This window comes from Salvelinus fontinalis, chromosome 2 (assembly GCF_029448725.1).
Source record: "Salvelinus fontinalis isolate EN_2023a chromosome 2, ASM2944872v1, whole genome shotgun sequence".
Classification (NCBI taxonomy): Eukaryota; Metazoa; Chordata; class Actinopteri; order Salmoniformes; family Salmonidae; genus Salvelinus; species Salvelinus fontinalis.
The window spans coordinates 6,517,002-6,589,090 of NC_074666.1; the positions used below are offsets into that span (position 1 = coordinate 6,517,002).

The following is a 72,089-nucleotide window of genomic DNA, read 5'->3' on the forward strand; positions in this document are numbered from 1 at the left end:
CAGACGGGCTTGATACTGATGTCTCTGAATGGAGAGAGACCCGGCACTCGGTACTACCATTTTACTAGACACAAATTTGACTTGTATTGTCTATTTGTATTATTGAATTGAATGTTATCAGTCAAAATGAGGAGGGAGAAACCCTGTGTATTCTGCACCAGGATCAGGGAACTACTGTTGTATATGAGGGGAACAGCTGCAGACAAGGTTTTGACAGATGGGTGTGTCTTGGTGGTGGCAAGGACACACCCACATCAAACCACACCCCCAAGCCAACTCACGTTGTGCTTCTGTCATGGTCGCCAGCATTTCTTGAGGAGCAAGCCAAAAAATGAGGCCAAATCAGCAGTTGCTGTTCCCCTTCAATGTTACACGGCGCCTAATGAAAAACTAAGACAACAGACTGACTGGCAGGCAAAGAGGGTTCCCTATTGCCCTCTTAAAATTAAATTAATTGTTTCCCTCAAAGATGAGTTCACACTGATGGAGTTACCCAGATAGTGTGATGTGAAATGCCTTGTTGAAGCAGAGCAGGCCCTTCACTGATGCACCCTGGGTAATGAAAGCAAGCAGATGAAAGAATGGAGAAAGAGGCATGATGACATGTATGAGTCTGGTCTCTCAACCTTCTGCAGGTCAATGTCTCTCTGAGGCTGTACTTCCTCATGGACACCCATCACCATGGCCACTGTCACCAAGGTGATCCTCATTGTTGCAGAGGAAGAGGAAGAAAAAAAAGAGAGGAAGACAAGTACCCTGTTCTGGAACCACAATGAAGTCATAGTCATAGATTAAGGGACATTTGTGCTTTTTTTTAAACAATTATTCAATTCACTGTTTGTCCTTCTACCAACCAAGAAGCCTTTGTTAATGACTGAGTCATACACTGGGCAACATTGTCAGTCAGAAGAGCAAAAGGTAATTTTACAATACAACAATTAACAATCCAACAATTTAAATACTTTTTATTAATATGGATTTGCCGTTGGCAATGTTTTTTTTTAAATGCATGATTTACAGCCAGCTAGTCTTTTAGATACATCAGTGTGTTGCAGACAACATACACCTCACACACCTCCTCCACACACACTCTGTATGACATACTAAGCATGGCAGCCTGTCCAACAAAGTAACACACACCTTCCCTTCTCTGCCATTGCTCATTGTCCCTGAGTACCACAACAGAACAGAAAAACAAGACAAATTAAATGTGCATCATGTGGCCAGGTTAGTGAGAAGAACAGGTTATTATTATTACTGAACTGGAGTGATTCTTTCTGACCAGAGATACAGAATTATGGCCCAATCAATCATCAGTTAGGAGAAAGATGTTTTGGTCCCCACACAATGCGCACTACCCCATGATAGGTTAATGTGGCTGATGCAGGTTTCTTGACAGATCAAGGGCTAGAGTGCATTGAGAACAAGGACAAAAAACAACAACAAAAAATATTATATTCAATGCAGGCTTCTAGTGCTATATCCTACTTCCTGTTTCTCATAGCATCAGGCCTCACGATTGGCTCAAGCATACCATATAACTGATGTGAATGATGATAAAAAATCATGGTATAGACCATTACTTACTGGCCCTTTGAGACTCTTCACTTCAATACAACACAGTGGATAAACATACTCTTTCCATTCATCAATCTGTTTTATTCATTAGCCATAATCCCAGTACTATAGAAGAGCAATGCATTGATTTGATAAATACATCAGACATTCTTTAATACACTTAGTTAGGGACATAATGGTTACTCTTATGGAATGAGGGTTCACTGGTATGGCAGCACTAGAGCAGTGGTCACCAACCGGTCGATCGTGATCCGACAATTCGATCTCCAAGGCATTCCTAGTCGATCACCAAACATTTCTGTTAAAAACCCAACGATAAAGCCTTGCGTTCCTATTGTTTAGTTTTATTTAGTGCTGTTGGCGGGAGGTGCACTTGATTCAGCAGCCCTAGCGCCGGGAAGGCCAAGTGTTTTTAACCATTTCATGTGTCTGAAGATAAAACTCTGCCTACCCGGCCGGCCCAGAGAGCAAGTCAAGTGCACCTATATGCCTACCACTGGCCAATCAGATAGCTGAGATCACCATGACTGCACAGTGATCTGAGCCATCTGTGAGATTTCAAAACCATGACCAGAGAGATGCACTTTGTTAAAATACACATACTCCCTACTTCCACTAATGCTACAACCAGCACTGCAGCTGTAATGAAGGAGTAGCAAAGTGTTTCAATAAGCTTGCGTTGTTATTATTAGCAGCTTGTCTTTTTTAATATCAAGGAATATTTCACTTTCTCTGGTCATAGGAGTAACAACAGGAATTGGTGCATGAGACAGAAATAATGCAGCGTTACTTGAGTTTCAGCTGGACTGTGTCCCTCTCACCTCAGACTGACCATCAGATGCAGGCCATGAGTCCAGTAAAAAAAATAAAAAATGATTATGCTCACTCAGCTGTGCCTCACAATGAATACAACAATTACCAGTGTGATCATGTACCACATTTAAAAAATATATAATTTCAAAATGGTCTGAGAAGAACAACATTGGCAGGGCAAGTCAAGCGTAGCCAATATACAGTGATAATGTCTTCGGCCCATAACCTACTGCACAAACCTCATTGCTACAGAACAGTTTTGAATTGGTTAACGTTGCATAGGCTTACATTTAAAAAATACATATGAGCAGTAAATCTCAGCTTGCATTTTGAATCAGAAAGTGATCTTGACTCAGAAAAGGTTGGTGACCACTGTACTAGAGAATGATAGAGGCCTCTAGTAGCCAAAAGGCCGTGTTAGCATGGGCAGCGCCATTGAGGGCTTCCACCATTTGAACGTAGTCAACTGGGTGGGACTTCCAACTTCATTGACTGATCCATCCTGGTGACCCTGTTGGAGTCATGTCCAACCGGGTCACCAGGAGGGATCGGCCAATCGTGAATAAGACAATGGACTACTTCCTAATGGAGACCACTCCATGCTGCCACAGGCATTATACATGGCACAGATACAAGGATGAGTCCTTTATCTATCTCTATGGGTAGCAGTAGGCAGCAGCAATGAGGCTTTTCTGGGAAACACAGCCTCCCTCTGGTTAAAGATGTGACCAACACCCTGTCACTCTCTCACACTAGCTCCCATTGGTTTGACAGACATAGGGGCTTGGTTTCCTTAAAAAGCATGTTCAATGGAGACATGTTTCATTCCAGGACTAGGCTTAATCTGTGTCCGGGAAACCGGCCCAAAGACACATAACCTCAGAGAGCCTGTGACAGACAACAGTCTGTCTCTATTCAGTGTGATAAGATAGTGGGCTGGTGCCGTCATAGGTTTGGGTTCTGGTTACAGTCAAACAGGTAGACGTATAAACTCACGGAAACCCTTCACTCACTTCCAGAATCCTGAGACATCAAAGCTTTGATTTCACACACATAAAATAACTAACAAATGCAATGCATAGCCACGACACAGTCAATGCACAATCAAATAAAGAATGAATAATACTTTATAAAATAATAATTTAAAATTACAAAAAAGTGGGAATGGAAACATCTGGGGCAGACGAGGTGAATCTCAATAGTCTAAAACAGATTCCTCTCCCTGTCTCCTCTGCTTCAACACAAGGTGTAAACAATATGGCAATTTTTCACCTCTCCACTCCTTGGATCAGTGCAGATGGAGGAAAGGAGACAAGGAAAGGAAGCCACTTCAGAATATTGCCTAATGCCCATTTGGACTCCTCTGGGGCTGCCCAGACAGGTGCCACCTTGTGGTCATACTACCATTTGACACCCCAGGATCACAAGTGTCAAAGCAGCATTCTCATATAACCCCAAAATGTATATACTCTTCTTTACAACATTTTCCCCCCGCTTAATTAAAAAAAATTCTTCCTCAAACATTTGACAAATGAAACGATCATCACTAGTAATAAATACACTGATACTGATGGGTGGAGATGGAGAACTATGTCGTCACTTCCTCTTCCTCATCAGCGAGGTGTGCACGTGTAACACGACAAGAGACACACCAGACAGAAGACGAGGAGAATCATTGTGCCTCGGTCTCCACCATCGATTTCACACAGACAGGATAATTTGGCTGACGAAACCGGCTCATAATTTGTTTGTTTTGAGAGGACATGGTGACACATCACGTAGAGTACTGCCGACGGTACGAGAGCTTGGGAGGAGTCACACGCCATGTCCTCGGAGCTGAGGGAATAACAGCATGACAGACCGAGAGGAATGTCTAGCCATAACAAGAGAAGCAAGGATCAAACAGAGGTGCCTGGGAAGGGTGAGAGACTGGATGAGAGGTTGGGAGACTGGGTGAGAGGTTGAGGGACTGGGTGAGAGACTGGATGAGAGGTTGGGAGACTGGGTGAGAGGTTGAGGGACTGGGTGAGAGACTGGATGAGAGGTTGGGTGAGAGGTTGAAGGACTGGGTGAGAGACTGGAAGAGAGGTTGGGTGAGAAGTTGAGGGACTGGGTGAGAGACTGGATGAGAGGTTGGGTGAGAGGTTGGGAGACTGGATGAGAGGTTGGGTGAGAGGTTGGGAGACTGGGTGAGAGGTTGGGTGAGAGGTTGGGAGACTGGGTGAGAGGTTGGGTGAGAGGTTGGGAGACTGGGTGAGAGGTTGGGAGACTGGATGAGAGGTTGGGAGACTGGATGAGAGGTTGGGAGACTGGGTGAGAGGTTGGGTGAGAGGTTGGGAGACTGGATGAGAGGTTGGGTGAGAGGTTGGGAGACTGGGTGAAAGACTGGGTGAGAGGTTGGGTGAGAGGTTGGGAGACTGGGTGAGAGGTTGGGAGACTGGGTGAGAGGTTGGGTGAGAGGTTGGGAGACTGGGTGAGAGGTTGGGAGACTGGATGAGAGGTTGGGAGACTGGATGAGAGGTTGGGTGAGAGGTTGGGAGACTGGGTGAAAGACTGGATGAGAGGTTGGGTGAGAGGTTGAAGGACTGGGTGAGAGACTGGATGAGAGGTTGGGTGAGAAGTTGAGGGACTGGGTGAGAGACTGGATGAGAGGATGGGTGAGAGGTTGGGAGACTGGGTGAGAGGTTGGGTGAGAGGTTGGGAGACTGGATGAGAGGTTGGGTGAGAGGTTGGGAGACATGCCTAACAGGAGTGATCATGGGTTAGGGTACAACAGAATTGGGGTGCTGAATAAAAGTGAATGGGGAAATGTGGGTTAATACCTGATGATAGGGACAGAGGACAGACAATGGAGCGATAGGAGAGTGAGGGAGTAGGGTGTTATGGGACAGTAGGGAGTGAAGGGTTAGGGTAGGGGGTGATGTGTTAGCGTAGGGTGCTATGGGACAGTAGGGAGTGAAGGGTTAGGGTAGGGGGTGATGGGTTAGAGCAGGGTGCTATGGGATAGTAGGGGGTGAATGGTTAGGGTAGGGGGTGATGGGTTAGCATAGGGTGCTATGGGATAGTAGGGGGTGAAGGGTTAGGGTAGGGGGTGATGGGTTAGCATAGGGTGCTATGGGATAGTAGGGGGTGAAGGGTTAGGGTAGGGGGTGATGGGTTAGCATAGGGTGCTATGGGATAGTAGGGGGTGAAGGGTTAGGGTAGGGGGTGATGGGTTAGAGCAGGGTGCTATGGGATAGTAGGGGGTGAAGGGTTAGGGTAGGGGGTGATGGGTTAGCATAGGGTGCTATGGGATAGTAGGGGGTGAAGGGTTAGGGTAGGGGGTGATGGGTTAGCATAGGGTGCTATGGGATAGTAGGGGGTGAAGGGTTAGGGTAGGGGGTGATGGGGACAGGGTCTGTGAATCTGAGATGGTAAACTCACAGTAAAGGCAAAGTACTCTGTGTTGATCATTCATGCTGCTGACAAGATGAAACAAGAAAGTAGAACAAACAACAATAACGAAAATAAGCATATTTTCTCTCTCTTCCTCTCCTCTGCCCCCTTCGAGCAAGGACCATCTTTAGATCAGGTCTCTCCAACCCTGTTCCTGGAGAGCTACCCTCCTGTAGGTTTTCGTTCCAACCCCAGTTTTAACTGACCTGATTCAGGTTATCAATTATTAGAATCAGGTGCGCTAGATTATGGTTGGAGTGAAAACCTACAAGACGGTAACTCTCCAGGAACAAGGTTGGAGAGGCCTGGTTTAGATCGTTCGGCTTGCTGCACCAGAGTCAGAGTCTCCTTCTGTCTGTAGCACCACAGTATTATCCTCAACAGAGACAGAGGAGGTTAGTGCTTTTCCCTTCAGCGCGCTCTTCGGCAAGCTTTCAAATGTCTACTATGCCATACAAGACGAAGCCAATCCATTGGGCCCAACCTGCACAATGTTGACACAGACAAAAAATAAACAAATTTACCCAGAATCAGAACATTCAGAATCTGAATCTTCTACCCAGAATCAGAACATTCAGAAGCAGGTTTGAAACTGTAAGAGTCATTGGTGCTCCAGCAGCTGGGAGTTGGTCTGTAGATTCTATAGTTGAAGACTAGGAGGAGCACCCCTAGTGGGTGGGGTCAGGAGAAAGCCGAGCACAATTGTGGATATAGAAAAACATGGATTAGAATTTGAATTGGCATATTATCAGGAACTTGAACATACAATCATCCTTTTGTTTTAAAATGTGTAAAGACTATTCTACAAATTAAATATATTTGGTATAATGCAGACATTTAAATATATTAGAGAGCTTCTTCACAGCTGTACATTGCACTGCCACTGCTGGAGCCCTATTGCACTTAAATCCATCAGTTTCAGGTTAGCTGTATGTCTAACATGGATGGGCAGAGTCAACACCACTAAAACCAAATCTGCCATTTTGTGTCACAACAGAAGCCACTGGTCACTGATTGGGCAGTGTGCAGGTTGGGCCTATGAGGGAGTGACCTCAACATGAGACGGACAAACCGACAGGACTGTTTCCTTCATTCAATTGAAGTTCTTTCATTGTGTCAAGTTCCTCTAGCTAGGACTCTTACATTTGGAGTAAGTTACTATGTTTTTGCATTCTGGACATGCCACACGCCCCTCTCAGCCAGCGAGCTATGTCCTTCCAGCGAGCGTTCCTATAGCTACAGGTCAGGTCAAGGTCAAGCTCCGGGGGGAGGTGCCTTTAGAGGTCAAAGGTCACTCTAGGTCTATCGTGGGATATGGTGTCAGATTGGCTTGTCATGTGACCTGGATGAGCCAGATGCCCCTCACTGAGGTAACGAGGGGTGTGGGCTTGGAGAGAGCAGAGAGGTGGGTTGTAAGAGTTAAGAGTTTTTCTGGGGGAGGGAGAGTGACTTCAGGAATAGGGTGTGTGTGTGTGGGGGTGGATGGGGTGATATTTTTTTGGGGGGGGGGGGCAAGAGTGATCAGATCTCACAGTTACAGTTTCTGCTTCCCTGAGATGATGCTGCTGTAGAGCTCCTGATGCAGCTCCACATAGCGCCCCCTGGTGGGGTCCAGGAAGTACAGTTTGTCTGATACCATGCTGGGGTCAAAACCGTCCCGTCGCATGTCTGTCTTCTGGAACTTATAGGTGCCTGGAGGAGGAGCAAGAGGGGAGAAGAGAGAGAGGGATGAGGGAGGGGTGAGAGCGAGAGAGAGAGAAGGAAAAGAGGGATGTATCTGAGACTGGGCTACTTTGGGGCTCATATTCAAATAGTCATAGAGGGTTGAATTAGAGACTCAGGTAGAACAGCTGATATAGGATCAGTTTTGTATTTTTCGATCAATATGAATAAGATTATATGGACAGAAGGGACCTGATCCTAGATCCACAGTCCTACTTCATCACTTCTTGAATACAGTCCCTGACCTCCCACTGAGGAGGATACAATATACACTGAGTGTACAAAACATTAGGAACACCTGTTCTTTCCATGACAAACTGACCAGGTGAATCCAGGTGAAAGCGATGATCCCTTATTATTTATTTATAGATTTTTTGTATTTTTTTACCACCAATTTAACTCCTTCGAAACACGACCCTGCCAAGCCGCACTGCTTCTTGACACACTTAACCCGCTCACTTAACCCGGAAGCCAGCCGCACCATTGCGTCGGAGGAAGCACCGTACAACTGGCGACCGTGTCAGTGTGCATGCACCCGGCCCGCCACAGGAGTCACTAGAGTGCGATGGGACAAGGACATCCCGGCCGGCCAAACCCTCCCCTGACCCGAACGACCCTGGGCCAAACCCTCCCCCTAACCCGAACAACCCTGGGCCAAACCCTCCCCTAACCCGGACAATGCTGGGCCAAACCCTCCCCCTAACCCGAACGACCCTGGGCCAAACCCTCCCCATAACCCGAACGACCCTGGGCCAAACCCTCCCCGTAACCCGAACAACCCTGGGCCAAACCCTTCCCTAACCCGGACAATGCTGGGCCAAACCCTCCCCTAACCCGGACAACCCTGGGCCAAACCCTCCCCCTAACCCGAACAACCCTGGGCCAAACTCTCCCCTAACCCGGACAATGCTGGGCCAAACCCTCCCCCTAACCCGAACGACCCTGGGCCAAACCCTCCCCTAACCCGGACAATGCTGGGCCAAACCCTCCCCCTAACCCGAACAACCCTGGGCCAAACTCTCCCCTAACCCGGACAATGCTGGGCCAAACCCTCCCCCTAACCCGAACGACCCTGGGCCAAACCCTCCCCTAACCCGGACAATGCTGGGCCAAACCCTCCCCCTAACCCGAACAACCCTGGGCCAAACTCTCCCCCTAACCCGAACAACCCTGGGCCAAACTCTCCCCTAACCCGGACAACCCTGGGCCAAACCCTCCCCCTAACCCGAACAACCCTGGGCCAAACTCTCCCCTAACCCGGACAATGCTGGGCCAAACCCTCCCCTAACCCGAACAACCCTGGGCCAAACCCTCCCCTAACCCGGACAATGCTGGGTCAAACCCTCCCCTAACCCGGACAATGCTGGGTCAAACCCTCCCCTAATCCGGACAATGCTGGGCCAATTATGCACCGCCTCATGGGTCTCCCGGTCGCGGGATCGAACCCGGGTCTGTAGTGACGCCTCTAGCACGGTGACTGCTGCACCACTTGGGAGGACCCCTATGATCCCTTATTGATGTCACTTGTTAAATCCACTTAAAATCAGTGTAGATGAAGGGGACGAGACAGGTTAAAGAATGAGACATGGATTGTGTATGTGTGCCACTGAGGGTGAATGGGCAAGACAAATTATTTAAGTGCCTTTTAACGGGGTATGGTAGTAGGTACCAGGCACACTGGTTTGTGACAAGAACTACAACTTTTCATGTTCAACAGTTTCCAACTTGACAACTGGGGGAAGCATTGGAGTCAACATAGGCCAGCATCCCTGTGGAACGCTTTAGACACCTTGTAGAGTCCATGCCCCGACGAATTGAGGCTGTTCTGAGAGCAAAAGAGGGGGGTGCAACTCAATATTAGGAAGGTGTTCATAATGTTTTGTACACTCAGTGTATAACGTAAGTAACAGATACTGTATAATGTATACATGTCCAACTGCACCCACCTGTCTTGTTGACCTCTTTGAGGAAGCGTACGAAGACAGGTCGTGCGTAGGCTGGCAGAGCTTTCTCCAGATCCTTCCCAAACTTCTCCAGGTCTGTAGATCTCTCTGGATCTGCTACGGCGGCCATCCCAGCCTTCCCCTCAGCGCCTGAGACATGCAAAGGAAACATTTATGATTGTATAAAGCACTCAGCCTGCTACAGGGGTCTGAGTTAAAAAGTCACAGTCCCCTCTGCCCCGGACACACGCATCAGAAAACATAGTGATTTCAGAAAGTCACCTTGACTTTTTCCACATTTAGTTTTTAAAATTGATTTCACCTTTATTTAACCAGGTAGGCCAGCTGAGAACAAGTTCTCATTGACAACTGCGACCTGGCCAAGATGAAGCAAAACATCAAAAACAACAGTTAAACATGGGATGTAAGAAGGTGGTATAGTCCCCTCAGTGCCTGATGCACCAGAAAACATGTTTTTATCACTGACAATTAATTGATGGTAACAGGCATCTGCATCTACATTCATCAAGTAGTTCACAACTACTGTAAGAATCAAGGAGACAGTTGCAATTGCCATGCAAACATGCTGTAGTGATGACGTCATGGGCCACACAGCCCAAACCCGGGTTACTGCTGCTCAGTGCTCTTCACATTACGACCAGTAGGCTACACGGTTAACAACATCCTTGAAATAGAAAGTGCAAAGCAAAGGGCACACTCTTGATAATCCATTGACATTCAGAGCACTATCCCACTGGTCACACAGGTTGAATCAACTTTGTTTTCACGTCATTTCAATTAAGTTACGTTGAACCAACATGGAATAGACGTTGAATAGACATTGAATAGACATTGAATTGACTTCTGTGCCCAGTGGGAGAGTTCTTCTTAGGCACTTCTCCTCCTTTCACCAAAACTGGGGATCTGGGGTGAGTTTCCCGTAAGCTTTGTAGCTAACAGGGTACTTTATTTATCTCGACCACGCCGTCCCACACCACTCGTAGAACAGCAAAGCGCTTCATTTGACGCATTTTGTTTGTTCACACAGAAGAAACATAAATTGTTACTCTCTTTTGGCTGTGTAGCTGAGTTGTCAACAGACAGAAATTAGGTGCCAGGTTAGCTAAGATATGATACTCTGTGTATGAGAACTGTTGTACCCGTTTGGGCAGTGGGGAGTGGAAGCTGTTTGATTGGTTTTGGTGTCATGATAACAAAGACGATGTCCCCATTGTTATAAATTGAAAATCAATACAGACAATGGTGTAAAAAGAGCTGTGTGGTGGTCTGGAGTGGTTACTGTACCTGGCACCTCCACTCCGTAGACTACCACGTCCTTCATGTCCAGCAGACGGCTCAGGGTTCCCTCCACCTCTGTGGTCGACACGTTCTCTCCCTTCCAACGGAACGTGTCCCCTGTACGATCCTTAAAGTACATGTAACCATACTGGTCCATGACTAGGACATCGCCTGGCGAGAGAAAGCAAACAGATCAGTAACAAAGCTGTGTGTTTGTATAAGTACATGTAACCATATTGGTCCATAAGTACATGTAACCATATTGGTCCATGATGAGGAGCGACATTTTTATTTAGCCAGGACAGTCCACTCAGTAACAAATACCACTGTTTTCCAGACAGAGACTCATGAAATACAGTCAGCTTTAACTGGGCCAAGGTTCAACTCAGTAGTAGATCCCTCAACACCTCACTGTCAGAATGTGTGTGTGAGGGAGAGAAAGACAGACAGACTTTATTGATCTCTTTCAGTCTATAAAGTTAAATAGCTTCTCACCTGAGAGATAGGCAGTGTCTCCCTTCCTGAAGACACTGTTAGCAGTCTTCTTGCTGTTGGCTCCTTCGTTCACGTAGCCGTCAAACCTTCTCAGGGGGTCTTTCTGATTGATCCTGCCTACCAACTGGCCGGGCTCACCTAGAGAGCGAGAGAGATAAATAAACTTGGATTTTTTCACAAGGACATATACAGGATAGTACCCTCCACAACATAACTTTCACTCCAAATCAAAACTCCAAACCTACAACATGATTTTGGACAAAATTACATGGAAGGATTCCGACTACCAAAGATTCTTATTCTCAAGGACTATACAGCAAATGCTCTTGCAAACCAACAACCAGCAAAAGAAGCACAACAGAAACCTGAAAACATCCAACCTGGAACTGAGTGACTAATGTTTAGTCTGAAGCTACTTTTAAAGCCAAGACATTACAAAAATATATTTTACTTTGAGCTCTCCCTGTCCTCTACCGTGCCCTGATTGTATTACTGCTGATGATATCTGGAAATGTGCATGTACACTTTGGCCCATCTACTGTTGCTAGCCCCAATTCTGACTTGTGCTCTGATATCAGTTTCACCGATTTCTGCTCTCGTAAAAAGCCTGGATTTTATGCACGTTAACACTACAAGCTTATTACCTAAAATTGGTCAATTGAAAGTGTGGGTTCACAGCTCCAATCTTGATGTGTAGGTCATTACTGAGGGTTAAGAAAGAGTGTTTTGAACACAGCTTTTCTGGTTCTAACCTTTTTCGGCAAGTCAGGTGCAGTGGAAATCTTTACCAAGAAATACATTCAATGCTCTGTTGTCTCCACCAAGTCTGTTCCCAAACAATTTGATTAGCTGCTTTTAAGGATTAAACTTTCAAATAGCTCTTTGTTGACTGTTGCTGGGTTTCATTGTCCACCATCAGCACTGGCCTGCACCCTACCTTCCCTAAGCGCTCTCCTGGCCCCTTACACCAAGTCTGAATTTGTTCTGCTAGGCGACCTAAACTGGGACATGCTTGAACCACCTGACCAAGTCCTAAAGCAATGGGACTCACTAAATCTCTCAGATTATTACCAATCCCACAAGGTATGACTGCAAACAACCATAAAAGGCAACTCTCCTTAGTTTTATCCTCACAATCCTGATAGGTATCAGTCTGGTGTTTTCTGTAATGACCTTAGTGATCACTGTTTTACAGCCTGTGTTCGTAATGGCTGCTTGGTCATAGACGCTTGCTAAAAAAACTTTCATGAGCAAACCTTCATGACCCGGTGTCTGTAAATTGGTATAGAATCAGCTTGATCTGCTCTGTCGAAGTTACTTGGACCTTCTTTTTTAATATTCTGTGTGGTATTGTTAAACACACCCCGATAAAGAAAAAGTTTGTTACTTTAAGGAACAGTTCTCTCTCTGTAGGGCTAACCCCAAAATTTCTGGAAAACAGTTAAAGACCTGGAGAACAAACCCTCCTCACAGCTGCCCATGTCCCTTAAACGTTGATGTGGTTGTTACTGATAAGGAGCACATGGCTGAGCTCTTTAAATCACCACTTCATTAAGTCAGGATTCCTATTTGACTTAGCCATGCCTCATTGCCTGTCCAACATTTCCTCATCTCCCATCCCTTCTAATGCGACAAGCCCCGATGCACCGCCCCACTTTTCCCCCTGCCCGGCTTGGGGTACAAAGTTTCTCCCTGCCGGCAGTCACTGAGTCTGAGGTGCGATTTGGTTTCCGCTCAGGTTATGGATGTGTCACTGCAACTTTAAAGGTTCTAAATTATGTCACCATTGCCCAATTTTTATTGACTTGGCCAAAGCTTTTGATATGGTAGACCATTCCATTATTGTAGGCCGGCTAAGGAGTACTGGAGTCTTTGAGGGGTCTTTGGCCTGGTTTGCTAACTACCTCTCTCAAAGAGTGCAGCGTATAAAGTCAGAACATCTGCTCTCTCAGCCACTGCCTGTTTCCAAGGGAGTACCCCAAGGCTCGATCCTAGGCCCCCCGCTCTTCTCAATTTACATCAACAACATAGCTCAGGCAGTATAAAGCTCTCTCATCCATTTATATGCAGATGATACAGTCTTATACTGAGCTGGCCCCTCCCCGGATTTTGTGTTAAACTCTCTACAACAAAGCTTTCTTAGTGTCCAACATACTTTCTCTGCCCTTAACCTTGTTTTGAACATCTCCAAAACAAAGGTTATATGGTTTGGTAAGAAAAATGCCCCTCTCCCCACCGGTGTGATTACCATCACTGACGGTTTAAAGTTTGAGGTAGCCACCTTATACAAGTCCTTGGGAGTATGGCTAGACGTTACACTGTCCTTCTCTCAACACATATCAAAGCCGCAGGCTAAAGTTAAATCTAGACTTGGTTTCTTCTTTCGTAATCGCTCCTCTTTCACCCCAGCTGCCAAACTAACCCTGATTCAGATGACCATCCTACCCATGCTAGATTATTGAGATGTAATTTATAGATCGGCGGGTAAGGGTGCTGTCGAGCGGCTAGATGTTCTTTACCATTCGGCCATCAGATGTGCCACCAATGCTCCTAATAGGACACATCAATGCACTTTATACTCCTCTGTAAACTGATTATCTCAGTATACCCATCGCAAGACCCACTGGTTGATGCTTATTTATAAAACCCTCTTAGGCCTCACTCCCCCTTATCCGAGATACCGAATGCAGCCCTCCACATAAAAGACCTGTGTGTTATGTGTGTTTTGTCATGCATTTTTAATCCCAACTCCCGTCCCCGCAGGAGGAATGTTTCCTTTTGATAGGCAGTAATTGTAAATAAGAATTTGTTCTTAACTGACTTGCCTAATTAAATAAAGGTTAAATAAAATAAGAAAAGCTAAGGCTACCAAGCTTGCTAGGACAGAACAGATCTGTCTGCAACTTCAATTAGCACTGAGGTGTGAAGTGAGAGGTGTCAAAGCCCTTCAGCCCAACTATGACAAGAGAGTTTCATAGCCTCCCCCACCCAAATACAGAGGCCTTTGAAGCTCCCTCCCTCCCATTACAATACAGTAGCCACTGGATGTAAAAAATTAGAAGGCACTGAAAGAGTACAAAAAGAAGCTCCTTATGGAAAATAAAGAGACACTTTTTGCTGACTATTATAAAAATGGAAACGTAAGCAACTTAATCTTCCACACAGACCATCCCCTGGCATGGCACAGAGCTATATTAACACACCCTCTGTGAAGAGGGGGGGGGGGGGGGGGGTTCGCGAAGGGTAGAAACGCAGGATACTAGACAACAATGACCGAGTCAGCCAATGTCAACCTGTACAAGTCTGGAACAGTATTGGTACAGGGCAACCCCATAACAGTTTCAGCTGGACTTTCTCATAATCATAGAGGGAGCGCAGCAGGAGAAGCTCTCTTGAGAAAGATACCGAGCGTGTCAGACCTCTTCATTATATAACCCCACAGACGAGCAACCCCAAGAGGAAAGTCAACCTCCCAGCACAGAGCACTAGTCCCTCATTGAAATGAAGTATAAAATTCACCCAGCTGGAAGTAAGGCAGGTGGAGCTGGAACAGCAGGTGAACACACGCCAGCCAACACAAAAAAAATAGTCCAGCTCAACAACATTCCCTCAACCAGAATGCACAACCATGTCTGCACTCTGGACTGTGGTGAGACAACATCAACAGGAGAAAGAGCAGGAGAAGAACAGAACACTAGAGGAGAAGATGAGAGTGCTGGAGGAGAAGGTGAGAACGATGACATGTGACAGAACAACCCATTAGAGACAGGCCACACCCACAGAGAAGCCAGCAGAACAGCCCACCTCAGACCATAGCCTCGACATCACAGCAGGACAGACAAATGAAGAATCCAAAGCCCAGGGGATACCACCCCCTCTGTCAGCCACCCTGATAGTACGCATATTGACGCATATCCCACTCCCGAGAGGCGAGGTGCTGGCTAGCGGAGTGGAACAACTATTTAGACGAGGTGCTGGCTAGCGGAGTGGAACAACTATTTAGGCGAGGTGCTGGCTAGCGGAGTGGAACAACTATTTAGGCGAGGTGCTGGCTAGCGGAGTAGAACACCTATTTAGGAGAGGTGCTGGCTAGCGGAGTGGAACAACTATTTAGGAGAGGTGCTGGCTAGCGGAGTAGAACACCTATTTAGGAGAGGTGCTGGCTAGCGGAGTAGAACACCTATTTAGACGAGGTGCTGGCTAGCGGAGTTGAACACTTAAAAAAATAAAGGAGAGCCGCACACTCTAGGAGCTCAGATGCAAAAATATTTATGTCCAACGTGTCGACAGACAAGCTGTCTTCATCAGAGTATAATGACAAACACTGCGGGATGACTCATTTATATAGTGTCAAAATACACACACAGGTGTCTGTAATCATGACCAGGTGTGGCCTGATATCATTGGTTAATTCGCATATATTAAAATAGCATACAAAAAACATAAACGGGTAGCGTACGATCATAGATACAATTAGGCTACATAAGTCTACAAACATTTACAATAGCAAAATCACAATAATCCCAAGAATGGCTTCAGATCAAAGTCTACGTTGAGACCGAAGGGAGCAAGGGTCTTTAAATTATCCCTATTATTGAATCTCTTGATCCTCTCCCCGAGAATACTTTGTTAGTTACTTTTGATGTTGAGTCGTTATACATCAATATTCCACACGAGGGCGGTATTGAAGCCATGGAACATTTTCTTCTGCAACGTGACCCTAATAAACTACCTTCCAGTGAATGCATTATAACATTGGCTGAAATAGTACTCACACACAACTACTTCATGTTTCTAAATTATTTCTTTCTTCAGACGAAGGATATTGCTATGGGATCCCCCATGGCTCCTAACTATGCTAATTTGTATGTGGGTTACATGGAGAAACAGTCTAGAAACATTTTTTTTTTTAAGTGTCACACTCCATCTTTGTAAATCACTCTTTGTCCGTTAGTGTCATCTTTTCCCACAAGGGAAATAAGCTTTTAAGCTTTATTTTGTTATCCTTGATTGTCTTAAATTGTATGTGCAGGCGTCACCACCAGAAAATGTCTGTATTTTCCTTTTTTTAAATAAAATCAATCAAAACATAGCATTGAAGTCTCAAGAAATCATTAGTTGTCTAGCTCGGAGTAGAACTGCTCTTTCACATTGTCAGGGCTTGGTAATGTAGGTGCGTAGGCACTAATTATTGTGGCATGCCTGGTCTTGTTGAGAGGAATCCTGATTTTCACAAGGCTCATTTCTGCCAGAGGGTAAGTCATGCAGATGCCTGAGAGGGTTGGTTTACCCCATGTATTCTGTCCTCATCGTTTGGTTTCCCTTTCCAGAAAAACCTATAGCCACCTACTGGTTCAGTGATGGTGCCATCGTCAGCTAACCTCGTTTCACTCAGAGCTGCTATGTCGATCTTCAATCTGCTCAGTTCCCTGGACAGCCAGGCATTTTTTTTGATTAGGATCCCCATTAGCTGTTGCAACAGCAGCAGCTACTCACCGCTTTGCGTCGTGCTTAAGAACAACCCTTAGCCGTGGTATATTGGCCATATACCACACCCCCTTGTGCCTTATGGGTTAATTAACCCATAGGTGGAGTAGTGGTTGACAGGTGCCAGGGCGTGACGGCACACCTCGTCTCTGGGGCCCACAACTGCTTCGAGATCTCCTGTAGTTTAGCCTGGGGCCTCTTGATACATGTTTCTTAGGTCCCCCAAAGACTAGGCCCGGCTCTAACTGCATGTGTGGGTACGGATGTGGGTAGGGAAGTGGGTACGGATGTGGGTAGGGATGTGGGTACGGATGTGGGTACGGATGTGGGTAGGGATGTGGGTAGGGATGTGGGTACGGATGTGGGTAAGGATGTGGGTAGGGAGGTGGGTAGGGAGGTGGGTAGGGAGGTGGGTACGGATGTGGGTAGGGGTGTGGGTACGGATGTGGGTAGGGGTGTGGGTACGGATGTGGGTAGGGATGTGGGTACGGATGTGGGTACGGATGTGGGTAGGGTTTTGGTACGGATGTGGGTAGGGATGTGGGTAGGGGTGTGGGTAGGGATGTGGGTAGGGAAGTGGGTACGGATGTGGGTAGAGTTGTGGGTATGGATGTGGGAAAGGATGTGGGTACGGATGTGGGTAGGGAGGTGGGTACGGATGTGGGTAGGGGTGTGGGTAGGGGTGTGGGTACGGATGTGGGTACGGATGTGGGTACGGATGTGGGTACGGATGTGGGTAGGGTGTTGGTACGGATGTGGGTAGGGATGTGGGTACGGATGTGGGTAGGGGTGTGGGTAGGGATGTGGGTAGAGATGTGGGTAGGGGTGTGGGTAGGGATGTGGATACGGATGTGGGTAGGGATGTGGGTAGGGATGTGGGTAGGGATGTGGGTAGGGGTGTGGGTAGGGATGTGGGTAGGGGTGTGGGTAGGGATGTGGGTAGGGATGTGGGTAGGGTTGTGGGTAGGGATGTGGGTAGGGATGTGGGTAGGGGTGTGGGTAGGGATGTGGGTAGGGGTGTGGGTAGGTATGTGGGTACGGATGTGGGTAGGGATGTGGGTACGGATGTGGGTACGGATGTGGGTAGGGGTGTGGGTAGGGATGTGGGTACGGATGTGGGTAGGGGTGTGGGTAGGAGGGTGGGTAGGGATGTGGGTAGGGATGTGGGTAGAGTTGTGGGTACGGATGTGGGAAAGGATGTGGGTACGGATGTGGGTAGGGTTGTGGGTACGGATGTGGGTAGGAATGTGGGTAGGAATGTGGGTACGGATGTGGGTAGGGATGTGGGTAGGGATGTGGGTACGGATGTGGGTACGGATGTGGGTAGGGATGTGGGTACGGATGTGGGTAGGTATGTGGGTAGGGATGTGGGTACGGATGTGGGTAGGGTGGTGGGTAGGGAGGTGGGTACGCAGACCCACAAGAAACTGGGGACCCTCATGATGAGTTCAAAGTTGCTAGATCAGGCTTGCAGAGCATCTGGCTTGCACAGCATTCAGAATGTCAGGGTTAAGGTAGGTATACTAAAACTAACCAGGCCTGAGAGAGTATTCTATAGGTATGCTATACTAAAACTAACCAGGCCTGAGAGAGTAATACTATAGCTATACTAGTAGTGACGTACCAGGCCCACAGGGGATGCAGACGCCATTGGGGCCTCTGATTAGCTCCATGGTCTCCTCATCTACCTTCACCAGTCTGATGGGGTAGATGAAGGGGAGGATCTGGCTGTTGAAGCCACATGCTCCTGTCTGTAACAGAGACAATACCATACTGTTATGGTCAACCCATCTAAAACCACTGAAACTCTGCTCAGCTTTACAGCAACCGCTACACACCATAGCTATGATACAGCAAAACAATGGGAGAATGGAGACAGACAGCTATGATACAGCAAAACAATGGGAGAATGGAGACAGACAGCTATGATACAGCAAAACAATGGGAGAATGGAGACAGACAGCTATGATACAGCAAAACAATGGGAGAATGGAGACAGACAGCTATGATACAGCAAAACAATGGGAGAATGGAGACACATAGCTATGATACAGCAAAACAATGGGAGAATGGAGACACATAGCTATGATACAGCAAAACAATGGGAGAATGGAGACAGACAGCTAAGATACAGCAAAACAATGGGAGAATGGAGACAGACAGCTAAGATACAGCAAAACAATGGGAGAATGGAGACAGACAGCTATGATACAGCAAAACAATGGGAGAATGGAGACACATAGCTATGATACAGCAAAACAATGGGAGAATGGAGACACATAGCTATGATACAGCAAAACAATGGGAGAATGGAGACAGACAGCTAAGATACAGCAAAACAATGGGAGAATGGAGACAGACAGCTATGATACAGCAAAACAATGGGAGAATGGAGACAGACAGCTATGATACAGCAAAACAATGGGAGAATGGAGACAGACAGCATGCAGTCCAAATTCAATACAAAGTGACAGAGGCCATCACTGACCACTAATACCCTCATTTTTACTTTGAGGATGAAATACCATAAGTGTTTTTATGTGCTTTGAGATGTGAAGTGAGAGCCATAATAAAGATCAACACTACACAGACGATGTTAATTTCCTGGGACCACACACTATAGAAAAAGCAGGCCCTCAGAGCCAAAATGTCTGCCAATACTATAAAATAAACTATGAGAGCGTCATCATTTGCTTTCAGCTCTTTGCTGTGAGATCCAAAATGTCCTCCTAGGGCCTCACCATGTTGTCGAAGTTTCCCAGGCTACAGTTGCACTCTGTGGCTCCGTAGAACTCTGCTATCTGTGGCACGTTGAAGCGAGAGGTGAACTCCTCCCAGATGGACTGGCGCAGGCCGTTACCGAGCGCCATACGGACCTTGTGTTTACCCTCTATGTCCTTTACCGGCTGGTTCAACAGATACCGGCAGATCTCCCCGATGTACTGGACAATCTGGGGATCAGAGAGAAACAGTCAGTCAGTGAGTCAGTCACCAGCACAATGAGACGAGGGCGTATAAGTGAGGAACCCACACCAATTTACAGATCTAACTATTATTATATTATTCCCCAAATCTTTGGGTACTTCTGTAGAACAACAGTCTTATAATGCTGTCTACCCACATGACTTCCTGTTGAATTACATTTGACTACTTTGACCACCTGAACAGATTTCCCCCTAAACCCTAATGGTAAACCCTAATGGTGAACCCTAATGGTAAACCCTAATGCTAAACCCAAATGGTAAACCCAAATGGTGAACCCTAATGGTAAACCCTAATGCTAAACCCTAATGCTAAACCCTAATGCTAAGCCCTAATGCTAAGCCCTCATGCTAAGCCCTCATGCTAAGCCCTCATGGTAAACCCTCATGGTAAACCCTCATGGTAAACCCTCATGCTAAACCCTCATGGTAAACCCTCATGGTAAACCCTCATGGTAAGCCCTAATGCTAAACCCTTATGCTAAACCCTAATGATGAACCCTAATGCTAAGCCCTAATGGTAAACCCTAATGCTAAACCCTAATGCTAAACCCTAATGCTAAACCCTAATTCTAAACCCTAATGGTGAACCCTAATGGTAAACCCTAATGGCAAACCCTAATGCTAAGCCCTAATGGTAAACCCTAATGGTAAACCCTAATGCTAAGCCCTAATGGTAAACCCTAATGGTAAACCCTAATGGTAAACCCTAATGGTAAGCCCTAATGCTAAACCCTAATGGTAAACCCTAATGCTAAGCCCTAATGGTAAACCCTCATGGTAAACCCTCATGGTAAACCCTCATGGTAAACCCTCATGGTAAACCCTCATGCTAAACCCTAATGCTAAACCCTAATGGTAAACCCTAATGGTAAACCCTAATGCTAAGCCCTAATGGTAAACCCTAATGGTAAACCCTAATGGTAAACCCTAATGGTAAACCCTAATGGTAAGCCCTAATGCTAAACCCTAATGGTAAGCCCTAATGCTAAGCCCTAATGCTAAGCCCTCATGGTAAACCCTCATGGTAAACCCTCATGGTAAACCCTCATGGTAAACCCTCATGGTAAACCCTAATGCTAAGCCCTAATGGTAAACCCTAATGGTAAACCCTAATGGTAAACCCTAATGGTAAGCCCTAATGCTAAACCCTAATGGTAAACCCTAATGCTAAGCCCTAATGGTAAACCCTCATGGTAAACCCTCATGGTAAACCCTCATGGTAAACCCTCATGGTAACCCCTGATGCTAAACCCTCATGGTAAACCCTCATGGTAAACCCTCATGGTAAACCCTCATGCTAAACCCTAATGCTAAACCCTAATGGTAAACCCTAATGGTAAACCCTAATGCTAAGCCCTAATGGTAAACCCTAATGGTAAACCCTAATGGTAAACCCTAATGGTAAACCCTAATGGTAAACCCTAATGGTAAGCCCTAATGCTAAACCCTAATGGTAAGCCCTAATGCTAAGCCCTAATGCTAAGCCCTCATGGTAAACCCTCATGGTAAACCCTCATGGTAAACCCTCATGGTAAACCCTTATGGTAACCCCTGATGCTAAACCCTCATGGTAAACCCTCATGGTAAACCTTAATGCTAAACCCTAATGGTAAACCCTAATGCTAAACCCTAATGGTAAACCCTAATGCTAAACCCTAATGGTAAACGCTAATGCTAAACCCTAATGCTAAACCCTAATGGTAAGCCCTAATGGTAAGCCCTAATGGTAAGCCCTAATGGTAAACCCTAATGGTAAACCCTAATGCTAAACCCTAATGGTAAACCCTAATGGTAAACCCTAATGGTAAACCCTAATGGTAAGCCCTAATGCTAAACCCTAATGGTAAACCCTAATGCTAAGCCCTCATGGTAAGCCCTCATGGTAAGCCCTCATGGTAAGCCCTCATGGTAAACCCTCATGGTAAGCCCTAATGCTAAACCCTAATGCTAAACCCTCATGGTAAACCCTCATGGTAAACCCTCATGGTAAATCCTCATGGTAAACCCTCATGCTAAACCCTCATGGTAAACCCTCATGGTAAACCCTCATGCTAAACCCTCATGCTAAACCCTCATGCTAAACCCTCATGCTAAACCCTCATGCTAAACCCTCATGCTAAACCCTCATGCTAAACCCTCATGCTAAACCATAATGGTAAACCCTCATGGTAAACCCTCATGGTAAACCCTCATGGTAAACCCTCATGGTAAACCCTCATGGTAAACCCTCATGGTAAGCCCTAATGCTAAACCCTAATGGTAAGCCTTAATGGTAAGCCCTAATGCTAAGCCCTAATGGTAAACCCTAATGGTAAACCCTCATGGTAAACCCTCATGGTAAACCCTCATGGTAAACCCTCATGGTAAACCCTTATGGTAAACCCTTATGGTAACCCCTGATGCTAAACCCTCATGGTAAACCCTCATGGTAAACCCTCATGGTAAACCTTAATGCTAAACCCTAATGCTAAACCCTAATGCTAAACCCTAATGCTAAACCCTAATGCTAAACCCTAATGCTAAACCCTAATGGTAAGCCCTAATGGTAAGCCCTAATGGTAAACCCTAATGGTAAACCCTAATGCTAAACCCTAATGCTAAACCCTAATGGTAAGCCCTAATGGTAAACCCTAATGGTAAACCCTAATGGTAAACCCTAATGGTAAGCCCTAATGCTAAACCCTAATGGTAAACCCTAATGCTAAGCCCTAATGGTAAACCCTCATGGTAAACCCTCATGGTAAACCCTCATGGTAAGCCCTAATGCTAAACCCTCATGGTAAACCCTCATGGTAAACCCTCATGGTAAACCCTCATGCTAAACCCTCATGCTAAACCCTAATGCTAAACCCTCATGCTAAACCCTCATGCTAAACCCTCATGCTAAACCCTCATGGTAAACCCTAATGCTAAACCCTCATGCTAAACCCTCATGCTAAACCCTAATGCTAAACCCTAATGCTAAACCCTCATGGTAAACCCTCATGGTAAACCCTAATGCTAAACCCTAATGCTAAACCCTAATGCTAAACCCTGATGGTAAACCCTCATGGTAAACCCTAATGCTAAGGTAAACCCTAATGCTAAACCCTAATGCTAAACCCTAATGGTAAACCCTAATGGTAAACCCTAATGGTAAACCCTCATGGTAAACCCTCATGGTAAACCCTCATGGTAAACCCTAATGCTAAACCCTAATGGTAAACCCTAATGGTAAGCCCTAATGCTAAACCCTAATGGTAAACCCTCATGGTAAACCCTCATGGTAAACCCTCATGGTAAACCCTCATGGTAAACCCTCATGGTAAACCCTCATGGTAAACCCTCATGCTAAACCCTCATGGTAAACCCTAATGGTAAACCCTAATGCTAAACCCTCATGCTAAACCCTCATGCTAAACCCTCATGCTAAACCCTCATGCTAAACCCTCATGCTAAACCCTCCTGCTAAACCCTAATGCTAAACCCTCATGGTAAACCCTCATGCTAAACCCTCATGCTAAACCCTCATGCTAAACCCTCATGCTAAACCCTAATGCTAAACCCTAATGCTAAACCCTCATGGTAAACCCTCATGGTAAACCCTCATGCTAAACCCTCATGCTAAACCCTCATGCTAAACCCTCATGCTAAACCCTCATGCTAAACCCTCATGGTAAACCCTCATGGTAAACCCTCATGGTAAACCCGAATGCTAAACCCTAATGCTAAACCCTCATGGTAAACCCTCATGCTAAACCCTCATGCTAAACCCTCATGCTAAACCCTCATGCTAAACCCTAATGCTAAACCCTCATGGTAAACCCTCATGGTAAACCCTCATGGTAAACCCGAATATCCTTGAGCTATCGCTGTAGATAAACATCAACACAGTTGAACAGAGCAGTAACCCAAAACATGCATCTTCTCTCTACTGGTCTCCTATTCTGTAGATATGAGTCATACAGTCTCTGAGCTACTGGGAGTCAGCTAGCAGCGTGTCTCTGTCTCACCGTGCAGTTGTACTTGGCACAGTCATCCCAGAACCGTGAGGCAGAGAACTTCTTCTTGATGACCACCGTCATGCCGTGGATCAGGCACTGCCCCACGCCGACAATGTTTCCTAGAGAAGACATGCACACGTGTTTCAGAAACAATTACAATGGACACACACACACACACACACACACACACACACACACACACACACACACACACACACACACACACACACACACACACACACACACACACACACACACACACACACACACACACACACACACACACACACACACACGTTACCTGCGGAGTGGTAGAGGGGAAGGCAATCGTACAACACATCATCAGACGTCATACCGAAGCCGTAGTATACCAAGGCTGCCATGCGGTAGTACCTGTCAAACACAGGTGAGAGAAAGAGTGAATTAGAAGACAGGGTAAGAGGGGAACGAGAGAGGAAAGGAGCAGAAGAGTGAAAGAGAGAGCTGCAGAGAGCGAGAAAGAGAGAGCTCCAAAAGAGAGCTCCAGAGAGAGAGAAAGAGAGCTCCAGAGAGAGAGAAAGAGCGAACTCCAGAGAGAGAGCGAGAGCTCCAGAGAGAGAGCGGGAGCTTCAAAGAGAGAGCGACAGCTCCAGAGAGAGAGAGCGAGAGCGAGCTCCAGAGAGAGCGCGAGCTCCAGAGAGAGAACGAGAGCGAACTCCAGAGAGAGCGAGAGCTCCAGAGAGAGAGCGGGAGCTTCAAAGAGAGAGCGACAGCTCCAGAGAGAGAGAGCGAGAGCGAGCTCCAGAGAGAGAGAGCGAGAGCTCCAGAGAGAGAGCGAGAGCTCCAGAGAGAGAGCGAGAGCTCCAGAGAGAGAGCGAGAGCGAGAGCTCCAGAGAGAGAGCGAGAGCGAGAGCTCCAGAGAGAGAGCTCCAGAGAGAGGGCGAGAGCGAGTTCCAGAGAGAGGGCGAGAGCGAGAGCTCCAGAGAGAGAGCGAGAGCGAGAGCTCCAGAGAGAGCTCCAGAGAGAGGGCGAGAGCGAGCTCCAGAGAGAGGGCGAGAGCGAGCTCCAGAGAGAGGGCGAGAGCGAGCTCCAGAGAGAGGGCGAGAGCGAGCTCCAGAGAGAGAGCGAGCTCCAGAGAGAGAGCGAGAGCGAGCTCCAGAGAGAGAGCGAGAGCGAGCTCCAGAGAGAGAGCGAGAGCGAGCTCCAGAGAGGGAGCGAGAGCTCCAGAGAGAGAGCGAGAGCACCAGAGAGAGAGCGAGAGCACCAGAGAGAGAGCGAGAGCGAGCTCCAGAGAGAGAGCGAGAGCGAGAGCTCCAGAGAGAGAGCGAGAGCTCCAGAGAGAGAGCGAGAGCGAGCTCCAGAGAGAGAGCGAGAGCGAGAGCTCCAGAGAGAGAGCGAGAGCGAGAGCTCCAGAGAGAGAGAGAGAGCGAGAGCTCCAGAGAGAGAGAGCGAGAGCTCCAGAGAGAGAGAGCGAGAGCTCCAGAGAGAGAGCAAGAGCGAGAGCTCCAGAGAGAGAGCAAGAGCGAGAGCTCCAGAGAGAGAGCAAGAGCTCCAGAGAGAGAGCGAGAGCTCCAGAGACAGAGCGAGAGCTCCAGAGAGAGAGCGAGAGCTCCAGAGAGAGAGAGAGAGCGAGCTCCTTGATCCACAGAGCGAGAGCGAGCTCCACAGAGCGCGAGAGAGAGCGAGCTCCACAGAGAGCTCCAGAGAGCGAGTTCCACAGAGAGCGAGTGAGCGAGCTCCAGAAAGAGAGCGAGTGAGCTCCAGAGAGCAAGATCCACAGAGCGAGAGCGAGCTCCACAGAGCGAGAGCTCCACAGAGAGAGCGAGCTCCACAGAGAGCGAGAGAGAGCTCCACAGAGAGCGAGAGAGAGCTCCACAGAGAGCCAGAGAGAGCTCCACAGAGAGCCAGAGAGAGCTCCACAGAGAGCCAGAGAGAGCTCCACAGAGAGCCAGAGAGAGCTCCACAGAGAGCTCCAGAGAGCGCGAGAGCGAGACACACACACAGACAGAGAGAGCGAGAGACAGACAGACAGACAGAGACAGAGCGAGAGAGAGATACAGCGAGAGAGAGAGAGAGACAGAGCGAGATAGAGAGAGAGATACAGAACGAGAGAGAGAGATACAGAGAGAGAGATACAGAGAGAGAGAGATACAGAGAGAGAGATACAGAGAGAGAGAGATACAGAGAGAGAGAGAGATACAGAGAGAGAGCGAGAGCTCCAGAGAGAGAGCGAGAGCTCCAGAGAGAGAGCGAGAGCTCCAGAGAGAGAGCGAGAGCTCCAGAGAGAGAGCGAGAGCTCCAGAGCGAGAGCGAGAGCGAGAGCTCCAGAAAGAGAGCGAGAGCGAGCTCCAGAGAGAGGGTGAGAGCGAGCTCCAGAGAGAGAGCGAGAGCTCCAGAGAGAGAGTGAGAGCGAGAGCTCCAGAGAGAGAGCGAGAGCTCCAGAGAGAGAGCGAGAGCTCCAGAGAGAGAGCGAGAGCTCCAGAGAGAGAGAGAGAGCGAGCTCCAGAGAGAGGGCGAGAGCTCCAGAGAGAGAGCGAGAGCTCCAGAGAGAGAGCGAGAGCTCCAGAGAGAGAGCGAGAGCTCCAGAGAGAGAGAGCGAGAGCGAGCTCCAGAGAGAGAGCGAGAGCACCAGAGAGAGAGCGAGAGCACCAGAGAGAGAGAGAGAGCTCCAGAGAGAAAACATACAACAGACATACAATAGAAAACAGTGGAGAGGGTCGAGAGAGAGAGCGAGAGCTCCAGAGAGAGAGCGAGAGAGAGAGCGAGAGCTCCAGAGAGAGAGCGAGAGCGAGAACGGGAGCTCCAGAGAGAGAGAGCGAGAGCACCAGAGAGAGAGCGAGAGCTCCAGAGAAAGAGCTCCAGAGAGAGAGTGAGCTCCAGAGAGAGAGAGAGCCAGAGCGAGCTCCAGAGAGAGAGAGCCAGAGCGAGCTCCAGAGAGAGAGCGAGAGCGAGCTCCAGAGAGAGAGCGAGAGCGAGAGAGAGCTCCAGAGAGAGAGAGCGAGGGCGTGAGCTCCAGAGAGAGAGCGAGAGCTCCAGAGAACTCCAGGGAGCGAGAGAGAGCAAGAATGCTCCAGGGAGAGAGAGAGAGAGCGCTCCAGGGAGACAGAGAGCGAGCGCATGATCCACAGAGCGAGAGCGAGCTCCACAGAGCGCGAGAGAGAGCGAGCTCCAAAGAGAGCTCCAGAGAGCGAGTTCCACAGTGAGCGAGTGAGCGAGCTCCAGAAAGAGAGCGAGTGAGCTCCAGGGAGCAAGATCCACAGAGCGAGAGCGAGCTCCACAGAGCGAGAGCAAGATCCACAGAGCGAGAGCGAGCTCCACAGAGCGAGAGCTCCACAGAGAGCGAGAGAGAGCTCCACAGAGAGCCAGAGAGAGCTCCACAGAGAGCTCAAGAGAGCGTGAGAGCGAGACACACACACAGACAGAGAGAGCGAGAGACAGACAGACAGACAGACAGACAGACAGACAGAGACAGAGCGAGAGAGAGATACAGAGAGAGAGAGAGGGAGAGAGATACAGAGAGAGAGAGAGATACAGAGAGAGAGAGAGATACAGAGAGAGAGAGAGATACAGAGAGAGAGAAGAGAAATAGGAGGTCCAGAGTGTGTACCTGCTGTGCACCACGATGGCAGCTTTGGGCATCCCGGTGGTCCCAGATGTGTAGATATAGAACAGACGATCTGGAAGACAGACATATGGGGAGAAATCAATAAAAACATACAACAGACATACAATAGAAAACAGTGGAGAAAGCAGTAAAACTAGGGGCTTTATTGATCTTGCCTGCATAGCGAGATGGAATACTCCAGAAATGGCAAACACTGCACTTTAGACAGGTTCAATCAAACACTAAAACGTTTTGGAAAGAAAAATACTATCCAAGTCCAGGTCTGGCTCCTTATAAACTGACTAAGTATGATTGGACAGACTGTTTGACTGACTGAGTATGATTGGACAGACTGTTTGACTGACTGAGTATGATTGGACAGACTGTTTGACTGACTGAGTATGATTGGACAGACTGTTTGACTGACTGAGTATGATTGGACAGATTGATTGACTGACCAGTGAAGCAGCGATCTGGGCGGATGGGCAGGTGGGTCGGGGCGGCATCCAGTAGAGGCTCCAGGCACTCTGTCCCTGCAGGGACACGTTTGGGGTCCCAGTCCCCTGAACACAGCATCTGTACTGTCTTCCCCATGGAACTGTGGACCTCACACACCGCTATAGGATAGAGGGAGGGAGGACAGGGAAGAGAGAGAGCAAGGGAGAGAAAGGGAGTGGGAGGTAGAAAGAGAAAGAAAGGGGGCGATAGGGAGAGAGAGAGGGAGAGCGAGACAAGACAGGAAAGTGATCTTAAAGTTAATGTCACAGAAACAGAGAATCAAATAAACCCTTATACTGGTTTCCCAGACTCAGATTAAGCCTAGTCCGAGACTAAAAAGAATGTAGTCCAGCATTAGTCTAATTCTACAGTATGTCCAGGAATGGGCCTTTAGCATGTACAATTTCCTTAAATAAAGATTTACAGCCCCCTGTCCATCCCTCCATCCACTACCTCCCTCCATCCGTCACTCAAACAATCCCTCCAGCCACCTGTCACTCAGCCACTCCCTCCCTCCCGCCACTCCCTCCATCCCTCATCCTCCCTCCATCCCGCCACTCCCTCCATCCCGCCACTCCCTCCATCACCCATCCTCCCTCCATCACCCACCCTCCCTTCATCCATCCACTAACTCCCCTGGTCCTCACCCTCGGTCAGCTCGCTGCCGAACACCACGGCCTTAGCGTTTGAGATGGTGACGCAGTGCACCAGGGCCTCCAGCCGCAGGTTAAAGTTGATCAGAGCAGCCTCCACTCCTATCTTGGCCATGCCCAGCCAGAGGCCCACGTACTGGGACCGGTTCTCCATGAAGAGAGCCACCACATCCCCTTCCACGAAGCCCCTCTGGAGCAGCAGGTTGGCTACGCGGTTGGAGTACTCGTCCAGCTGCCGGAAGGACCACTTCTCGCCCGTGCCCTCGAAAATGAGCGCAGTCTTGTCCCCATGGCGACGCACCGTCTCGGCGAAGATCTTAGGGAGGGTGTTTCGTTCCTTCAGGTGACGATTGACGTTTGACTTCACCTTGAGGAGGACGCCTGCCGCACTGTGGAGGAAAGGGAGGTTAAAGAACAATTCAGAGAACTAAGAGCCTAAAGAGAACGTGACGTTAATCTGAATGTAGAGACATGGTGGTAAACTAGCCGGACGTGCATGCCCTAATGAACACAACCCTGATGTCGTTTTGCATGGTTTTCCTGACTAAATAGCAGCTGGTGTGAAGTACACTGTGAGGAAGCAATAAACTACATTAAGCAATCTATGATGAAGCAATACATGTTTTGTTTCTGGGATCAAAGTTCAAATCCAGAAAAAGCTTCCAATTTACATTGAGAAACAAATACGCTGATAAAACTGGAGCATGTCATTTTATAACTGTGGCAATTCTTGAGCAAACAGACATTAATGTCCATTTAAAGACTCATTAGTGCAACAGCGGCTTTGAGTTGTAAAATATTGTAACACCAAGGTTTGTTTCGCTCTCCAGGACAAAGTCTAAATAAGCAATAAAAACAGGTTAGGATAATAGAGGACATTTTCAGAAAGCTATACATGCCTCCTGCAAGTTTTTTTCTGTATGATTTGAGTGGGAGTAGTACTCTTTGTATTTTACTGTATATAAAAGTTATACTCTTTGTATTATTTGTATTCATAAGCCATACAGGTCCATCAAGGTTTGGGGTTGTCCCTTTGAACAGGCAGGTTTAACCGAAACCATTCCTTTGGGGTGAGTCACTCAAGGGGTACGAGGCGTCTCTCCAACCAGTGACTACTTCCTCTTAAGTTTTATTACTAAACTGTACAGTAGGGTAAAGGGAAACAGAGGCCCTCACATGAGTCTCACAATAACGGCCAGTCACCACTACTACTCTTTTAACACTATCGTGAGGATCCAAACTACTGTGGTGGCTCAAATATTTTATTTATTTATTATTATTTTTATTTTACCCCCCTTTTCTCCCCAATTTCATGGTATCCAAATGGTAGTAGTTACTGTCTTGTCTCATCGCTACAACTCCCGTATGGACTCCTGAGAGGCGAAGGTCGAGAGTCATGCGTCCTCCGAAACACAACCCAACCAAGCCGCAGTGCTTCTTGACACAATGCACATCCAACCCGGAAGCCAGCCATAACGATGTGTCGGAGGAAACACCGTACACCTGGAGACCGTGTCAGCGTGCACTGTGCCCGGACCGCCACAGGAGTCTCACGATGAGACAAGGATATCCCTGCCGGCTAAACCCTCCCTAACCCGGACGACGCTGGGCCAATTGTGCGCCGCCCCATGGGCCTCCCGGTCGCGGCCAGATGTGATACAGCCTGGATTCAAACCAGGGACTGTAGTGACACCTCTTGCATTGAGATGCAGTGTCTGAGACCTCTGCGGCACTCGGTCTAAGACATGATAAGGTTTATTCCATTAGGGACAAACGTGTCGGCCACACGGGTTTCATCAGTGTCATAGATGAATCACATAATAAACCAACCTATAAAGTTATTTATTTATTATGTGATTCATATACGACACTGATGAAACCCGTGTGGCTGACACGTTTGTCCCTAATGGAATAAACCGTATCATTTATTATTGCTTGAATGTGCAACTACTTGCACACTTATCTTCTGCACATCTATCACTCCAGTGTTTAATTGCTAAATTGTAATTATTTCGCCACTACAACCTATTTATTGCCTTACCTCCCTAATCTTACTACATTTGCACACACTGTATATAGACTTTTCTATTGTGTTATTGACTGTACGGTTGTTTATCCCATGTGTGTTGTTTGTGTCGCCCTGCTTTGCTTTATCTTGTCCAGGTAAAGTAATTAGTTGTAAATGAGAACTTGTTCTCAACTGGCCTACCTGATTAAATAAAGGTGAAATAATATATTTTTTTTAATTGAAAGTGAGATAGGACATTACTTTATTTCTCTGAATAATCAGGTTGACGCACCACAAAATTCACTCCAAGTAAGGGCTTTTCTTGTATTGTGGTAACAACTGATTTCCCTTCCCCAATACAGACACTTCAGAACATTGAAGAGTTACTACACCAATCCAGACTTTCGGATCAGAACATTGAAGCGTTACTTGGGTGCAAGGGAAAGTACCTGTCACCATGGTGAACTGATCACAACACTAGCTAGCTTTGAATGTGAACTCGTAACAAAAAGAAACCTCAGCACCTGTCTCTCTCATCTGTCTGCTTTGTCTTTGCTCTCTCCACCACGTTTAGTCTCGTTTGTCCTTGAGCATTCCTCCATACATGACTAACTCAACATTCCCTTCTGTAACACACGTGAGCGTTTGTCTTCTCTGTGGCACATTCCTCCTCGTCTTACAGGAATGTGCTGCTTTTCTTTTTGTAGACAATGAAACTCCTATAGTCCTAACTTAAAGTCCTATTAAAGTCCTATTCTAGTCCTAACCATGGTGAAGGTATCTGTTGTCTAAATGTATTGGTTGTTTAACACCATTAAAACTCGAGGAGCACTGACGCACGTGTTTCTGTAAACGTGCCTCTGACCTGCAGACAGGTGTAGACAGGTCCACACTGACACACACCCAACATCCCACACTATACGTCCACTCACTGCAAATCTCTGCTGATGGTTTTGGCGAAAATGAGTAGGAACTTCCAGCCTCCAGAGCCCAGGTAGAAGATGAGGATGGAGGGGAGAACCTGGAACCAGGGCAGGCCCACCAAGAGACGGAGCAGGAAGAGGAGGACGGTGCAGCAAGCCAGGCGCATCATCCTTGAGAGAAAGGAAGACAAGTCACCGTTAATGTCATCATCTTACATCCATTTTCTAGACTTAGAATAACAAGAGTCTCGATCAATGGTTCCATATTTCTGAAAAAGAGTTAGTCAATTTGGCTTTTGCAAAGGACACCTTGCTTCCTTGTTTCCGTCCCACAAAACAAACGTTTAACAAGCTGTTCTAAAGCTTGAAAAACTATCATTATAAATGACAAAACATGTTCACTTGTTCTCTCTCTTCTGTTCTAGCACAGAGGTTGCACTCACAGTGAACCTGTGGTGTGTGGTGTGTGGTCTTCTCTACTTCCTTAGTTGAAAGCACTTGTAGTGCTCTCTGGATAGGAGTGCCTACTGAATTACTAGCTAATATATAAAATATACCCTTACAATAGGTCTACAGCCTACAGTCTGACCTTTTGCACTAGATGAGTGTCACCACCAGGTATAGTAATTCATTTAGCATCTTACTGCAGTGGGCTAAATCAGGGCCAAACAGAGGGATTCTGGGAGTCTTAAACAAATCCACTTTGAAACAAAAGTATCCACCTCACACACATTGTTATGGGCTTAAAAAAAGACACCTGTACCATGTCAGATATAGAGGTAAAATGTATTCCATGTTGAGTTTCCATGCCAATAATACACTTTATAGACATCACAGAAGACTGATCTATAACTGTTTGACATAGAAAGACAGGATTTTCATTAAAAAAGTTATTATGAAAAATATGAATAACTTTCCACCCAAGAGGCCAAAGAGGGTGCTATTGGTCATTGACTGCAGGAAAGGGATACAGAGGGTGACCAAAACCTTCAAGCCTTTCCTGAGCAGGAATCACATCTAGTTGTAGATCAGTTCAGTTCATCCAGGGTTTTCTCCATCAGGGGAGAGGGGCCTCACTTTCTCTGTTCTAAATCCCTACAGTGGTTCCCTCTTTATCCCCCTCCCCTTTAAAAGGTGTTCCTATTTATTTATCACTTCCAGATTTAGACCACTACATGCAATTATGGATAGGCCCTATGCTTGTCTGTCTCTGCAAGGTCCAGTTTGTGACTGTTCTGACCTAAGAAGTCTTCCTGGCCAGGTACCAGGCCAGCACCACGGTCGATGTAAAAACTAGGCCAAAGGTACATTAGGTATATGTTGGTATCAAATAATTATAAAATTGGCTTTGGACCAATAGCGTCATGTCGGTATGCAGCACCGGAGAGAAATGTTGTTTATTATGGTTCTTGTCTGGACATCCTGTCCATTTCCAGCACAAGCTTGGGCTCACAGATGACATTAAAATAGATGATTTACTGTCGGACACAGAGACTAGAGCCAGCACAGATCCAGAGGACACATGCGGTAACAATAGTTGGTACCTGTGTCAACAATAGCACATCATTTTTGTTTATGAGATATATATTTCCGTTATGAAGGGGGAGCAGAATTAGTTATGATCGCGTGCGTCAAAGTGCTCATCATCATGCGAAACGAGGGATATTACATGCTCTGTCTGGCCAACATGGCAATACATACATTTATAATGTAGCAAAGGCTATGGCCCTCAATAGAGGGTGAAACATTGCTGCGATTAAATAATATTACTATTTACTTGGCTATAAATCATCATCATCCAACATCAGAAAAAGGTGAATGTTTAATAACCTGATCTATAAACTATATGGTTTAACGCACCGTAGCGTTATAGAAGCAGCAGTACTGCGGTAGGGGCGAGAGAGGCGTGCTCACTGCTGATGGGAAATACATCAAATAAAAAAACTCGAGCCCATCACCAGCAGCTACGCCATGTGCGCGAGCCTACCAAATATAACCTAATCAGAACCGTTACATCTCCATTCGATAGTACGTACCCGTTGTCCATTTATGGTAAGATGATAAGTGGAGCGCAACGAACGACACACTAGACTGGAGTGGTGGCTATCCTGTAGCCTCTAAATGTATTGTGTCAACGCTGCTGACTGTATCCCGTTTTCCGCCAACTGCACTCTTGGCACTGATCGCTGTATAACATTAGGGTAGGCCTACATAACGGAAAATAAATGGTCCAACAGAATCAAACCTGGTCCATTCAAACACAGGCTTTCTTCCATATATACACTGGCAAGGTTGATAAAGGACCGTTCAGTGAAGCCTGAGCTATTCAGACTTCACTAGGCTAGGCTACTAAATAGGCTAATAATGGATCCGGAAACCCAGACCATTGAATGATATAGAAATTACAAGTGTTATGAGGCCTACCTTGTTTCACGTCCCCCACAAACACAGCAATGTGCGTATTACACCGGACGTGGAACTTGTTTTGTACAATTCCACCTTGATTGCTTTAGCAAAACCTTCCACCGCTCTGGCGTCTACTTGCACATTGACAGACACAGGGGTCTCCGATAACAGCGCATTGCCCCCCCCTCCGGCGTATTTATATCAAATTTGCCTGCCTCCTTGGTTCGACTTTGCCTCTATATAAATCATCCGTTCATTCCTATCGCCAGTACAAGTTTTTCAGTTTCATTGTAGCAATAAACTCGCTCGCTACAGTAATTCGAATGACCTTATCATTTTTCTTAGTTGAGCCGTCCTCCGTATCCACCGGTATTATGTGTAAGCAGCGAAGAGTGACTAGCGCTAGGACCAATCAAATTACCCATAGTTTATAATTGCTTCCCATAGAGGTGGAGCTTGCTACAGCATAACTTTCACAATCAAGGAAATGTGGCCCTTCTTTCGACGAGTGAGTGCACGCCTCATTCCAGCTGGTTGTGACACCGACACGGGCCTACTGCAGGACTGTGTGACGCGCATTAAACCCACATAGCTACAAATCCTATGGGTGGGGGAGATTTGCATATACAGTCATACCACCACCACTCGAGGAGCCGCTGGTGAACGTTGGAACTGTACCAGACCTGCGCATAACGGCAGTTCTATTCTTCCTATAATAAAACACTGGCCTCCACTAGAGCGCAACGACGCAGCATTGGCACAGTTTGGATGCTCGGATATGGACCGAGGTGCAGAGTTCAGAAAGGCATTATTTTTACACCATAACCACATACTTCTATTGCAGTACAGTAAGTCACTGCAGACAACTGAATATTTAAAAAGACTGCTAAAATGATCACATGGTAACATTTGATCATTACAGAAAGCCCTTTTTGACTAGTATTATACAATTCTTATTCAATGAGGGTGCCTAGCGGTTGCTTGCTATATCCTATTTCTACAGCATGACAACATGTACAGTATAAAAACCTGTCCAGGACAGTGCAGGGTCGGAGGACACTATTCTTTTCGAGAAATGCAGAAGATCAGATAACAAGAGAAGACACCAGTAGGCCTAGCCTACTAATTATTGAATCATCTGGGAGGTGGAGCAGCACTTCTAACAGTCACTAAGTGCCCAAGACAAAACGTTATCAGTGTTTTCCCACATAGATTACGGGAACCGCCTCATTCTCATTCGGTGACCTTCACAACTTCCTCCTACAATAGGAGCCAATGTGGCTGTGGACTAGCATAGAGTAGACAACCTCTAAAGACACTGCACTCTCAGAAGAAAGGGATCCTAAAGGGCTCTTCGACTGCCCCCACAGGATAAACTTTTTGGGTTCCATGTAGAACCCTCTATGGAAAAAAGTGTTCTACATGGAACCCAAAAGGGTTCTTTAAAGAGTTATCCTATGTGGACAGCCGAAGAACCCTTTTAAGTCCTAGATATCACCTTTTTACTAAGAGTGTGTAGATAGAGAAGAGGACATATCACTTTCTCTCAGTACACGCACCCATGACATAATTTGCAGACAAAAATAAAAGCATCTGATAATACAAATGTAGGAACATTTATACTGCAAAAGTATTATCTTTTATTTGTATTTTTCAACCTTCAAGAATAACTTAATTAGAAAATAACACATTTATACTCAAATTATGTTTTTATAAAGCTGTTTTATACTAAAATTGTTTTTATGAAGCTGTTTTATACTAAAATTATGTGTTTTGTATTAGGCCTATGTTTATATTGGACCCATAAACTTGCTAGCGCTAAATTTGGAAACAGAGAAGAGCCTCATTTTCACCGGAACTTCAGAGGCAGGTTTTTATATTTACATACTAAATGTGGGCGTACCTAAACACAAAGGAATTAAATGCATAACCCTCTTATATCAGTGCCATGTAGGAGAGCAAGTTTCAAACAACAATTCCTCCATTAAAGTTCTCTTAATTCTGCGTAAACACTTCCTCCAGACACTGTCAGTCTGACATAAAGCAGGCGCGGTTGCTTTATACACATAAAACTTACTCATTGAAGGGTTTTTCGGATTTTTTTTACCATTTGCTACATTGTAGAATAATAGTGAAGACATCAAAACTATGAAATAACACATATGTAATCATGTAATAACAAAAAAGTGTTAAACAAATCAAAATATATTTTATATTTGAGATTCTTCAAATAGCCACCCTTTGCCTAGGTGACAGCGTTGCACACTCTTGGCATTCTCTCAACCAGCTTCACCTGGAATGCTTTTCCAACAGTCTTGAAGGAGTTCCCACATATGCTGAGCATTTGTTGGCTGCTTTTCCTTCACTCTGCAGTCCGACTCAGCCCAAACCATCTCAATTTGGTTGAGGTTGGGCGATTGTGGGGGCCAGGTCATCTGATGCAGCACTCCATCACTCTCCTTGTTGGTCAAATAGCCCTTACACAGCCTGGAGGTGTGTTAGGTCATTGTCCTGTTGAAAAACAAATGATAGTCCCACTAAGCCCAAACCAGATGGGATGGTGTATCGCTACAGAATGCTGTGGTAGCCATGCTGGTTGGTTAAGTGTGCTTTGAATTCTAAATAAATAACAGACAGTGTCACCAGCAAAGCACCCCCACACCATAACACCATCTCCTCCATGCTCTGCGGTGGGAAATCCACATGCGGAGATCATCCGTTCACCCGCACCGCGTCTCACAAAGATACGGCGGTTGGAACCAAAAATCAGACCAAAGAACACATTTACACCGGTCTAATGTCCATTGCTCGTGTTTCTTGGCTCAAGCAAGTCTCTTCTTTTTATTGGTGTCCTTTAGTAGTGGTTTCTTTGCAGCAATTCGACCATGAAGGCCTCATTCACACAGTCTCCTCTGAACAGTTGATGTTGAGATGTGTCTGTTACTTGAACTCATACACCTTAGCCAACTACATTTAAACTCAGTTTTTCACAATTCTTGACATTTAATCCTAGTAAAAATTCCCTGTCTTAGGTCAGTTAGATCACCACTTTATTTTAAGAATGTGAAATGTCAGAATAATAGTAGAGAGAATGATTTATTTCAGCTTTTATTTCTTTCATCACATTCCCAGTGGGTCAGAAGTTTACATACACACAATTCATATTTGGTAGCATTGCCTTTAAATTGTCTTGGGTCAAACGTTTTGGGTAACCTTCCACAAGCTTCCCACAATAAGTTGGGTGAATTTTGGCCCATTCCTCCTGACAGAGCTGGTGTAACTGAGTCAGGTTTGTAGGCCTCTTTGCTCGCACACCCTTTTTCAGTTCTGCCCCCAAATTTTCTATGGGATTGAGGTCAGGGCTTTGTGATGGCCACTCCAATACCTTGACTTTGTTGTCCTTAAGCCATTTTGCCACGACTTTGGAAGTATGCTTGGGGTCATTGTTCATTTGGAAGACCCATTTGCGACCAAGCTTTAACTTCCTGACTGATGTCTTGAGATGTAGCTCAATATATCCACATAATTTTCCTCCCTCATGATGCCATCTATTTTGTGAAGTGCACCAGTCCCTCCTGCAGCAAAGCACCCTCACAACATGATGCTGCCAACCCCATGCCTCACGGTTGGGATGGTGTTCTTTGGCTTGCAAGCATCCCCCTCTTTCCTCCAAACATAACGATGGTCATTATGGCCAAACAGTTCTATTTTTATTTCATCAGACCAGAGGACATTTCTGCAAAAAGTACGATCTTTGACCCCATGTGCAGTTTCAAACCGTAATCTGGCTTTTTTTATGGCGGTATTGGAGCAGTGGCTTCTTCCTTGCTAAGCGGCCTTTCAGGTTATGTCGATATAGGACTTGTTTTACTGTGGATATAGGTACTTTTGTACCTGCTTCATCCAGCATCTTCACAAGGTCCTTTGCTGTTGTTCTGGGATTGATTTGGACTTTTCGCACCAAAGTATGTTCATCTCTAGGACAGAACGATTCTCATTCCTGAGCGGTATGACGGCTGCGTAGTCCCATGGTGTTTATACTTGCGTACTATTGTTTGTACAGATGAACGTGGTGTAAAGGCAGTCAATGTTGTTCTCCTCCTCAAACGAGGAGGAGCATGGATAGGACCAAGATGCGGATTGAGGGAAATAAGCCATCTTTTAATGAAAAAACAGCAAACAAGACACTACAAACTACAAAACAACAAACGTGACTAACCTTCAACTGTCCTGTGAGGACACAGGAACAAACACCCACAAAACACCAGTGAAACCCTGGCTGCCTTTGTATGACTCTCAATTAGAGACAAACAATACACACCTGTCTCTAATTGAGAATCATACCAGGCCGAACACAAAACCCCACATAGAAATACAAACATAGACAAACCCACCCAACTCACGCCCTGACCAACTAAAATGAATACAAAACAAAGGAAAACAGGTCAGGAACGTGACAGAACCCCCCCCTTAAGGTGCGAACTCCGGGCGCACCAGCACAAAGTCTAGGGGAGGGTCTGGGTGGGCGTCTGTCCACGGTGGCGGCTCTGGCGGTGGACGAGGTCCCCACCCCACCATAATCAATCCCCGCTTCTTTATCCCCCTCCCAATGACCACCCTCCCACTAACCCCACCTAAATGAAGGGGCAGCACCGGGATAAGGGGCAGCACCGGGATAAGGGGCAGCACCGGGACAAGGGGCAGCACCGGGACAAGGGGCAGCACCGGGACAAGGGGCAGCACCGGGACAAGGGGCAGCACCGGGACAAGGGGCAGCACCGGGACAAGGGGCAACACCGGGACAAGGGGCAGCACCGGGACAAGGGGCAGCACCGGGACAAGGGGCAGCACCGGGACAAGGGGCAGCACCGGGACAAGGGGCAGCACCGGGATAAGGACCAGCACCGGGATAAGGGGCGGCAGGTCCTGGCTGAGGGACTCCGGCAGGTCCTGGCTGAGTGGCAGCTCCGGACTGTAGGGCAGCTCCGGACTGTAGGGCAGCTCCGGACTGTACGGCAGCTCCGGACTGTAGGGCAGCTCCGGACTGTAGGGCAGCTCCGGACTGTAGGGCAGCTCCGGACTGTCGGGCGTCTCTGGCAGCTCCTGACTGGCGGGCGTCTCTGGCAGCTCCTGACTGGCGGGCGTCTCTGGCAGCTCCTGACTGGCGGGCGTCTCTGGCAGCTCCTTACTGGCGGGCGTCTCTGGCAGCTCCTGACTGGCGGGCGTCTCTGGCAGCTCCTGACTGGCGGGCGTCTCTGGCAGCTCCTGACTGGCGGGCGTCTCTGGCAGCTCCTGACTGAAGGACGGCTCTAGCGGCTCCTGACTGACGGACGGCTCTACTGGCTCGGGACAGACGGGCGGCTCTAATGGCTCGTGGCAGACGGATGACTCAGATGGCGCTGGGCAGACAGATGGCTCAGACGGCGCTGGGCAGACAGATGGCTCAGACGGCGCTGGGCAGACAGATGGCTCAGACGGCGCTGGGCAGACAGATGGCTCAGACGGAGCTGGGCAGACAGATGGCTCAGACGGCGCTGGGCAGACAGATGGCTCAGACGGAGCTGGGCAGACGGGCCGTTCAGGCACCGCTGGGCAGACGGCAGACTCTGGCCGGCTCTGGCAGATCCTGTCTGGTTGGCGGCTCTGGCAGATCCTGTCTGGTTGGCGGCTCTGGCAGATCCTGTCTGGTTGGCGGCTCTGGCGGATCCTGTCTGGCGGGCGGCTCTAGCGGCTCCTGTCTGGCGGGCGGCTCTAGCGGCTCCTGTCTGGCGGGCGGCTCTGTAGGCTCATGGCAGACGGGCGGCTTTGCAGGCTCATGGCAGACGGGCGGCTTTGCAGGCTCATGGCAGACGGGCAGTTCAGGCATCGCTGTGCAGACGGCAGACTCCTGCCGGCTGAGGCGCACTGTAGGCCTGGTGCGTGGTGCCGGGACTGGTGGCACCGGGCTGGGGACACGCATCTCAGGGCTAGTGCGGGGAGCAGCAACAGGACGCACAGGACTCTGGGGACACACAGGAGGCTTGGTGCGTGGTTTAGGCACTGGTGGTAAAGGGCTGGAGACACGCACCATATAGCTAGTGCGTGGAGGAGGCACTGGTGGTACTGGGTTGGGGCGGGGAGGTGGCGCCGGAAATACCGGACCGTGCAGGCGTACTGGCTCCCTTGAGCGCCGAGCCTGCCCAACCCTACCTGGTTGTATGCTCCCCGTCGCCTGACCAGTGCGGGGAGGTGGAATAACCCGCACTGGGCTATGCAGGCGAACCGGGGACACCACCTGTAAGGCTGGTGCCATGTACGCCGGCCCGAGGAGACGTACTGGAGGCCAGATACGTTGGGCCGGCTTCATGGCATCCGGCTCGATGCCCAACCTAGCCCTCCCAGTGCGGCAAGGTGGAATAGCCCGCACTGGGCTAAGCACGCGTACTGGGGACACCGTGCGCTTCACCGCATAACACGGTGTCTGACCAGTACGACGCCCTCTTACTCCACGGCAAGCCCGGGGAGTTGGCTCAGGTATCCAACCCGGCTTCGCCACACTCCCCTTTAGCCCCCCCCCCAAGAAATTCTTGGGTGAGCCTCTCGGGCTTCCAGCCTCTCATACGTGCTGCCTCCTCAATCCACCGCTCCTGGGCTGTGGCTGCCTTCTTCACCTCCCGAGAGCGGCGATTCTCTCCAACCCTTCCCCAGGGTCCTTTTCCGTCCATGATCTCCCAAGACCATTCCTCCTGTGTTCAGTGCCTTAGTTCTTTTTCTCTCTCCTCAATTCGCTTGGTCCTGGTTTGGTGGGTGGTTCTGTAAAGGCAGTCAATGTTGTTCTCCTCCTCAAACGAGGAGGAGCATGGATAGGACCAAGATGCGGTTTGAGGGATTTAAGCCATCTTATAATGAAAAAACTGCAAACAAGACACTACAAACTACAAAACAACAAACGTGACTAACCTTCAACTGTCCTGTGAGGACACAGGAACAAACACCCACAAAACACCAGTGAAACCCTGGCTGCCTTTGTATGACTCTCAATTAGAGACAAACAATACACACCTGTCTCTAATTGAGAATCATACCAGGCCGAACACAAAACCCCACATAGAAATACAAACATAGACAAACCCACCCAACTCACGCCCTGACCAACTAAAATGAATACAAAACAAAGGAAAACAGGTCAGGAACGTGACACGTGGTACCTTCAGGCATTTGGAAATTGCTCCCAAGGATGAACCAGACTTGTCGAGGTCTACAATTTTTTTTCTGAGGTCTTGGCTTATTTCTTTTGATTGTCCCGTGATGTCAAGCAAAGAGGCACTGAGTTTGAAGGTAGGCCTTGAAATACATCCACAGGTACACCTCCAATTGATTCAAATTATGTCAATTAGCCTATCAGAAGCTTCTAAAACCATTATATAATTTTCAAACATTTTCCAAGATGTTTAAAGGCACAGTCAACTTAGTGTATGTAAACTTCTGACCCACTGGAATTATGATACAGTGAATTATAAATTAAATAATCTGTCTGTAAACAATAGTTGGAAAAATTACTTGTGTCATGCACATAGTAGATGTCCTAACCGACTTGCCAAAACTATAGTTTGTTAACAAGACATTTGTGGAGTGGTTGAAAAACGAGTTTTAATGACTCCAACCTAAGTGTATGTAATCTTCCGACTTCAACTGTATTTGGGGCACAATTTCTGAGGCTGGTAACTCTTTAGAGTTCATACTGCAGAATCCTCTGCAGCTGAGGTTACTCAGGGTCTTCCTTTCCTGTGGCGGTCCTCATGAGAGCCAGTTTCATCATAGCGCTTGATGGTTTTGCGACTGCACTGGAAGAAACTTTCAAAGTTCTTGAAATTTTCGATATTGACTGACCATGTGCTTATTTGAGCTGTTCTTGCCATAATATGGACTTGGTCTTTTACCAAATAGGGCTATCTTCTGTATACCCCCCCCCCCCTACCATTTTCTCCAGCAATGTTGACTATTTTAAGAGACTTAAGAAAAGCTGCGAAAAATACATTGGTCTTGAACTGATTGGTTCAAACGCATTAAGAAGAAAATAAATACCACAAATTCACTTTTAACAAGGCACACCTGTTAATTGAAATGCATTCCAGGACTGCCTTATGAAGCTGGTTGAGAGAATGCCAAGACTGTGCAAAGATGTCATCAAGGCAAACAGTGGCAACTTTGAAGAATCTAAAATATATTTTGATTTGTTTAACACTTTTTTGGTTACTACATGATTCCATGTGTGTTATTTCATAGTTTTGATGTCTTCACTATTATTCTCCAATGTAGAAAATAGTAAAAATAAAGAAGAACCCTGGAATAAGTAGGCGTGTCCAAACTTTTGACTGGTACTGTATGTAAATTAGATATTTCTGTATTTCATTTTTAATACATTTGGTAAAATTTAAAAAATACATGTTTTCACTTTGTCATGGGGTATTGTGTGTGTAGATGGGTGAGATTTGTTGTTGTTGATTTAATACATTTTGAATTCAGGCTGTAACAACAAAAATGTGGAATATTTCAAGGGGTATGAATACTTTCTGAAGGCACTCTAAATACTTTATCTGTGCTTGATTGAGCTTGCCTGGCTTAATGGAACAAATAGAATAGTCCGAAAACCCTGTCATATGACACTCCAGGCAGGAACATACAAATACTAGACGTATTTGAAAGATTTGGAATAGTATTTGAACCCAGGTCTGCAACACACACAGAGGAATACTTGTCTTCCCAGCCAGACTGAACGACCGACCCAGGGCCTGAACGACAGCCGCTGTAGACTCTGTCCGCTATGACCTCTGTGACTGCCTGCAACAGGCCACCCCTACCACTATCCCCCAGACAGCTCATTCAGCCCACAGTCAAAGAGCAGAGTAGAATAGCTTAGGACACTCTGAAAGGCTCTCTCTGTGAAGAGGGAAACGGCACCACTGCTGCTTCACACTGTGGTGTAGAAGGATGGTATTATCATACTCTTGACATTGCTGTACTGTCTGTCTGAGGGGTACTGTGCAGTGGCTAGCTGGGAAAGAAAGACAGTGGTCTCTTTAAGAAGCAATACGTATAAACTAATAGGAATAAATGGTTGACTTTCTTTCACCAGTAACATCAACTGGGGAAAAACAGTTTACTTCTAATATTCAATATGAACTAATAACCAACCTGAGACAAAGATAGATGTGACAGATCTGCTGTGATTAGAACACCCTCTATGTGAACCTTAACTTCCTCAGTGTCAGCAGACATGTGCCAACAGTCATTCAACAATATTCAGCAAATACTTGTCCCTGAATAAGACAAGACTCCACTGGGGAATTTGTAAAGTAGCATAGAGTTGAATGATTTGAAATTAGATCCACTGGGGACTTACTATAGTAGAATAGAGTTGAATGATTTGAAATTAGAACCCACTCCTTGGCTAATTTACATGTTCTTTAAGGACTGTGGCTAATCTACTGGATGGAAATTATATATACTTTGACCAAAGCTGATAAGATTACGGTAGAGTAGTTAGTACCTAGTGTGTATGTGAGCGAGAGAGATAAAGATAGATGGGGATTTGTGTGTGTACCGTGAATGCCTGTGTGTGTGTGTGTGTGTGTGTGTGTGTGTGTGTGTGTGTGTGTGTGCGTGTGTAGGCCTTACCTATCCTGTCTACTAGTGACTGTCCGATGTCTGTGACGTTGTTGTACTCATGCAGCAGGTCAATGTCCTGCTCCAACTCAACAACTGTGATCCCACTATAGACATACAGACAGTTCATCCCTCACACATGGTTTCACCTATACTGCCAAGTATATGGTTGGTAATAACAGATCACAGTATGAAAATTAAGTCTTAATGTTATCAGTAATATTAGGACACTATCAGATAAAACACACACACACACGTCTTCACACACACTAACTACTCTGCCACAATCTATATCAGCTTTGATAGAAGTATAATATTTTCCTACCATTCAGTAGAGTAGTAATAGTGAAGCATATCTGAATGAATGATCATGATCTAATGTCAACTCTATTCTAGTAATTCTCCACTTGTACGCACTCTTTCTCCAGCAGTGTAATCTCTGAGTTTAACTCTGCCCGTCTCCTCTTCAGGTCCTCCATCTCCTCTTCAGGGTTGACATGGCCAGTACTTGAGGTCTGGACATGGGAAAGACACAAGGACTAGGATGTGTGTATGTGTGAGTGATATGCAAAAGCGATTCCACATCAGTAGACTTACAGGTGACTTGGAGCTGGAATGGATGTTTTAGTATCCTGAGTCAAATCAAATCAAATCATATTTTATTGGTCACATACACATGGTTAGCAGATGTTAATGTGAGTGTAGCGAAATGCTTGTGCTTCTAGTTCTGACCGTGCAGTAATATCTAACAAGTAGTATAACAAATTCACAACAACTACCTTATACACACAAATGTAAAGGAATGAATATGTACATATAGATATATGGATGAGCGATGGCCGAACGGCATAGGCAAGATGCAGTAGATGGTATAGAACAGTATATACATATGAGATGAGTAATGTAGGATATGTAAACATTATTAAAGTGGCGTTATGTAACGTGACTAGTAATACCTTTATTAAGTCCATTTATTAAAGTGGCCAGAGATTTGAGTCTGTATGTTGACAGCAGCCTCTCTGTGTTAGTGATGGCTGTTTAACAGTCTGATGGCCTTGAGATAGAAGCTGTTTTTCAGTCTCTCTGTCCCAGCTTTGATGCACCTGTACTAACCTCGCCCTCTGGATGATAGCGGGGTGAACAGGCAGTTGGCTCGGGTGGTTGTTGTCCTTGATGATCTTTTTGGCCATCCTGTGACATCGGGTGCTGTAGGTGTCCAGGAGGGCAGGTAGTTTGCCCCCTGGTGATGCGTTGTGCAGACCGCACTACCATCTGGAGAGACTTGCGGTTGAGGGCGGTGCAGTTGCCGTACCAGACGGTGATACATCCCGACAGGATGCTCTCGATTGTGCATCTGTAATATCCTATTCAGTTAAATCATTGGCCTATAACTTATATGGAATATTTCCACATGCCACATCTCAGGCTGTATAATAATCTGGTCTGGTTATCAGGCATCTAGACCTAGAGATAAGGCAGGTAGATTACTTTCAAGATACCATCACCAAGTTGTGTTAGAGGTTATGATATGATACGCTTGAAATAAACCTAGATTAATAAACCTAGATATTGAATGGTGCCACACTTTGTACTTTGCTTTGCCACAAATTAACAGGCAGAAGGTACAAGTGTACTTTAATTAAGGTACCTTACTGCACTAGTAACCTCTGCCAGTTAATTTGTGGCAAACCAAAGTCCATAGTACCGTGATGAAAGTGCACTAATACCAAAGATGTGCTCATTGTTCTATCTATGCTAGTACCCTCTGACAGTTTTCAAACCCGTAACCATTTTGTTGATAATGTTTCAGTAATGCTACATTACCGCCACCTAGCGGCAAGGATGATGTAGCATGACAACAACCTTCTAGCTAACTAAATGAAAAATAACGATGTTAGCTAAAAGAACTACAGCTGAAAGAAGAAGCTTGAATTTGGAGCAATTACAACATGGTGTCACCCCAAGCTACAACAGAGGTAGTTATGAACCTGCCCAGTGCACAACTCATTAGTAATTTTGTGGAACACAGTTTGAGTTTTTTGAGCTGACAGAGGACAGTTTCCAATCTACTATGCTTAATGAGCACAATAATGTTATATGCTGAATGTTCCCCCTAGGACCCACATAGGGGTACAGGAGTTCAGGGAGGTGGGCTTGTTGCCTCTGGAGTCCAGAGTGGACCAACTTAAACTTAATCATATGTTTGACATCTTAAATGATCGTGAAAAACCACATTGATATGGTCAATAACCAACACAGTCACAACAACAGAGCTAGTGTTATGTCTTGTAAACTCCCAAGAGGAAACAGTACTGCGAGGAGCACGTTTTTCCATACTGACATTTGTCTGTGGAATAGCCTTCCCTTAGAGATCAAGCAAAGAAAAAGTAAAAATAGCTTTAAAAAGCAGGAAAAGTTTTTCATTTGGACAAGGTTGTCTAAGTCAAAGAAACCACTCCACTGCCCCTTGTACCCCCTACTGCTGGTCAGGTGTATTTATTTGAAGGATCGTTATGACGTTCAATTAATAGATTGTTTTAATGTGAAATGAATATGGTTGATTTTTAAGGTTAGGGAGAAGTGCAGTGAATAGTGCCACTTTTTAGAATGTCAATATAAATTAATGTATTTATGATTGTTTGTAATTTTGTATTGTATTTTAATCGTTATGTGTTTTTTGTTGGGGTTTTTTTACCGCCGAGGACCACTTCGGAAACAAGCGTTTTAATTTATACCTTCAAGTGATATCCTCTGGGTCCACATTGTACATTTTGTTGTATATGTCTGCTACCCAAAATAAATTTAATTCGCATATTTTATGAGCTCCTTTAACTGTGGAAAAGCCCTCCCCCTTTGGTGTTGACACTTTTACATCTGGGACATTGCCACAGATTTCAGAACTGCGTTCTGTCTCCATACCACTCGAAGTACAGTATTAGCCACATAAAAGGCAAATTAAGCCACATAAAAGGCACAAAATAAAGACGTAAACTATATTTCGTGGGGTGTTTGTCTCCATTTCCCTGTAGTTGTCTAATTCTCTCGTTCCCGCGCCCAGAAAACGTACAACGACACACGCACGGCATTTTCATTGGTCCTCAGTATATTATGGGTCGAGGTATGATTAGGACTGGCAAAGCTTCGTTTGATCGCGTGGTTTTTCAAATTGTGGGTTTCAAATGCGAGATCCCACTGATTTCAGGTTCTTTCTTCTATTCCAAGTTGCTTTCTTACACCGACCTCTATGGACACCTTACAGCTTAGTCAGGATGTTTTTCATGTAGCGTCACTTGAACGGTAGCTCAGCAGAGTCGGGGTCTCAGGAACTAGATCATGGGAATGTGGTCAATTTCCGGGGAAACATTATTTTCACAATCGTTTTATGTGAATTCACACTTTCTGCACATTGTTGTTCAAACAACTCGTTTTATTTAGTAATGTATAAGCTTCTGTCTTAAGCATCCTAAATAATGCCATAGATTCACCTTAAACCCCCCCAAAAAGGAAGCATGATGGAAGGTGCGAAGCTGTTTGATAAATGAGGCAGCAGTCCAAACACACTCAAGCCCCTCAGCCCTAAAATTAAGGGGACACTTCTGAAGACGTCTGGCGAGTATACACTTGCAGGGCGAGGAAGGAAAGGTTTTAAATGGACTGCCCTTAGCCGGAAATTCGTCACTTGTTCATCCCGCGATGATTGTGTTTTCAGCCACCGGTGCCTTGTGGGTGCTTTATATGAGCTACAGTCAATTATGATTGTATGTATACTTACATTAAATATATAATTATTAATATATGTCTACTGTATGATAGCTAGCAAATGAATTAGCTAAATAACGTTTACCTGTCTAACTGGATCTTCAGAAGAAGGAAAATGTTTTATTCCTACAATTTCCAAAAGCTAACCAAACAAAAACATAATTATTTTTACGAGACGTGTTTGTTCCGTCATGTGCATTAGTAGCACAATTTCGAATTGATTTACATTCGTTTTTACTTACACTTGTATGTTGACTCCATATATTGATGTTGAGGTTTTACTTTTTGGCGGACTTTTCTTAGCGTATGTACAATCGTCGCGAATTTAATTATGGGGATTTTCGGGCCCCAAAGTGAACATAATTCTACACTCGCAAACTCGACTAAAAACGAGGGCTGAGGGGCTTACCCACCCAAAAGGCCGACAACTAGCCCACATTTGTTTTTACAGCAAGAGAGAAGTTGCCATATTTATACAACTAACCATTTTCCCACAACGTTATCAAACGTTATGGGAAAATCAATTAAGAAGGAATATCATAGTAACTTGTAACGAAGTTAGAAGCAACATTTGGGTTGCATCAAAATAATAATAATTTTAAGTTGTTATAAAGGAATTTGAATATGTGGCAAGAGAAAAGATAATTTACCCTTATTAAACTCGCCAAGTCATTTTCCGTCAATGGATGTCAATTTAATTAGTTTGACTGCTATGATTTAAGCAATAAGGCACATATACATTTGATTGGAGGGCCTGGATACAGCCGTTAGCTGTGGTATATTGGCCATATACCACAAACCCGTGAGGTGCCTTATTGCTATTGTAAACTGTCTACCACTGCAATTAGAACAGTAAAATGTAATGTTTTGTCATACCTGTGGTATATGGTCAGAAATACCACGGGGTTCAGCCTTTCAGCCTGTTCTAATAACATTGGCAGTTAAATATAAAAAAATAAATCAGCATTCAGGGCTCGAAACAGGTTTATAAATGTAAATAAATCCCCTTTGCGCATGTGCATAACTATAGATAAATCCGACAGGAGAGTTTGAGTGATGAGCATTGGACAGAGGATCTCAATCTCTGAGCAAGAAACACTTGGATGAACATAAAAAAAACAAATGTCAGGCTATTTTCTGGCAATTGTGCCGTTATTACGTGCCAGATGTTAAGGCAACAAACCGTTATAAATGTCCCATTTGCGAGATTGACTTGTCATTTCAATAGTCATAGGCTGTTACAGACTCAAATCTGGGTTGATGATTGTAATTACATTTTGCCACAGTTTTCTTAGCTAAAGGCAGGTAGTCTATAGCCCCTGATAGTTCTACATCTCATGTCAGATAGTTTACACCAGCATAGAGAAGATGTGCCCCCCCTTCACTCACTCACTCAGCAACATCCTGCCTCAGTGCCTAACCGTCAGCAGCAGGTCACAGTGAAGAGAAATGCCGTGGCGGCCGCCATGGAACTTAGAAATTGCCCAAAAACCCGCTACCAATACATTTACACCCACAACATCGTTTTCAATATAACCCAATTTGTCCGGAAAATCGCAAACATGGCAACACTGACTAAAGCCGTGTTCACATTGGCAGCTTGAAGTAACTCAAATCCTATTTAATTCCATATCCGATTCGAAACAGGTTATTTTTCCTGCAGTCTGAACAACCAAAAAGCAAATGGAATCAGATACTTCAAGCCACATTTGTTGGTGGTTTGAAGTCAGATACAAAGCTTAGCTTGCTAGCTACTACTCTGTTGACAGTGGTAGCTAATTAGCTTGTTAATTGTTTACAAACAAATGAGTGAATGTGCTAGAAAGCTGAACAGCTATAGGACTCATTTTGAATGTTGGATCATCTTATTGTTTGAGGTTTTTAAAAGTGTTCTTACCCTATGATTTTGAACATTCAAAGCAACTGGGGAATATCCATTGCAGGCATTGTCACCTTAGCTTGCAATATAACAGTGGAAATGCTGGAATGGTATTAAACATATGTAAACCACATGTTTGACACCGTTCCACTGATTCCAATCCAGCCATTACAATGAGCCTGTCCTCCTATAGCTTATCCCACCAGCCTCCACTGCTACATAACTTCTGAGTGATAGATAGGAAGCACAAGCACCACCAACAATCAGCCTGCACCACTGCACACACCCATCGTTACTATGACAACTAGCGTAGCCTTGTCAAATGACTGTTGTCTGAACACACACATCAGATTTGGTTACTTGTAACTTGCTATTTGACATTCAGTAGTCCAAAACGGATTTGAAAAACTAAATTGATTTGAGAATTAAGGCCTGCAGTGTGAACAAGGCTTCCGCGGTTAGCTGCCGCGCAACGGAGATGTTATTAATATTGTAGAAAAACACGTATACATGAACATCAAACGCTGCTTTTCATTTCTGACCAGCAGATGTCACTAATGTGCATTGTGTTAAACCCGTTTTCCGGCACAATTTGGTGAAAGCCCCATGACCTCAGAAAGCCTCGGTTTCCCTTCACTAGGTGTGATGGTACCCTTTGACCACTAGACGGCGGCATTAACAAATCTATTTCACCAGTAGACAGACAACAGCTTTTCAAGTCAGAAGGGCTCAAGCACAAATCAGTCATACCCTTGTTTAATTATGAAAATGTTTCATGTTTAATTATGAAAATCTGAATTTTGGGGAAAAATTTTGGAGAAAAATAAAGAGTTGGGTGATATTGAATGAGATGTGTTACTGATATTTTTTATAACAATTTATGCACTGTAAATAGCAGGTGTTTTTACCTCACAGCACAAACTCTTTGGTACCCAAGATGATACTGTTGAATAATGGTGATGCTGTGTTGATACTGTTAAATGGACACATCTGAACAGTGAACCCAGTTTCTTCTATAACCCACCAGGTGCCATACCACTTACAAGTTTGGCGGATTCATGACATCATCATTTACATTTTTTTGTTGAACCTTTATTTAAGTAGGCAAGTCAGTTAAGAACAAATTATTATTTACAATAACGGCCTGCACCGGCCAAACCCGGACGACACTGGGCCAATTGTGCGCCGCCCTATGGGACTCCCAATCACGGCTGGTTGTGATACAGCCTAGATTCAAACCAGGGTGTCTATGGTGACGCCTCTAGCACTGAGATGCAGAGCCTTAGACCGCTGCACCACTCGGGAGCCCAATATTGTAGAGTTGGTATTTTCTTGTAGCTACAGCTACACCTGGGGACTCCTTTTTTAACCTTGCGTATGTCCAAAAAATGCCGCAAAACAGACGTGCGCCAGTTTTCATACAAAAGTTGTCATTTATAAAAAATTGAACTTGACATGAGAATGTGCTTAGCTTCCTGGACACTTTAGATCATGAATATGCAGGGTTTCTAGTGGTTGAAGTACTGGTTTGCAAGCAGGCAAGAAGCCAGGTATTTTGTGCAGATGGGTGTGGGGTATGACACGCTTGTTCATAACAACAGCAACAAAAGGTAAATGTAATAACAAGATGCAATCATTTGGCGTTAGTGAGAAGAGCTAAAATCATTAGAAATATGCATCTATTTCCTATTCAATTTTCATGATCATTAAATAATAAATGACTCAACTTTTCTGACTGTCATGATTGATACTCGCAAAGTTGTCTGTGGGCCTACAACATCACATCTCTCATTTAATTGGACCCACTTAACAGTAGTAAATAGATACACTATTTCTAGTATTTTGATATATGTGATCCCATTCGGAGCGCATTTTAATGTAGAACAGACGGTTTACCTTTTCCATGTACTTGTTTTAGGTCTGAATAGCCTACGTCTAAATAGCCTACTGTAATTTCAAATGTCTCAAGTAAACAATTTTTCATTTATACTAAATATTGTCATGACCATTTTCTGAACACATTCCTCACCACGTTTTCAGGCTATGATGGGTTCATATTCCTGAAGAAGCTGTAGCCTACAACAAATGACCATGTGAATCTCTCATTTAATTGGGCCTATTAGATAGGCTAGTATTTTAAGTAGCGGTTTAGTATATTATACAGTGCATTGAGGAAGTATTCAGACCCCTGGACTTTTTCAACATTTTGTTATGTTACAGCCTTCTTCTAAAATGGATGAAAGAAATATTTTCCTTATCAATCTACACACAATACCGCATAATGACAAGCGAAAACATGTTTTTACAATTTTATGTAACCCCCCCACAAAAATAACTTATTTACATAAGTGTTCTGACTCTTTGCTATGAGACTCGAAATTGAGATCAGGTGCATCCTGTTTCCATTGATCATCCTTGAGATGTTTCTACAACTTAATTGGTGTCCACCTGTGGTAAATTCAATTGATTGGACATGATTTGGAAAGGCAAACGCCTGTCTATATAGAGGTCCCACAGTTGTCAGAGCAAAAACCAAGCCATGGGGTCCGTAGAGCTCAGAGACAGGATTGTGTCAAGGCGCAGATCTGGGGAAGGGTACCAAAACATTTCTGCAGCATTAAATGTCCTCAAGAACACAGTGGCCTCCATCAATCTTAAATGGAAGAAGTTTGGAACCACCAAGACTCTTCCTAGAGCTGGCCGCCCGGCCAAACTGAGCAATCGGGTGAGAAGGGCCTTGGTCAGGGAGGTGACCAAGAACCCAATGGTCACTCTGACAGAGCTGTAGAGTTCCTCTGTGGAGATGAGAGAACATTCCAGAAGGACAACCATCTCTGCAGCACTCCACCAATCAGGCCTTTATGGTAGAGTGGTCAGACGGAAGCCACTCCTCAGTAAAAGGCACATGACCGTCCGCTTGGAGTTTGCCAAAAGGCACCTAAAGACTCTCAGACCATGAGAAACAAGATTCTTTGGTCTGATGAATTATTTGGCCTGAATGCCAAGCATCACATCTGGAAGAAACCTGGCACTATCCCTATGGTGAAGCATGGTGGTGGCAGCATCATGCTGTGGGGATGTTTTTCAGGGACTGGGAGACTAGTCAGGATCGAGGGAAAGATGAACGGGGCAACGTACAGAGGTCCTTGATGAAAACCTGCTCCAGAGCGCTCAGGACCTCAGACTGGGGCGATGGTTCACCTGCCAACAGGACAACAACCCTAAGCACATAGCCAAGACAATGCAGGAGTGGCTTTATGTAACGGCTGTCGAAGTCGTTCTCCTCCTCAGACGAGGAGGAGCATGGATCGGACCAACACGCAGAGTGGAAAGTGGTCATTATTTAATGAACGTAAAACAGAACACTTACACATACAAAAACAACAAAACGTGACAAAACCGAAAACAGTCCCGTGTGGTACGAACACTGACACGAGAACAAACACCCACAAAACACACGTGAAACCCAGGCTGCCTAAGTATGATTCTCAATCAGGGACAACGATTGACAGCTGTCTCTGATTGAGAATCATACCCGGCCGAACACAAACATCCCAACATAGAAAATAACACATAGACAACCCACCCCAACTCACGCCCTGACCAACTAAATAAATACAAGAAAAAGGAAAACAGGTCAGGAACGTGACATAACCCCCCCCCCCCTTAAGATGCGAACTCCGGGCGCACCAGCATAAAGTCTAGGGGAGGGTCTGGGTGGGCGTCTGTCCACGGTGGCAGCTCTGGCGCTGGTCGTGGTCCCCACCCCACCATAGACAAACCCCGCTTCCTTGGCCTCCTCCCAATGGCCACCCTCCAAATTAACCCCACTGGATTAAGGGGCAGCACCGGACTAAGGGGCAGCACCGGACTAAGGGGCAACACCGGAATGAGGGGCAACACCGGAATGAGGGGCAACACCGGAATGAGGGGCAGCTCCGGACTGAGTGGCGGATCCTGGCTGGCTGGCTCTGGCGGATCCTGGCTGGCGGATCCTGGCTGGCTGGCTCTGGCGGATCCTGGCTGGCTGGCTCTGGCGGATCCTGGCTGGCTGGCTCTGGCGGATCCTGGCTGGCTGGCTCTGGCGGATCCTGGCTGGCTGGCTCTGGCGGATCCTGACTGGCTGGCTGGTCGGCTCTGGCTGGTCCTGGCTGGACGGCTCTGGCTGGTCCTGGCTGGACGGCTCTGGCTGGTCCTGGCTGGACGGCTCTGGCTGGTCCTGGCTGGACGGCTCTGGCTGGTCCTGGCTGGCTGATCCTGTCTGGCGGAAGGCTCTGGCTGATCCTGTCTGGCGGAAGGCTCTGGCTGATCCTGTCTGGCGGACGGCTCTAGCGGCTCCTGTCTGGCGGACGGCTCTAGCGGCTCCTGTCTGGCGGACGGCTCTAGCGGCTCCTGTCTGGCGGACGGCTCTAGCGGCTCCTGTCTGGCGGACGGCTCTAGCGGCTCCTGTCTGGCGGACGGCTCTGAAGACTCAGGACAGACGGGCGGCTTTGAAGCCTCAGTACAGACGGGCGGCTTTGAAGGCTCGGGACAGACAGACAGCGCTGGGCAGGCAGACAGTTCAGACAGCGCTGGGCAGGCAGGCAGCTCAGACAGCGCTGGGCAGGCAGACAGTTCAGACAGCGCTGGGCAGGCAGACAGTTCAGACAGCGCTGGGCAGGCAGACAGTTCAGACAGCGCTGGGCAGGCAGACAGTTCAGACACTGGCTGCGCTGGAGAGGAGGAAGGCTCTGACAGCGCTGGACAGGTGGGAGCAGCTGGAGAGAGAACCCGGAGAGACAGCCTGGTGCGGGGGGCTGCCACCGGTGGACTGGTACGTGGAGGTGGCACCGGGTATACCGGACCGTGAAGGAGGACACGAGCTCTTGAGCACCGAGCCTCCCCAACCCTACCAGATTGAATGGTCCCCGTAGCCCTGCCAGTGCGGCGTGGTGGAATAGCCCGCACTGGGCTATGCTGGCGAACTGGGGACACCATTTTTAAGGCTGGTGCCATGTATGCCGGCCCAAGGAGATGCACTGGAGGCCAGTTGCGTTGGGCCGGCTTCATGACATCCGGCTCGATGCCCAACCTAGCCCTACCAGTGCGGCGAGGTGGAATAGCCCGCACTGGACTAAGCACACGTACTGGGGACACCGTGCGCTTTACCGCATAACACGGTGTCTGACCAGTACGACGCCCTCTCACTCCAAGGTAAGCACGGGGAGTTGGCTCAGGTATCCTACCCGGCTTTGCCACACTCCGCGTGTGCCCCCCCCAAGAAATGTTTGGGTCTGACTCTCGGGCTCCCAACCGCGTCGCCGCGCTGCCTCCTCATACCAGCGCCTCTCTGCCTTCGCTGCCTCCAACTCCGCCTTGGGACGGTGATATTCCCCTGGCTGAGCCCAGGGTCCTTTGCCGTCCAGGATCTCCTCCCAAGTTCACGAGTCCTGTGTCCTCGGTCTCTGCTGATGTCTGTTCCCACTCTGCTTGATCCCTTTGTGGTGGGTGTTTCTGTAACGGCTGTCGAAGTCGTTCTCCTCCTCAGACGAGGAGGAGCATGGATCGGACCAACACGCAGAGTGGAAAGTGGTCATTATTTAATGAACGTAAAACAGAACACTTACACATACAAAAACCCACAAAACACACGTGAAACCCAGGCTGCCTAAGTATGATTCTCAATCAGGGACAACGATTGACAGCTGTCTCTGATTGAGAATCATACCTGGCCGAACACAAACATCCCAACATAGAAAATAACACATAGACAACCCACCCCAACTCACGCCCTGACCAACTAAATAAATACAAGAAAAAGGAAAAACAGGTAAGGAACGTGACACTTTAAGATTAGTCTCTGAATGTCCTTGAATGGCCAAGCCAGAGCCCGGACTTGAAGCTGATCGAACATCTCTGGAGAGACCTGAAAATAGCTGTGCAGCAACGCTCCCCATCCAACCTGACAGAGCTTGAGAGGATCTCCCGAGAAGTAAAAAGTTAACACAAAACATTATTGAATTGAATCTGTTTACAGGTCTACAACAATTTTCTATTGTATTTTTCTTTCGGGAACTGTCTTGTCCTAATTCCAATACTTCCAAGGTATACAGCAAATAAGTGCATTATTGTCACCATATAAAGTGAATTTTGGGCGTTTTTCTGGCAGAGTTTTAATACTCGTTCACGCAAGCACAAATTCAGGAGGGGTCGGATTTATAACGGGAAACATGCGTGTATGTATGGCGTGCGTCAAGTTTATAAATCTCAATATTTTTGTACCTGCTCAGTCTTTTCAGAAATAGCCAGGCAGATATTTAGTGTGAAATGGACATATTGGTTATAAATGAGGACCCTGGGGTGGAAAGAACTGTCTTCTTACCTCATTGTTCACTGGACAAATATCAATGGAAAAATAGAGAGATTCAGTTTTTCAGGAAAATAAAAAAATATAGTGGTCTGTAGTTGTATTTTATTAATCAGTAGAAAAAGGAGAATGCAGGATGAAATATTCAGTGGTACACAGCCTCAGTCTCCTTCTAGAAATCAGCAGATCACAAACACATGTGGTAATGGCCCTGTGGTGGGCTCTCTGGGTCTGACACCGCCATCATCATGCAAGAGGTTTGTGTGTGTCGGAAGGTGTTAGTGTGTGTGTGCGTGCGTGCAGTACACTTGTGTGTGTGTGAGCTTGCCATGCATGCGTGTGTAACAGTGTCCTGCTAACAGTTTAGCTTCCTCCACTGTCTGACTGCCCTGCAACACACACAACCGCCCTCCTTGACAACGGTTCAATGTGTTGAGCCTCCCAAAATGTACCCATTGGATGGCTCCGTCCACAACATTTCAGGTTAGCTGTGGAGTGAGTTTATGGTACGCTCTTTACTCCTTGACACGTGAAGTACATACAGTGAGCTCCAAAATTATCGGGACAGTGACAATTTTAGCTTTGCACTCTACTCCAGCACCTTGAAATGATACAATTACTTTTTGATTTGACCTTTATTTAACCAGGCAAGTCAATTAAGAACTAATTCTTATTTACAATGACGGCCTAGGAGCAGTGGGTTAACTGCCTGGTTCAGGGGCAGAACGACAGATTTTTACCTTGTCAGCTCGGGGATTCAATCTTGCAACCTTTTGGATACTAGTCCAACGCTCTAACCACTAGGCTACCTGCCGCCCTGACTATGAGTTTAAAGTGCAGACTGTCTGCTGTAATTTGAGGGTATTTCATCCATATCGGGTGATCATTTAGAAATTACAGCACATTCTGTACATAGTCCCCCCATTTTAGGGGACCAAACGTATTGGGACAAATTCCCTTGTGTATTAAAGTAGGTAAAAGTGAAGTATTTGGTTCCATGTTCATAGCATGCAATGAGTACATCAAGCTTGTTGGATGCATTTTCTGTTTGTTCTGGTTGTGTTTCAGATTATTTTGTACCCAATAGAAATGAATGGTAAATAATGTATTGTGTCATTTTGGAGTCACTTTTATTGTAAATAAGAATATAATATGTTTCGAAGCCCTTAATGTGGATGCTACCATGATTACGGCTAATCCTGAACAAATCGTGAATAATGACGAGTGAGAAAATGAAAGACACGCGAATATTATATACTCCCAAAAGTGCTAACCTCACCATTACAATTACAGGTGAGGTTAGCATTTTTGGGGGGGTATGATATTTGTGCGTCTGTAACTTTCTCACTCATCATTATTCACAGAAAGTGCTGTAATCTCTAAACGGTTCACCCGATATGGATGAAAATACTGACAGTCTGCATCCTAATCTCATCGTCATTGTACCATTTCAAATCCAAAGGGCTGAAGTACAAAGACAAAACTGGAAAAAAATGTCACTGTCCCAATATGTTTGGCGCTCACGGTGTGTGCCTGTGTGCATATTCTGTCTCACTGGCTTCCATCTCTGTCTGGTGCTGTGGAATATTCCACCAGTACAGTAGCTATACACCCTGTGAGTCTCCTTCATGGTTACCCTGTAATCTTATGCTGCTATCAATGGGTGTTTCTATCACGCAACATGTTCTGAGTTGCTCTGTTCTGGTCTGTGTTCCTTCTCAGCCTGAGGTACAGACATACTGACTGAATTTTAACAATCAATACAGCTTTATAAAATCCACATACCTCTCTCCTCCCTCAGCTTAACTGCAGAACAGGAGGATGAAAGGTGATGAAATGGTGCAAGTTTGTTGGCTTTGTAAAGAAAGGTAAGTCATAACTTTGCCTCGTTTTTATTTTATTTGAAAGCTTCTGGTATCTGGTATCCGTTGTGTAACACAGAGGCCTAACAGGAATAGAACAAGTATCTTACAGCATTGGAGTTTTCATTCTTTCGGGTTCATTGGAGTGTTTACAGAAATGTATATATAAAAATATTTGTATTGAAATAATGAATACCAAAGCCCTTCTCTAATTAAGGTCAATGGACCAAACATGGATTTGCAATAAAACCACAATAAAAACAATAAAAACACAATAAAATAAAAAATATAAAAACAACAACATAGTAACCAAGGCAACTGGTGTGCGATGCTTCTTATTTTGTGTTTACAACAAAAGAACATGAAGGGCATGTCCTGCCCTTCTCAGGCCCTGAAGAGGTCCTGCCTCCTGGCTACAGTCAAGACCCAAGACACCCTGAGATACAGAGGATGGGGAGAGAGGAGAGAGGATGGGGAGAGAGGAGAGAGGGAGAGGAGAGAGGAGAGAGGAGAGGAAAGAAGTAAGGAGGACAGAGGAGTGGAAAGGCATTGGCTCCAGCTGGTTTCTCCAGCTGGTTTGTTTTCCATCATGTTTATAATTCATGATGCCCCCCCCCCCACTGACTATGTGTTTATGCCAAAGCTCATAAAACACACTGCAGACACTCCCCCTGCTATCCACTGGGGGAGAGAGAGAGAGAATTAGTGAGTGTGTAAGCAAGCGAGTGAACGGGTGAGTGAGAGATAAAGAGCGAAGTTGAGAATGTGTGTGTCAGAGAGGGAGTGCAGTGTGTGTGTGTGTGTGTGTGTGTGTGTGTGTGTGTGTGTGTGTGTGAGAGCGAGAAAGAGAGAGAGCGTGAATGTGAGCGAGTCTGTGAGAGAGCTCATACATATAGAGAGTAGGGTTAATGGGAGAGAAGCATGATTCAAAGCATGTCACAAAACATCTATACACTATTCCATCCAGGCTGGATGCACAGGAACCCATTATGGCCTTGAATTATTTAAACCACAGATTTCCTCCCTTTTCATTGCATGTTCAGGGCGGCTTTTGAATCACTCTAAACACACGCACACACGCACACAAATACACACAAATCAAAAATCAAATGTTATTCATCACGTGCTTAGTAAACAACAGGTGTGGACTAACAGTGAAAGGCTTAATTACGGGCCCTTCCCAAAAATGCAGAGAGAAACAACAGATGTAGACTAACAGTGAAATGCTTAATTACGGGCCCTTCCCAACAATGCAGAGAGAAACAACAGATGTAGACTAACAGTGAAATGCTTAATTACGGGCCCTTCCCAACAATGCAGAGAGAAAGAAAATAAAGAAATATTTTATATCTAGTGGTCGCGTCTCCAGTCGTTCATCTCTACTGACGAGAGGATTTCAGTTTTCCTGTTTTGTTTTTTACCTTAGATATATCAGGAGTATCGTTTTTTGTCTAAGACTGGAATAAAGACTCTGTTTCTATTACGTCGCTTTTGGGTCCTCCTTCATCAGCATAACAGAAGAATCCGACCAAGAATGGACCCAGCGACTACGGATTCTCGCAAGACTGCCATCGAGATCCAGGGAGAAATGCTCGGTAGACACGAGCAGGAATTGTCTGCTGCTCGTCATGCCGTTGAGACCCTGGCCGCACATGTCTCCGATCTCTCAGGACAGTTTCAGAGTCTTCGTCTCGTGCCAACAGCTACTTCCTGGTCTTCCAAGTCTCCGGAACCTAGGGTTAATAACCCACCTTGTTACTCTGGGCAGCCCACTGAGTGTCGCTCCTTTCTCACCCAGTGTGATATTGTGTTCTCTCTCCAGCCCAACACATACTCAGGAGAGAGAGCTCGGATCGCTTACGTCATATCGCTCCTGACTGGTCGGGCTCGGGAGTGGGGCACAGCTATCTGGGAGGCAAGGGCTGAGTGTTCTAACGTTTATCAGAACTTTAAGGAGGAGATGATACGCGTTTTTGATCGTTCTGTTTTTGGGAAGGAGGCTTCCAGGGTCCTGGCTTCCCTATGTCAAGGTGATCGATCCATAACGGATTACTCTATAGAGTTTCGCACTCTTGCTGCATCCAGTGACTGGAACGAGCCGGCGTTGCTCGCTCGGTTTCTGGAGGGACTTCACGCTGAGGTTAAGGATGAGATTCTCTCCCGGGAGGTGCCTTCCAGCGTGGATTCTTTGATTGCACTCGCCATCCGCATAGAACGACGGGTAGATCTTCGTCACCGAGCTCGTGGAAGAGAGCTCGCGTTAACGGTGTTTCCCCTCTCCGCATCTCAACCATCTCCTCCCATCGGCTCAGAGACTGAGCCCATGCAGCTGGGAGGTATTCGCATCTCGACTAAGGAGAGGGAACGGAGAATCACCAACCGCCTTTGTCTCTATTGCGGTTCTGCTGGACATTTTGTCATGTCATGTCCAGTAAAAGCCAGAGCTCATCAGTAAGCGGAGGGCTACTGGTGAGCGCTACTACTCAGGTCTCTCCATCAAGATCCTGTACTACCTTGTCGGTCCATCTACGCTGGACCGGTTCGGCTGCTTCCTGCAGTGCCTTGATAGACTCTGGGGCTGAGGGTTGTTTTATGGACGAAGCATGGGCTCGGAAACATGACATTCCTCTCAGACAGTTAGGGAGGCCCACGCCCATGTTCGCCTTAGATGGTAGTTCTCTCCCCAGTATCAGATGTGAGACACTACCTTTAACCCTCACAGTATCTGGTAACCACAGTGAGACCATTTCCTTTTTGATTTTTCGTTCACCTTTTACACCTGTTGTTTTGGGTCATCCCTGGCTAGTATGTCATAATCCTTCTATTAATTGGTCTAGTAATTCTATCCTATCCTGGAATGTTTCTTGTCATGTGAAGTGTTTAATGTCTGCTATACCTCCTGTTTCTTCTGTCCCCTCTACTCAGGAGGAACCTGGTGATTTGACAGGAGTGCCGGAGGAATATCATGATCTACGCACGGTCTTCAGTCGGTCCAGAGCCAGCTCTCTTCCTCCTCACCGGTCGTATGATTGTTGTATTGATCTCCTTCCGGGGACCACTCCCCCTCGGGGTAGACTATTCTCTCTGTCGGCTCCCGAACGTAAGGCTCTCGAGGATTATCTGTCTGTTTCTCTCGACGCCGGTACTGTGGTGCCTTCTTCCTCTCCCGCCGGAGCGGGGTTTTTCTTTGTTAAGAAGAAGGACGGTACTCTGCGCCCCTGCGTGGATTATCGAGGGCTGAATGACATAACGGTTAAGAATCGTTATCCGCTTCCCCTTATGTCGTCAGCCTTCGAGATGCTGCAGGGAGCCAGGTTCTTTACTAAGTTGGACCTTCGTAACGCTTACCATCTCGTACGCATCAGAGAGGGGGACGAGTGGAAAACGGCGTTTAACACTCCGTTAGGGCATTTTGAATACCGGGTTCTGCCGTTCGGTCTCTCTAATGCTCCAGCTGTCTTTCAGGCATTAGTTAATGATGTACTGAGAGACATGCTGAACATCTTTGTTTTCGTTTACCTTGACGATATCCTGATTTTTTCACCGTCACTCGAGATTCATGTTCAGCACGTTCGACGTGTACTCCAGCGCCTTTTAGAGAATTGTCTCTACGTGAAGGCTGAGAAGTGCGCCTTTCATGTCTCCTCTGTCACTTTTCTCGGTTCTGTTATTTCCGCTGAAGGCATTCAGATGGATCCCGCTAAGGTCCAGGCTGTCAGCGATTGGCCCGTTCCTAAGTCACGTGTCGAGTTGCAGCGCTTTCTCGGTTTTGCTAATTTCTATCGGCGTTTCATTCGTAATTTCGGTCAAGTGGCTGCCCCTCTCACAGCTCTGACTTCTGTCAAGACTTGCTTTAAGTGGTCCGGTTCCGCCCAGGGAGCTTTTGATCTCCTCAAGAAGCGTTTTACATCCGCCCCTATCCTTGTTACTCCTGACGTCACTAAACAATTCATTGTCGAGGTTGACGCTTCAGAGGTGGGCGTGGGAGCCATTCTGTCCCAGCGCTTCCAGTCTGACGATAAGGTTCATCCTTGCGCTTACTTTTCTCATCGCCTGTCGCCATCGGAACGCAACTATGATGTGGGTAACCGCGAACTGCTCGCTATCCGCTTAGCCATAGGCGAATGGCGACAGTGGTTAGAGGGGGCGACTGTTCCTTTTGTCGTTTGGACTGACCATAAGAACCTTGAGTACATCCGTTCTGCCAAACGACTTAATGCACGTCAAGCTCGTTGGGCGTTGTTTTTCGCTCGTTTCGAGTTCGTGATTTCCTATCGCCCGGGAAATAAGAACACCAAGCCTGATGCATTATCCCGTCTTTTTAGTACTTCTGTGGTTTCTACCGACCCCGAGGGGATTCTCCCTGAAGGGCGTGTTGTCGGTTTGACTGTCTGGGGAATTGAGAGACAGGTAAAGCAAGCACTCACTCACACTGCGTCGCCGCGCGCTTGTCCTAGTAACCTTCTGTTTGTTCCTGTCTCTACTCGTCTGGCTGTTCTTCAGTGGGCTCATTCTGCCAAGTTAGCTGGCCACCCCGGCGTTCGGGGTACGCTTGCTTCTATTCGCCAGCGGTTTTGGTGGCCTACTCAGGAGCGGGACACGCGCCGTTTCGTGGCTGCTTGTTCGGACTGCGCGCAGACTAAGTCAGGTAACTCTCCTCCTGCCGGTCGTCTCAGACCGCTTCCCATTCCTTCTCGACCATGGTCTCACATCGCCTTAGACTTTATTACCGGTCTGCCTTCGTCTGCGGGGAAGACTGTGATTCTTACAGTTATCGATAGGTTCTCTAAGGCGGCACATTTCATTCCCCTCGCTAAGCTTCCTTCCGCTAAGGAGACGGCACAAATCATCATTGAGAATGTGTTCAGAATTCATGGCCTTCCGTTAGACGCCGTTTCAGACAGAGGTCCGCAATTCACGTCACAGTTTTGGAGGGAGTTCTGTCGTTTGATTGGTGCTTCCGTCAGTCTCTCTTCCGGGTTTCATCCCCAGTCTAACGGTCAAGCAGAAAGGGCCAATCAGTCGATTGGTCGCATTTTACGCAGCCTTTCGTTTCGAAACCCTGCGTCTTGGGCAGAACAGCTCCCCTGGGCTGAGTACGCTCACAACTCGCTTCCTTCGTCTGCTACCGGGCTATCTCCGTTTCAGAGTAGTCTTGGTTACCAGCCTCCTCTGTTCTCGTCCCAGCTCGCCGAGTCCAGCGTTCCCTCCGCTCAGGCTTTTGTCCAACGTTGTGAGCGCACTTGGAGGAGGGTCAGGTCTGCACTTTGCCGTTACAGGGCGCAGACTGTGAGAGCCGCCAATAAACGTAGGATTAAGAGTCCTAGGTATTGTCGCGGTCAGAGAGTGTGGCTTTCCACTCGTAACCTTCCCCTTACGACAGCTTCTCGCAAGTTGACTCCGCGGTTCATTGGTCCGTTCCGTGTCTCTCAGGTCGTCAATCCTGTCGCTGTGCGACTGCTTCTTCCGCGACATCTTCGTCGCGTCCACCCTGTCTTCCATGTATCTTGTGTCAAGCCTTTTCTTCGCGCTCCCGTTCGTCTTCCCTCCCCCCCTCCCGTCCTTGTCGAGGGCGCACCTATTTACAAGGTACGGAAGATCATGGACATGCGTTCTCGGGGACGTGGTCACCAGTATTTAGTGGATTGGGAGGGTTACGGTCCTGAGGAGAGGAGTTGGGTTCCATCTCGGGATGTGCTGGACCGTTCGTTGATTGATGATTTCCTTCGTTGCCGCCAGGGTTCCTCCTCGAGTGCGCCAGGAGGCGCTCGGTGAGTGGGGGGGTACTGTCATGTTTTTGATCATCATGTCTTGTCCCTGTGCTTCCCTCTGCTGGTCTTATTAGGTTCTTTCCCTCTTTCTATCCTTCTCTCTCCTCCTCCCTTTCTCCCTCTCCCGCTCTCTCTCTATCGTTCCGTTCCTGCTCCCAGCTGTTTCTCATTCTCCTAACGACCTCATTTACTCTTTCACACCTGTCCCCTATTTTTGCCCTCATTAGAGTTCCTATTTCTTCCTCTGTTTTCCGCTTCAGTCCTTGTCGGATTCTTGTTTGATGTTCGCTGTTCTGTGTCCTTGTTCCGCCCTGTCGTGTTTTTGCCTTCATCAGATGCTGCGTGTGAGCAGGTGTCTAGTGGTCGCGTCTCCAGTCGTTCATCTCTACTGACGAGAGGATTTCAGTTTTCCTGTTTTGTTTTTTACCTTAGATATATCAGGAGTATCGTTTTTTGTCTAAGACTGGAATAAAGACTCTGTTTCTATTACGTCGCTTTTGGGTCCTCCTTCATCAGCATAACATTATTTTGTACCCAATAGAAATGAATGGTAAATAATGTATTGTGTCATTTTGGAGTCACTTTTATTGTAAATAAGAATATAATATGTTTCGAAGCCCTTAATGTGGATGCTACCATGATTACGGCTAATCCTGAACAAATCGTGAATAATGACGAGTGAGAAAATGAAAGACGCGCAAATATTATATACTACCAAAAGTGCTAACCTCACCATTACAATTACAGGTGAGGTTAGCATTTTTGGGGGGGGTATGATATTTGTGCGTCTAACTTTCTCACTCATCATTATTCACAGAAAGTGCTGTAATCTCTAAACGGTTCACCCGATATGGATGAAAATACTGACAGTCTGCATCCTAATCTCATTGTCATTGTACCATTTCAAATCCAAAGGGCTGAAGTACAGAGACAAAACTGGAAAAAAATGTCACTGTCCCAATATGTTTGGCGCTCACGGTGTGTGTGTGTGTGCCTGTGAGCATATTCTGTCTCACTGGCTTCCATCTCTGTCTGGTGCTGTGGAATATTCCACCAGTACAGTAGCTATACACCCTGTGAGTCTCCTTCATGGTTACCCTGTAATCTTATGCTGCTATCAATGGGTGTTTCTATCACGCAACATGTTCTGAGTTGCTCTGTTCTGGTCTGTGTTCCTTCTCAGCCTGAGGTACAGACATACTGACTGAATTTTAACAATCAATACAGCTTTATAAAATCCACATACCTCTCTCCTCCCTCAGCTTAACTGCAGAACAGGAGGATGAAAGGTGATGAAATGGTGCAAGTTTGTTGGCTTTGTAAAGAAAGGTAAGTCATAACTTTGCCTCGTTTTTATTTTATTTGAAAGCTTCTGGTATCTGGTATCCGTTGTGTAACACAGAGGCCTAACAGGAATAGAACAAGTATCTTACAGCATTGGAGTTTTCATTCTTTCGGGTTCATTGGAGTGTTTACAGAAATGTATATATAAAAATATTTGTATTGAAATAATGAATACCAAAGCCCTTCTCTAATTAAGGTCAATGGACCAAACATGGATTTGCAATAAAACCACAATAAAAACAATAAAAACACAATAAAATAAAAAATATAAAAACAACAACATAGTAACCAAGGCAACTGGTGTGCGATGCTTCTTATTTTGTGTTTACAACAAAAGAACATGAAGGGCATGTCCTGCCCTTCTCAGGCCCTGAAGAGGTCCTGCCTCCTGGCTACAGTCAAGACCCAAGACACCCTGAGATACAGAGGATGGGGAGAGAGGAGAGAGGATGGGGAGAGAGGAGAGAGGGAGAGGAGAGAGGAGAGAGGAGAGGAAAGAAGTAAGGAGGACAGAGGAGTGGAAAGGCATTGGCTCCAGCTGGTTTCTCCAGCTGGTTTGTTTTCCATCATGTTTATAATTCATGATGCCCCCCCCCCCCACTGACTATGTGTTTATGCCAAAGCTCATAAAACACACTGCAGACACTCCCCCTGCTATCCACTGGGGGAGAGAGAGAGAGAATTAGTGAGTGTGTAAGCAAGCGAGTGAACGGGTGAGTGAGAGATAAAGAGCGAAGTTGAGAATGTGTGTGTCAGAGAGGGAGTGCAGTGTGTGTGTGTGTGTGTGTGTGTGTGTGTGTGTGTGTGTGTGTGTGTGTGAGAGCGAGAAAGAGAGAGAGCGTGAATGTGAGCGAGTCTGTGAGAGAGCTCATACATATAGAGAGTAGGGTTAATGGGAGAGAAGCATGATTCAAAGCATGTCACAAAACATCTATACACTATTCCATCCAGGCTGGATGCACAGGAACCCATTATGGCCTTGAATTATTTAAACCACAGATTTCCTCCCTTTTCATTGCATGTTCAGGGCGGCTTTTGAATCACTCTAAACACACGCACACACGCACACAAATACACACAAATCAAAAATCAAATGTTATTCATCACGTGCTTAGTAAACAACAGGTGTGGACTAACAGTGAAAGGCTTAATTACGGGCCCTTCCCAAAAATGCAGAGAGAAACAACAGATGTAGACTAACAGTGAAATGCTTAATTACGGGCCCTTCCCAACAATGCAGAGAGAAACAACAGATGTAGACTAACAGTGAAATGCTTAATTACGGGCCCTTCCCAACAATGCAGAGAGAAAGAAAATAAAGAAATAATAGAAAAGTTAAACACACACAAACAAACGAACAAAGGTCACCAGGGACTAATTTACTCCCCTCCTCTCAGGGCAGTGGTCACCAACCGGTCGATCACCAAACATTTCTGTTAAAAACCCAACGATAAAGCCTTGCGTTCCTATTGTTTTTATTCAATAGGGGTGCGCTTGATTCCGCAGCCCTAGCGCTGGGAAGGTCAAGTGTTCCCATTTTTAACCATTTCATGTGTCTGAAGGTAAAACTCCGCCTACCCGGCCAGCCCAGAAAGAAAATCAAGTGCACATACATGTCTACCGCTGGCCAATCAGATAGCTCAGATCACTGTGTTTGCACAGTTGCAAAAAGAACCCTCAATGCACAGCAAAGTTGATAATGTGACAATTAAAAACTTTTAAAATTAGAGAGAGACCAGCAAAGAGCTGCTGTTTTTATGAGTAAGTGGTTAATCATTTAAGTGGTTATTCAGCACTGTCAACACTTTTGTTCAACAGTTTTATAAGCCATAAAATGTGCGTTTCGATAAGCTTGCTTTGTTATTATTTGCGGATTCTCTTTTTTAATATCAAGGTACAGTATATTTCACTTTCTCTGGTCATGGGAGTAACAACATGAATTGGTGCATGAGAGAAATAATGCAGTGCGACCGAAGTTTCACCATCAGCTGGAAGACTATGTCTCCTTTTCTCAGAGGAGTGAGGGAGAGAGGAGGGAGGGAGAGAGGAGGGAGGGAGAGAGGAGGGAGGGAGAGAGGAGTGAGGGAGGGAGAGAGGAGGGAGGGAGAGAGGAGGGAAGGAGAGAGGAGGGAGGGAGAGAGGAGGGAGGGAGAGGAGGAGGGATGGAGAGAGGAGGGAGGGAGAGGAGGAGGGATGGAGAGAGGAGGGAGGGAGAGAGGAGGGAGGGAGAGAGGAGGGAGGGAGAGGAGGGAGGGAGAGAGGAGGGAGGGAGGGAGAGAGGAGGGAGGGAGAGAGGAGGGATGGTTCAGTCGGGTGAGAGGCAGCCTCACCGCTACTCCCTCCGCTCAGACTGGCCTTCAGATGCAGGCCAACAGTGCAGTAAAACAATATATATATTATGCTCACTCAGCTGTGCCTCACAAGTAATTCAACAAATTATCTATTACCAGTGTGATCATTTACTGAAAATGTTGAAATATAATTTATAAATGGTCTGAGAAGAACAACATTGGCAGGGCAAGTCAAGCGTAGCCAATATACAATGATAATATATTGAGCCTATAGCTTACTGCACAAACCTCATTACTACAGTACTGTTTTTAATTGGTTAATGTTGCATAGGCTTACATTTTTTAAGTCATGTTTAAAAAAAAATCTGAGTGGTAGATAGGGATGACCCCAATTAATTGACTGGTCGATTGTTTGGTCGATAGGCTGTTGGTCGACAGAGATTTTTTTAGTGGCGCAGTAGCAAATATATACAGTGGCAGTCAACAGTTTGGACACACCTACTCATTCCATGGTTTTTCTTTATTTTTTACTATTTTCTACAATTATGAAATAACACATATGGAATCATGTAGTAAGCAAAAACGTGTTAAAAAGGTCAAAATATATTTTATATTTGAGATTCTTCGAAGTAGCCACCCTTTGCCTTGATGACAGCTTTGCACACTCTTGGCATTCTCTCAACCAGCTTCATGAGGTAGTCATCTGGAATGCAATTCAATTAACAAGTGTGCCTTGTTAATAAAAGTTCATTTGTGGTATTTCTTTCCTTCTTAATGCATTTGAGCCAGTCAGTTGTGTTGTGACAAGATTAGGGGTGGTATACAGAAGATAGCCCTATTTGGTAAAAGACCAAGTCCATATTATGGCAAGAACAGCTCAACTAAGCAAAGAGAAACAACAGTCCATCATTACTTTAAGACATAAAGGTCAATCAATCCAGAAAATGTCAAGAACTTTGAAAGTTTCTTCAAGTGCAGTTGCAAAAACCATCAAGCACTATGATGAAACTGTCTCTCATGAGGACCGCCACAGGAAAGGAACACCCAGAGTTACCTCTGCTCCAGAAGATAAGTTCATAAGAGTTACCAGCCTCAGAAATTGCAGCCGGAATAAATGCTTCACAGAGTTCAAGTAACAGACACATCTCAACATCAACTGTTCAGAGGAGACGGTGTAAATCAGGCCTTCATGGTCCAATTGCTGCAAAGAAACCGCTTTCTTAAGGACGCCAACAAGAAGAGATGTTTGGTTCCAACCGCCGTGTCTTTGTGAGATGCAGAGTAGGTGAATGGCTGATCTCCGCAGATGTGATTCCCACCGTGAAGCATGGAGGAAGAGGTGTGATGGTGTGGGGGTGCTTTGCTGGTGACACTGTCTGTGATTTATTTAGAATTCAAGGCACACTTGACCAGCATGGCTACCACAGCATTCTGCAGCGATACGCCATCCCATCTGGTTTGCGCTTAGTGGGACTATCATTTGATTTTCAACAGGGCAATGACCCAAAACACACCTCCAGGCGGTGTAAGGGCTATTTGACCAATAAGGAGAGTGATGTAGTGCTGAATCAGATGACCTGGCCTCCACAATCACCCGACCTCAACCCAATTGAGATGGTTTGGGATGAGTCAGACCGCAGAGTGAAGGAAAAGCAGTCAACAAGTGCTCAGCATATGTGAAAACTCCTTCAAGACTGTTGGAAAAGCATTCCAGGTGAAGCTGGTTGAGAGAATGCCAAGAGCGTGCAAAGCTGTCATCAAGGCAAAGGGCTACTTTGAAGGATCTCAAATATTTGTTTAAAACCTTTTTGGTTACTACATTATTCCATATGTGTTATTTCATAGTTTTGATGTCTTCGCCATTATTCTCCAATGTAGAAAATAGTAAAAAATAAAGAAAAACCCTTGAATAAGTAGGTGTGTCTAAACTTTTGACTGGTAGTGTATCTATATATTTGCGTCCATCTCAGTGAACTAATCCATTGCGGAGGCCTAGACTAAAAAGCTTGTTCTGAAAATGTGGTGGAGGCTCCGTATGGAGGGTGTGATGCAATTGCGGAGCCTCAGGAGGCATGCAGAGGCCAAATCAAGCTCTGTACCGTATCGCCATGCGTCTCCCAAATGTTGTAACAATCCAAGGGCTCTGTACAGCTCCACATTGACATAATTGGTTTACGGTAGGTGGGAGCGGTACATCCTGTATAAATAAACTCACTTCCTTGACAACAGCTCTGCACTGCTCTGCGGAGTGCCAGAAGTATGTTTTCCCTGACTTATGCAGAGGCTGTATCACCATAAATGCTGCATGGCCAATGCAGACATAGGATTAACCATGCAGCGCCCATATGCACAATGCACTTCTCTCTCCAGGAATTACACCAATTTGTGCACATTCATTGTTTCATAACTTCATTGTGTGAATTGTTTGTATTTGATTGTTAGTGTAAATCAATTCCCCATTACATATATCACCAGTAGTACATTTCCTATAATTTCTAATATAAAATGTTAGTTTGGTTATGGGCAATTCTGTTAAAACATTCAATATATTATTATTCCAGTCTTACCGTTCTCATTGTCAGAGTGGACACATTGTTTGCAGAGCTCACAATCTATTCTACACTTGTGAGAAACAAGTTTGGGTTTATTCTGATCTGTATAAATGGTAAAATAAATTGCCATTCTACATTTGAAATGTTGCCGAATCTGCGAATAGGAAAGCCAGCAAAAAGAGAATGGTTGGGTCGGGTTCTGTTTTTTTCTTCCTCTAGATCTCTGGCTCCCTCTTGATTCATTTGTGTGTTATTTTATCAAACAGTAAGCTTAAAGCATCAGACAAGCTCAATGCATATTGTTGATTTTAATAAAACACATAGGGTGTCACGTTCGTCATAAGCAGTAGACCAAGATGCAGCGTGGTATGTTTCCATCCTTTATTTTGGAATAGAAAACTTAAAACAACAAAACAACAAAACGAACAACCAAAATGTGACGCTAGAATACTGCTCACAGGCAACTATACATAGACAAGATCCCACAAAGCACAATGGGGAAATGGCTACCTAAATATGATCCCCAATCAGAGACAACAATAAACAGCTGCCTCTGATTGGGAACCATACTAGGCCAACATAGAAATAGAATTCACCTAGATAACCCACCCTTAATCACACCCCGACCTAACCAACATAGAGAATAAAAACTGTCTATGGTCAGGGCATGACATAGGGTGTGTCTATATGTGGAAAAATACACGTTTAAAAAGTTCAACCAATCGATTGGTCAGACATCCGGTTTGGAGCGAGCGGACGCATTTGCATTCGCTCTGCAGGTAGTATAACTTTTCATTACATTTCATTACATTTCATTATAGTACAACGGTTTAATTTGTCTAACCTTAGCAATTTCTTCTTAGCTAGCTACTTAGCCGTCTGTGTATAAAAGATAATTGCGTAATTATCGTATTTCGTCGCCTATCGCAGTCCACACTGCTATCTGCCCAGCAGCTAGCAAACGTCCACCGTCTACCGAATAGTAGTATAACTTTTCATTACATTTCATTATAGTACAATGGTCTGATTTTCATTTTCATTACAGTACAACGGCTTGATTTGTTTGATCTTAGCTAGCTACATAGCCGTCTTTGCATCAAACATAATTGTGTAGTTATTGAGGTTCGCCAGCCAGCTATTTTCGCCCTAACGTAACGCAACGTAGCCAACACTGCTAGCTAGCCAGCTTGCCACCGAATAGCAGCATTGTAGAAACGAGTGCATTACAACGGAACGACTTGATCAGTGTAGTGTTGGCTGACTACACAGTTGTCTTTGCTATCTTTGATTTGTATTTGTTCGATCTTAGCTAGCTACTTAGCTGGCTACATAGCCGTCTTTGTATCGGTGATAATTGTGTAGTTATCAAGGTTCGCTGAGGTTCGCTAGCCAGGCATTCTCGCCCTAACGTAACGTAACGTAACGTAGTCAACCCTGCTAGCTAGCCAGCTAGCCACCGATTAGCAGCACTGTAGAAACGATTACATTACAACGGAACGACTTGACTTGTGTAGTGTTAGCTAGCTACATAGTTTTCTTTGCTATCTTTGTATCTAAGATAATTGTGTAGCTTTGAGTAATTATCGGTTAGCTAGCCAGCTATTTTTCGCCTGCCGCGCTGCCGTCCTCCTACCTAGCCAACACTGCTAGCTAGCCAACTTCTACCGAATAGCAGCACTGTAGAAACTTACATTACAACGGAACGACTTGATTAGCGTAGTGTTAGCTAGTTGTCTTTGCTGTCCTTGTATCCATGATAATTGTGTAGTTTAGAGAAATTTAGTGAAATTGTCGAGGTTACCTAGCCAGCTTCACTTTCAACAACGTAGCCACTGCTAGCCAGGCTACTTCACCAGCCAGCAGTACTATTATCATTTTAGTCAATAAGATCTTGTATTTTATTTTTATTTTTTTGCAACGTAAGCTTAACTTTCTGAACATTCGAGACGTGTAGCCCACTTGTCATCCTAATCTCCTTTGCATTAGCGTAGCCTCTTCTGTAGCCTGTCAACTATGTGTCTGTCTATCCCTGTTCTCTCCTCTCTGCACAGACCATACAAACGCTTCACACCGCGTGGCCGCGCCCACCCTAACCTGGTGGTCCCAGCCCGCACGACCCACGTGGAGTTCCAGGTCTCCGGTAGCCTCTGGAACTGCCGATCTGCGGCCAACAAGGCAGAGCTCATCTCAGCCTATGCGTCCCTCCAGTCCCTCGACTTCTTGGCACTGACGGAAACATGGCTCACCACAGATAACACTGCTACTCCTACTGCTCTCTCTTCGTCTGCCCACGTGTTCTCGCACACCCCGAGACCTTCTGGTCAGCGGGGTGGTGGCACCGGGATCCTCATCTCTCCCAAGTGGTCATTCTCTCTTTCTCCCCTTACCCATCTGTCTATCGCCTCCTTTGAATTCCATGCTGTCACAGTTACCAGCCCTTTCAAGCTTAACATCCTTATCATCTATCGCCCTCCAGGTTCCCTTGGAGAGGTCATCAATGAGCTTGATGCCTTGATAAGCTCCTTTCCTGAGGACGGCTCACCTCTCACAGTTCTGGGTGACTTTAACCTCCCCATGTCTACCTTTGACTCATTCCTCTCTGCCTCCTTCTTTCCACTCCTCTCCTCTTTTGACCTCACCCTCTCACCTTCCCCCCCTACTCACAAGGCAGGCAATACGCTTGACCTCATCTTTACTAGATGCTGTTCTTCCACTAACCTCATTGCAACTCCCCTCCAAGTCTCCGACCACTACCTTGTATCCTTTTCCCTCTCGCTCTCATCCAACACTTCCCACACTGCCCCTACTCGGATGGTATCGCGCCGTCCCA

At 46.2% G+C, this 72,089-nt stretch overlaps 1 protein-coding gene across 1 annotated transcript; it reads right to left on the bottom strand.

Moving 5' to 3' along the window:
• Positions 1–950: 950 nt before the first annotated feature.
• LOC129810911 (long-chain fatty acid transport protein 4-like) lies at positions 951–34,366 on the bottom strand. The gene is made up of 13 exons (XM_055861906.1): positions 33,829–34,366; positions 31,414–31,575; positions 28,468–28,862; positions 27,781–27,939; positions 27,326–27,395; positions 24,041–24,132; positions 23,749–23,858; positions 19,514–19,723; positions 18,397–18,523; positions 11,286–11,423; positions 10,797–10,961; positions 9,495–9,641; positions 951–7,518 (listed from the first exon to the last, which is right to left on the bottom strand). Exons 2-13 carry the CDS (start codon positions 31,572–31,574, stop codon positions 7,361–7,363), a joined length of 1,932 nt encoding a protein of 643 aa, XP_055717881.1. The 5' UTR covers position 31,575; positions 33,829–34,366; the 3' UTR covers positions 951–7,360.
• Positions 34,367–72,089: the final 37,723 nt, after the last annotated feature.

Coding starts and splice junctions, on each gene's coding strand:
- LOC129810911 (XM_055861906.1), bottom strand. CDS start 31,574: ATGATGCGCCTGGCTTGCTGCACCGTCCTCCTCTTCCTGCTCCGTCTC. Junction 27,396..27,780: donor CCCAGATCGCTGCTTCACTG/GTCAGTCAATCA, acceptor TCTGTCTTCCAG/ATCGTCTGTTCTATATCTAC. Junction 9,642..10,796: donor CTACGGAGTGGAGGTGCCAG/GTACAGTAACCA, acceptor TGCATGTCTCAG/GCGCTGAGGGGAAGGCTGGG.